This window comes from Cenococcum geophilum (assembly GCF_001692895.1).
Source record: "Cenococcum geophilum 1.58 unplaced genomic scaffold K441scaffold_80, whole genome shotgun sequence".
Lineage (NCBI taxonomy): Eukaryota > Fungi > Ascomycota > Dothideomycetes > Gloniales > Gloniaceae > Cenococcum > Cenococcum geophilum.
In genome coordinates this window covers 1-68,803 of record NW_027137638.1, presented here as the reverse complement: position 1 = coordinate 68,803, position 68,803 = coordinate 1, and the positions used below count along the sequence as shown (strand labels likewise).

The window sequence follows — 68,803 nt, the reverse complement described above, 5'->3', positions numbered from 1 at the left end:
GCTAAAATCTTTATTATTTATAAACGATCCATTAACAAATATAAAGAGCTTAGTGGTAGGAAGATTAATAGGCACGTAGTATAGTCCCCAGTCAAGATAGTTTATTTACTAAGAAAGACGTTTATTTAGGGTAAGAATATTATCTTTAATTAGTTCTTAGTGTTAGGTGGCAATAGAGAGATTAAATAAAGCCTTAGGTTAATAGATAGAAGTAATATAAGCTCCGTAAGCGCGTTGCTCTATATATTTTTGCCTTAGAGAATTAATATTAATAACGTTAATCTTCTTACCTTAACCCTTCTAGTATAAAGTAATAGAATCCTTATTTAGGGAGAGGATGTATTTATTAAAGAGTAATAGTATTATTAAATTAAGCTTTTTCTTTAGCTTTANTATAAGATTTGCCTTTACTAGCTTATCTTCTTTAAGAGCTAAGAATTAGTCGTCTCCTAAGATAATTATATCGTTAGTTTATATGCCAATAATTCTAAATAGAGTTTCTGTAGTTATAATAAGGAAGTAGGGATTAAATATAGATATAGTTATTAAAAGCTTCTCTTTATAGTGCTTGCTATAGGTAGCCTATTAATAAGTTCCTACCTTTACAATTCCGTATAATAGCTTAAGCACAACTATAATTATATCTTTGGGATATTAGTAGCGAATTTACTCTAGAAGGTATACCAATATTAAGCGCTAAAGGTGCGTCTTTAATTAGGTATAGGCCTAGGTAATATCTCATAAATAGACCGCTATTCTATTCTTTATTAAGAAGGGAGCTAATATAATAATAACTTATTAACTAGCTCGTTAAATTATAGGAGATTACGTAAGAATTACCTCCTTACTATTATTATTGTAACCTTAGATAATAAGCCTTAATTTTTTAAATAGGGCGTTAGTAGCTTTACCTTTAATCTCATTAACTATTCTTAACTTAAAGATGCGAACTTTATTAAACTTAGTGTTACGGCTCGTACAAATGCCTCTAAACCGAAGCTTGTAGAATGCTATATTACGAAGATACTAAGCTAAAGAGAAGGAAAAGGGGTCGCCAGGACCGATGTAAACAAATATATAGGGTAAGCCGCCAAGGCGCTAGCTTTAGGCGGGCCAATCGCAGGTTAGCAGAATATGGCAGAATTTGGCAGGTAACGTGCGATAGCGCCGTTACATCACCCCCCTCTTTAAAAGAAAGCCTGCCCTTAGGCTTAGTTAGAAAAAATAGGGTAGCACTAGGCTTATAAACGTAGGATTATAAAAATATAAGATAAGGAGATAAAGGGATACGAGTCCGTCCTAACTAAGTACAAAGGGCGATTATAGGCTAAGTGGAAGCACTAGGCTAGAAAGAGTAGCCGCTAAAAGTCTTAGCACGGATCTAACAATTAGATAACTTTAACCGGCGGTCGAAGTTCCTAGATATCTGAAATTTTACGGTACTAGCAGAAAACGGCAGAATATAGCAGAATTTGGCGGACAGCTATATTAGGGCTTTAGGGCGTTTTTGTCCCTATGTTCTTCCGGTAACTTATCGTCTTTATTATACTAGCATTTTATCTATTCGTCTAGGTACTTCGGGGGTCTAGGCATATTAGGGTATTAGTTATAGAATTCTTTAAACTTCTAGGGGTAGCCTATAAAGTTCTACGCAGGGTACCAGGTTAGGTTAGGATCGTAGCCCTTCTATTAGATACGGTATTTTAGCGCTCCCCGTACTATCTTATAGGCTAGTATTTCGTTAACCTCCTATTCGTTGTCACCGTTTACTTAAACTAGTAGGGGAGGCTCGTTCTTTTGTCTAGGCAATAGGTTATTTACAGCTTTCCGTAACTTATCTGGCGAAAAAATAGGGTAAACCCTAATTAAGTCTGGGAGCCTTATCTTATATAAGTTGCCTATCTTCTTAAGAACCTTATACGGTCCTACCATCTAGTAGTCCAGCTTATGGCTAGGTCGTTCAGTCCTTTAATTCCTTATTATAACCTAGACTATATCGCTAGGGGCAAAATCGGGCTCTTAACGGTGTTTGTTCGCCTACTATTCTATTAACCTCTAAGCTTTTTCTAGGTTCTTACGGGCTACCGTCTAGGCCTCCTCTAATTATTTGGCGTACTGTTAGGCCTTAGCATAGGATAGCTTCTCTTATATAGTCTGGGGTTTTTTTTAGCCTTTTCTAGTCAAAGCTTGTGCGGGGTAAGTATCCCATTTCTAGCTAAATCGGGGCAAACCCTATAGAGTTATAGGGTAGGGTTACTTGCGCGTAGTCCATTAAGGGTAGTAGTTTAGACTAGTTATCCTAGAAATAGTTAATAAAGGGCCTAAGCCTCTAGTCTAGGTACTAATTTATAATCTCTATCTAACCGTTTGTCTAGGGGTGATAAGCTATAGAAAGCTTTAGCTTAATGCCTAAGATCTGGGTAAACTTATTCCAGAAGGCCAATATAAACTATAGCCTATAATTAGATATAATAGTATCTAGTAGTCCGTAGATTTAGTAGACGTAATGGACATATAGCCGGGCTGCCTCTTTAGCATTAATATTCTTATAANANGGAATTAANAANNGGCGTTTACTAAAGCGGTTAACTATAACTATAACNATATNNTATCCNTNACGGTCCCTAGGTANTTTATAGAAGTCTATAAAGATATACTACTAAGGGCGCTCTAGTATTAGGAGTAGCTTAAGTAGTCCTAGGGTCTTATCCCGTGGGATTATAGCTCTTTAACAGTCTTTACAGTTCCGTATATATTAATTAATATCCACAACTATTCTCGGCCAGTAGTAGCGGCAGTTAATGATTTTACGGGTCTTGTTCTTGCTAGGGTATGCCGTAAAGACTTAGCAATAAGCTTCGCGGATTAGTTCGGTCCGTAGATTATTAACATTAGGGACTATAAGCCGCTCCTAGTATAGGAGCAATCCTTCCTCCGTCTTAAAATCGGGGTCTCCTTTCACGGCTTATTCGTAGAGGGCCCTTAGGGCATTAGCTATGCGGTTTACAGTTAGGAGGCGGTTAATTAGCCCTATTAGCTTATTTAAGGACTTCTCTATCGGTGCTAGCTCGTTTTACTAGGAGTCTAGCTCCTTAAGGATCCGCGGGTCGAGCTATTCTAGATAGAGGAGGGCGCGCGTCTAATATTGGGTCTTTAGCTCATCCTAGGGTCCTATATCTTATTCTCTTTAGGTTAAGGCATTAGCCTTAGAGTTTTACTTACTAGAACGATATATAATCGTAAAGAAGAATTAGGAGAGTATTTCGGCCTACTGGGCTTATCGCCCTATAAGCTGCTTTGTAGTTATAAAGTACTCTAGGGCTTTATAATCTATATATATCTTAATCCGGGAGTTTATACCTTTAAGCTCTACGCGCTATTAGGAGAGTAATCGAATAATAACTAGCATTTCTTTATTATATACTTCGTAGTTACACTTAGCCGGGTCCATTATCTTTAAGAAGAAAGCCACAGAGTACTATTTGCTGTCTAGATATAACTATAATAGGATTCCCACTACGACCCTATTAGAGGCGTCTGTTTTTAGCATTAATTTAAGGTCCGGGTTATAGTAATAAAGGATTAAGGAAGAGATAAGCCGATCCTTTACCTCTTTAAAGGCCTCCCTATAGCTATTATTAAAGATAAAAGGCGTATCCTTCCTAGTTAATTATATAAGAGGTTTTGCCACAATTTCGTAGTCACGGATAAACCGGTGGTAGAAATTACAAAAACTAAGGAAGGACTGGATTCCTTTTACTATATAAGGGGGCTTCTAGTTACGGATTGCCTCTACCTTCTTAAGGTTAACCTTAATTCCTTCTATAGTTATAATAAACCCAAGGTATTTTATACGTTTTACCCCAAACTTATATTTCTTAATGTCGACTTATAAGCCCGTGTTCTATAGTCTCTCTAGGACCTTCTTAACATAAACTTAATGCTTAAGTTCGTCGTTTAAGTATATAAGAATGTCGTCTAGGTATACCGTGCAGAATTTATTAAGGTAATTAAAAAGAACATCATTTATATACCTTTAGTACGTAGCCAGTCCGTTTATTAGTTTAAAAGAAAGAACTTTATATTTATAGGAACCATAGCGGGTATAGAATGTTATTAAATCTTTAGATACAGGGTCTATCCTAATTTGGTAAAAAGCTTAGTAGATATTAAGTTTAGTAAAGATCTTTACCTAGCTTAGATATATAAGGGTCTCGTTAATTAAAGGAATAGGATACTGGTCCTTTTAAGTAATAGCGTTTAGCTTTTAATAGTCGATACAAAAACAAAGGCCTCTATTAGGCTTTTTTATGAACAGGATAGGGGAAGCAAAAGGGGCTTAACTTAGCTCGATAAACCCTTTATCTAGGTTGTTAATTAAGTACTACTTTATTACTTTTAGCTTATCCGTTAATTAATAGTAGAGGGGGCTATAGCCTAGCGAGTTATTGGCCTTTAATTAAATCTTATAATCGTATGTCTAGTAGGGGGGTAACTTATCTAAGGCCGCCTTTAAGAATGCATCCTTATAGCCTATATAAATGGTAGGAAGGAGGCGTTTAACTAGTTCCTCGTCGGTTTCCTTATCTAGCCTTTCCTCTCTATTATTAATAATTCGGTTAATTTTATATAGGCTTGTTATAAAGACCTTATTATCCTTCTAGTATATATTAAAGTAGAACACTATAGCGCTAATTGCGACGATGTCTATAGTAGGGGGGTTAACTAACAATAGGGGCGTATATGACTTTAGGGACTTCTAGGGTACTAGCGTTATCGTTACTCCTTTTAGCTCCTGTTATATCTTTTAGAGGTTATCCCTTATATCCTATTAATACGTTCTTTTCTATAACGGTTAGATCTATGCGATTTAGACGTTATCTACGTTATTATCTGTCCCGCTTCCGTACGTAGAGTCCTCTCCAAACGTAGCGCTTTGGGAGAGTATCTTTGTTAGTACGGAGTTCTTTCTAGCTTCGCGGCGGGCGTCCTCTTAGGCAAAGGCTAGGTCACGGGCCCGGACATCCTGCTAGTAGGTAGGGTCAGCCCTTGCGGCTAGTGTCTTGCGGTTAGTTCGGATCTCCCTAATAAAGGAGGGTAACCTTAGTCTATCCTCCGGCTAGATAAACCGTCTTTTTTGCATGTTTAACTAAATATTAAAATAGGACATCTATTTTCGTCTAAGGATTATATTATAGGACCCTAAGTCTAGGATGCAAAAGGGGATGCCGTATTGGCGTCGTCCGTTAAGAGCAATATGCAACTTTAAGACGTAGGTAACGGGCCGACCGGCTTGGCCGTTATAGCCCTTTACCTAGACAGGCTTCTCTAGTTAGATAGCTTCTGCATTTAAAAACTTGGCAACATTATTTATATAGGCAGTATTTATAAAGGCGAAGCTATTTGCTCTAGTGTTAATAAGGGCGGTTATATTAACTCTATATCCATTTTAAGATACTATATATANAACNNTNAAATNCTTTCNACCNATTAACTAACTAANATTAATNTNTTTNAGATTAATAGGGTACCCTAGGGGGGAGTCTTTCCCTAGGGTTCTTCTTTTCCCGACTTATCGGACATTTCTCCTTCCTCTATCTCCTTAATATCGCCTATATCCTTTAGCTCCAGGCAGGATAAGGTAAAGTAACCTTACTTATTGCAGTTAAAGCACGTAGCCGAGGTAGGGTTGATTAGAGTATTACGGTAAATACTAGTTAATGGCGTAGTACGTAGCTAGTTAGGCAAGGCTCGCTAGGGCGTAGTTATAACTACCTTTAGTATAAGAGCAGTCGTAACTTATCTTTCTACTCTAGCTTCTATAGGTATAGCTAGCGAGTTCTAATTATTACGGAGTCGCTTCTGCTAATTAGGGCGGGCGTTAATCCGCTTTAGTTCTAAGTCTAATAATAGGTAACGAGCTGTAAGTCTTTCGTAGGTTGGTAGGTTATCTAAGGTTACAGCGATCTTTTTTTATAGCTGGATTGTTAGCTTATTGTATAGGTTTAATTAGTAGTTCTTAAGGGGAACCTAGCCTTCTTCTGTAAGGTGTAGGAATTAAGTCTAAAATTCGGTAAAGGGTTAGTTCGGTTTTATTATTAGGTGATTATAGTTATAACGGGCATCCTATACTTTGTTTGGGTTAACGTAAATAGCCACTAGGTGCTGTATTATCTTATTAATAGATATAAATCGGATAAGGGAGTCGTCCTTAAACTTGGCTTAAAGGTGCCGTTGGGCGTCCCTAGTGGTTCGACTAAAGAGGTAGAGTATTTTAGCTTCTTTAGAAAGGAAATAGTTGTAGTTAACGCGGAGCTTTTCTTATACTTAAATCCTCTAATTCTTAAAAGTAGGGTCTATCCTGTTAGATAGTGGTAGGGGGTTAGGAAGCTTAACGGACTTTAATTACTTCGTTATTATATCTGTACTCCCTAGTATATTACATTTAGTAGAGTAAACAGGTCGGCTAGGGCTTTAAGAAGGGGAAGCTGGGCTATTTTATAGGGCTGTAAGGCTTTCTAGGATCTCTTATAGGGTCTCTTATATATTTCTCGCTTTAAGACGATTGGTTTTCTAGCTGGCTATAAGGGCGCGAATCTACTCGCGTATATCTACGATATTATTATTGTCTTTGATTTCTGATTCTAATTAGATCTCAGGTTCCTCTCGGGTAAAGGCAGCTCTCTTAGATGAGCTTGCTTTAGGTGCTATCGTTAGCTTCCTAAGGTTTGTCGGTATTATATGCTTTAGTTTTGATTCTAGGGGTATAGGTCCAGTCCTGTTTGGCTTATAAGGTAGGATATTATTTAGGCCTTCCTAGGCAATGTAGAGTTGTTTTAGTGTCTAAGTATAGCGTGTTAATGCGTCGTTGCAGACGAAGTTTCTTTGGGGTAGGATATTATTAAGGCCTTCCTAGGCAAGGTAGGGAGAGCTTAGTATAATATTACAGCTCGTATAAATGCCTCTAAACCGAAGCTTATAGAATACTATATTACGAAGATACTAAGCTAAAGAGAAGGAAAAGGGGTTGCTAGGACCAATGTAAATAAATATATAGGGTGAGCCGCCAAGGCGCTAGCTTTAGGCGGGCCAATCGCAGGTCGGCAGAATATGGCAGAATTTGGCAGGTAACGTGCGATAGCGCCGTTACACTTAGTAGGGTTATACTTCTTAAATTTAAAGACTCCTCTTATAATAAGACCGTTAATCTCCTGCTTATTAGATGCTTAAAAAGGAGCTCCTAGGGTTATAATATAACCTTCCTTTTAGAGCTATTTTACGAGCTTAAAGTTAGCCTTCTCTTTAGCTGTTATAAAGGCCATTAATAACTTAACTCTATTCTTAATGGCGGTAATAAATTATTCTTTAAAATTAATAAGATATTAGCGATTTTGTAATCCCTTTAGGTAACCTCTACCGCGTTATGGTTATAGCGCATCTACTATAATTATATTGGGATCGTAGTCGCCTTCTAGAGTATATTAATCGTAGTTCTCTTCTAAGGCATCTTTTAGGGCATCCTATAAAGGCTTAGAATTATTATCTTTATAGTAAGGCTTAATAATAGTTAAACGGAATTAAGTAGGTCTATAAGGCATCTAAATAGTATAAGTTTAACTATTAATTATAATAAGTTAGTATAGGCCTAACCATCCTCCCTTTTTACGCTATACGTATACTTTAGACTAGAGTGGCAGATTAAGTATAGTTAAGGTATTTAGGCCATTTCTTATTCCTAGTGCGTCGTTGACCTAGCGTATAGCATAAAGACGTTATACCTCCTTTATTACCTTATAAATAGCCTTAGCTTATTATATAATGGAGGGAGATAGTAGAGAATTATTAGTTATTTAAGGGTAGGTGCTAAAGACTAGTAATATAGGTACGAGTCTATCTGGGCTAGCGGAATTGTTAATAGCTTTAACAGCTATTTATAAGGTAAGTTCTTTACTAGCGTCCTTTAGTTCTAAAGAGATAATCTTATATACGCGGCGTAATAGCGTATAGTATCACTCCACTTTTCTAATACTATTATATGCCTTAATGGGGATTTCCTTAACCTTAATTACTATTGCCTTTATCTATTATCGGAACTCTATAGATAAGAAGTTCTTTCCTATATTATAGATAATTTAATTAGGGGGTCCTAAATAGATATTAATCTAGTATAATTAAAGGGTATCCTATATATTTCTAGCTAATATATCTTTTAAGAAACGCGCGGCTTAGAAGAAGGTTAAAAAGTTAATAACTTAGAGTACTGGCTTGCCGCTAAGATATATAACGTTAATAATAATATAGAAGTTAAAGTTGTAGTTATCCTTAAGGGTAAACTTAAATCGGCTAGGGGACTTCTGGTTTATTTAGTAGTAATAGCAGTACTTTATAAGATGCTTAATTACCTTAACCTTAACTTTATAGCCTACTTACTAAAGAACCCTAAGCAATTAATAAACAGATAGGTAGCTAAAATAATAGTATAGTTAACGTAACTCTAACTTAGTTAGGTGGCTTTAAGCAATACTCTTTTCTAGTTAATAAAGGAGCAACTAAGGGTAACCCTACTTGCGTACGATAGGTACCTAACTATCTCCCTATATAAGCATATTCTTAAGGTTATTAAGCTTAACGCCTAATTTATTTATATCTCTAATGCAAAATAGAAATAGAGTATTTATAGGAATAATGTAGAAAGTAATGCACCCTAAGGGGGTTTAGACCCTAATTGTGCTAAGAGAAATTATAGTACCTTTACTAAAACAAATTATATATTGGCCTGCCGTTAAATAGTTAATCTAAATAGAGCTATTAAGCTACTAAAGGGCTTAAACTTAAGGTTATTCTACTATAGATACTCCTACAGCTCTAGTGTCTAGCATAATACTATAGAAGACGTTCGCTGAGTATCTATCATTAAAGGAGAACATAGAACTCTCCTTTAGCTCGTTAAAGATATCTAACTTCGTAATAAAGTGGAGCGTAAATTAGTTATTAAGAATAGCAACGGTTTATATACCATTTACCTTACCATACTTAGTAAAGTATTAGTTAGGTAAGTAGTCCTTAATTTCTATATCTATAAGGAGCTGTTTAGTCTTATTAACCTTACCCTTAAGGTCTTTTATGCCTTTATATTAAACCAGGAAGCTTTAGAAGTAGGCCATAGTAATCTTATAATTTTTAACATTTTTTATACTTTAACGGAACTTATTATATGCCTCCTTTCGCTTATTAAGGGAGTATCTAGTTAACTAGTAATTTGGCTTCTTATAAACATAGCACTTCTTCTAGCAATTACTTTAAAATGAACCTCCATAAGGACCTCTATAATTACCTTATAGTTAACGTTAATTATACCCTCTTCCGTATTCCCTACCACGGCCACTATATATTTAATTAGTCCAGTTATAATCATATTAGTTAGGAATACTTAGTTAGGTAGGGTTTTTAGTATAAAACTATTAAGATTCTTATATTTATATCGTAGTACCTATAACAGAGCGTAGCTTAGTATATACTCCTTTAAACGTATCTATAGATTTATATAGCGCCAAGTTACACTTAGGAACGCTACGGTATGCTAAGATAACCTAGTCCCTTAGGCTGTTCTTATTTTAGTAAGTTTTAGTAAATCCGCGTTAGATTTTCTAGAGTTTATTAAAGAGTAGTTAAAGGCACTCTAAATAAGTCTTTATTAGGTTAAAAGCAATAACTCTCTAAAATATAGTCTCTCGCCATTTGGATATATAAAGTTAGTAATTTTTATTAGTCTTAAAGTGGGCTCTAATAAGCTAAAGCATTATATTAAAGCTATAGTTTTTACCCGTAATATNGTCGTAATAGAATATTACTACCTATCCCTTTAACATAATAGAGAAAGCGTAGTAGTACTAGTAGTATTAAATTCCGACCTTATTGCAACAGTTATAAAATACCTATAGTTTTACTCTAAGCATATTGTATAATTCTCCTCTAAACTTCTTCTCTTTGTCTAAATATACCTTTATTAGATTTATAACTTCTTATAGTAGAGGGTTACCAGTTAGCTAAAGTAGAAAAGCTAAAGGCGGCAGAGGTAGAGGATAAGTACCTTTAGGTGGAAGAGCACCTTTAGGTGGGAGAGTAGTATTCTAGGGGTTTCGTTTTAAATTAAAGTTGCCTTTTAAAGAATATAGGTTAGTTTTATGTTTCCGTAGTTAATATATAATCTTAGCTTCCGTCTATACTAGTTCTTCTATACTAGTAATAACGGCCTAAATATTACTAGTAATTGGGTTACTGTTCTTAATAACGTATACCCCGTTCCTATAGAGGAAGTCTTAAAAATCCTAAACAATATTAACATTACTAAGTGCCTAGGTGTTAGCGGTCTATCCTATAAAATCCTCCCTAAAATATTCCCACAGCTGTATATTAGCGTAGTATCTACTTTAGTAGAATATAATACGGTATAGGAGAAAGCTATTAACTTATTTTATAGTATAAGTTATTATATTAAAGGTAAATTCATCCTAATTTTTATTAATGAGTTTCGCGTACGAAGCTACCCCTAGTGGTAAGGAGTCTTCCCAGTCGTTTAAAGTAGGCATAGCCATGTTTTTAGAGGGAGGGAAGTGTTATTGGCGTAGGGATTGTTGTTTAGTACGCGTTTATAACGTATATTTGCGATTATAGGGCTTAGGACCAGTTCTAGCCTTAAATCGCAAAGACTCGTAAAGCGTATTATTCTGCGTAATAGACGCAAGAATCCATAATCTTAGAAAGGCTTAGGACTAGTTCTGGCCTTTAGATCCTTAGATTCGTAGAAGAGTTCTATTTAAGGTTTAGAACCAGTTCTAACCTTAAAAGACAGCTTTCTTTAGCACGAGTAGCACTGGTATAGTGGCTTGTCTCTTCTTGGTAGAATACCTAGCTGCTCTATAGTATAACAGTAAAGTTAACCACTAATTAGTGTTAGTTACATAAGGGGATATCACGTAGCTACGGTTTGTAAATAGTATGATAATTGTTATTATATATTTATTAGGGGGGGGGGGGGCAAGGAGCCCAAGGCTCCTCGCCACACTAGTGCCGCGGCAACACGTGACGGCAACTTGCCGCACGTAACGGCAACTTGCCCATATTCCCAACATATACTTATTAAGCTAAGATTATAAGTATTTAATTACGCTATTTTTTAGTAACTATAGTAATAAGTACAATTTTAGCCTTCTTTAACTATTAGATGTCGCGTTTAGATACGTGGAGGTTATCTTTAGTCTCTTAGCGTATATTATTAGTAAGCGCCTTATAAGCTTATAGGTCTTAGATAATATCGCAATCTTAGGCAGTATATATCTTAGCTTATATAAGCTTTAGGTAGTAGTTCTATAAAAGGTAGTAGTATTTATTAGGTTCTTGTTATAGGATACCCCTATAATACCTTATATACGCCTACCTACTTCTACTATCTATAAGACCGCAATTTGCCGCGACCTATAGCAATTTAATAGTAATCTGCTATATTCTGCTATATTCCACTAAGTCCTACTAAATTCTGCTATATTCTGCCAAGTTTTACTAAATTCTGCTAAGTTCTGCCAGGACTACGTCCTAAATCCTATTCTGCTCTATATACGTATTAATTAAGCAACTAAGTTAATAATATATACCCTTTCTTCCCGTTTTTCTACCTTCTTTCCTTATATAATATCTTAACCTTATTATATAGTTTATATATATAGCTTAATAATATCTACTTTACTATATATTATCGTTGCTTATACTTACTCCGTAATACTATATTATGTTAAACCTACCTTATACCGCCCTATTTAGCATATAAAACGACCTAGAAGCCCCTATATCTATAAAAGACCTATATGCTATATTTACTAAACAAATAAAGATTTTATAACAGGCCTTTATGGACACCCTTACCTATTAAAAGGCCCGATGTTATAAATTAATCAAATCTCTAAAAAAAGAAATTAAAGAAATCCGCTAAAACCTACCATCTACCCCACCGTCTGCCCTACCGTTATCCCTACTTACCACTACCGGTATTAACCTATAAATACTAGGTAGAAAGAACGTGTCTAAAACTAGCTCCTTAACCCTAAATTTACTAATTAGTGCCCTTAGAAAGAAGTTAACCAAATGCCTCCTTAATCCTCCCGCCTATTTAGGTAAAAGGAGTAAACTATATTTCTTTTTTAACCAACTTAAGAACAAGCTAAACGGCAATATTGACTACTACCCTACCCCTAATAGCCAACTACGTTACGCCATAAGTCGCTTAATAGGAGATGCCGTAGAAACTATATACCCGTTTTAGCCAAGCACTATAAAAAAAACTAGTTACTATACTAGAAGCATTTTACGGCGACCCTAACTAAATTGCTATAGTATAAAGAAAACTAAATAAGATAATATAAGGCTCTAAGAGTTTTCCATTATACTTCGCTGAATTCCACTACTATACTAAAGAGACTGGATAGAACGAACCCGCTTTAATTAATTGCCTAATAGAGTCCCTAAACTCCAAACTAAAAGCCTCCCTTATAGGAGTTAAGCTGCCAAATACCCTTACTGCCTATACTAATGTTATTAACGGCTTATATAACGATATACTACGCCTTACCCTAAAATATATACCTTAATACTCCGCCCCTTAGCCGCCTAAGACTTGCAAGGACCTAGACGCCATAGACATTAATACTAAAACACTAGAGTACGCCCTAAAAGGGTTTACTAAATAAGAATAACGCATTAAGCTTGGTCTTTGCTTTAAATATAGAAGTAGCGCTTATATCTTAAGTTACTACTCTATCCTAATACCTAAAATATATATATAAACAACTGGTATAGACGGCCGATCGCCTTAATTAAGCTCCAGTTACCGACCCCAATCTTTACTAAGTCTTAGCCCTATATTTAGCCAGCACTATTTATAAGGATAAAGCTATAACCAATATACTATAAGAACTCCGCCCTAATTACCTGTAAAAAAAAAGGTCCTAGAGCTAAGTTGCTCTCTAGGACAACTATATCTTAAGATCTCGTTAAATACTTTAGATATTATAAACTCTAACTCTTAGGAGCGTAGTATAACCGTTAACTACCGCCTTTAGCAGAATAACTAATAGGCTAATACTTAAGTCCTAATTAATACAGGAGCTAGTGGCATAGAATTTATTAATAAGATCTTTACGTAAGATAATAGTTTTACCCCAACCCCCCTTAACTGGCATATTAACGTATTTAGATTTAATAGCAAACGCACGGTTTTAGGCTAAATTACCTATATAGTATACCTAAGACTCTAATACCTAAACCATAAAGAACTAATTAGGCTTTTTATTACTATCTTAGGTTACCTAGTAATCCTTAGACAACCCTAGATAAAGCTATATAAGGTAACTATTAATTAGAACAACCTTAAGCTTCTATTTACCGCCTCGCAATATAAGCAAGAATACTCCACAACGCATTACTCTAACCCTAAACTAAAATTTAGGAAATCCACTAAAATCTAGCCTAAGATTTCCACTAATGTCCACTCTACGCCTAAGGAATTTACCAGATTCTACTAGTATAGGAACTTTACCAAATTCCACCAATATAAGAAATCTACTAATATCCACTAAGGATCCGAGAAGTCTACTAAATTCCATAAGTTGTTACTAAGTATCGCACCGCCCCAAACTAAGCAGAAGCTTAAGCTTAGTATATAAAACTACCAGAAGAACTAGTACCCTATAATAATAAAAATACTTAAAGAACCTAAACCTAAATCTAATACTAACTCCGTATCTAATACTAAACCTAAACCTAAATAAGAAACTATAGACGATCTAAGTAAGCTTAACACTCTAGATATCCGTATAATTAGAGCTACTCTATTAGTATAACTTACTAAGAAACCTAAATATATAATCTTCGCTGTCACTATAGCTAATATTAAAAAGGCCTTAGCACTAAAGAAGTATACTAACCCTATCACAAAGGTACTAGTAAAGTATTATTATCGCCTAGATACGTTCTTATAAAAGGAAGCTAATAAGCTATTAGAATACTAACTATATAACTATAAGATTATACTTAAAGAAGAAAAGCAGCCTAGATTTGGATCCTTATATAGAATGTCCTAAAATAAACTCTAAGTACTATAAAAGTATTTAAATAAGAACCTAAGTAAATAATTTATTAGAGCAAGCTTATCTCCTATAGCTATATTAGTAATCTTTATTAAGAAACCTAGTGGCGGTTTACGCTTCTATATAGACTACTAAGCTCTTAATACCGTTACCGTTAAGAACTAATATCCGATCCCGTTAATATAAGAGACGCTAAACTAACTAAGTAAGGCTTGTTACTACACAATGCTTAATATTATCTCTACATTTAACCGTCTCCGTATAACAAAAGGAGATAAATAGCTTACCGCATTTCGTACCCAATATAGACTATTTAAGTACTTAGTAACACCCTTCGGCCTTATAAACGCTTTAAGCTTGTTTTAATATTATATAAATAACACCCTGCATCTCTACCTAGATATCTCCTATACTGCTTATATTAACGATATCCTAATATATAGTAATAACCTAACTAAATATCGGAAATACGTTAACTTTATTTTATAAGCCCTGTATAGAGCTAGTCTATAATTAGATATAGATAAATATAAGTTCTATAAAATAGAAGTCCTATACCTTAGGCTTCTTATTTCTATAAACGGTATATAAATAGACCTAAAGAAAGTTAAAGTAATTATAAACTGGTAAGAACCTGAGAACGTTAAGGATATAAGAGCCTTTATAGGATTTACTAATTTCTACTAATGGTTTATTAATAACTTCTTCGCCCTAGTTTTACCCCTTATAGCTTTAACCTAAAAGGATAAAGTTTTTATCTTTAACAAGGGATATAAGAAGGCCTTTACCTATCTAAAGGTTATATTTACTACTACGCCTATACTCTAATACTTTAACCTAAACTAAATAAGTATTATAGAAGCCAACTTATCTAACTACATTACTAGAGGTATCCTATCTTAATATAATAAGGATGGAGTATTACACCCTATAGTATACTTTTTAAAACGATTAAGCCTAGCTAAATATAACTACAAGATCTATAATAAGGAATTATTAGCTATTATTAGATATTTTAAATAATAGCGACCTAAAATAGAAGGCGCTGGATTTCTAATTAAGGTCCTTAGTAACTATAAAAACCTATAGTACTTTATAACTATAAAACAGCTAAGTTATTATTAGGCCCACTAGTTAAAATATTTATCTTATTTCTAATTCTTAATTATATACTGCCTGGGCATTTAAGGTTAGAAGCCTAACGCCTTAACCTAATACTTATAAGACGCGCCAGCCCTAAAAGTGTTAGCGACTTAGTTAATCGAGATATAAGCACGGCAAAAGGGTCGCGCAAGCCTGTATAATTGGATTGTCTATAAACGAGAATCTAAAGCTAGGGAAAGAAAAGGAGAAGAAGAGTAGCGCCGTTCGATGTTTTATAAGATCTTCGCGTCACGTGATCGCAATGTGCGGTAATCTATGGCAACTTGCTGGTGCGTAGTTCTGCCAAGTTCTGCCAAGTTCTACTAGTGCCGTAATATTACCCCCCCCTCTAAAAAAGCCTGCCCTTAGGCTTTACTACTAAAAGTCTTAGCAAGAGAATCTAACTAATTAGACAACTTTAACCGCCGGTTAAAGTTCCTAGATATCTTAAGACCTTATATAACTAAGAAATTTCTAGGGCGTTCTTATCCTTATGTTCTTTTAGTAGCTTATTATCTTCGTTATACTAGCATTCTATCTACTTATCTAGGTACTTTAGCGGTTTAGGTTTATTAGGGTAACGGCTATAAAACTCCTAAAGCTTATAGGGGCTACCTATAAAGTTCTATATATGGTACTAAGTAGGGTCTAGGTTATATCCTTTCCAACTAATACAATACTTTAACGTTCCCTTTATAAGTTTATAGGCCAGTATTTCTTCAATTTCCTATTTATTATTGTCGTTAACTTAAATTAGTAGGGGAGGTTTATTCTTTTATCTAGGTAGTAAGTTATTTATAGCTTTCTATAGCTTATCCGGTAAGAAGATAGGGTGAACTTTAATTAAGTCTAGAAGCTTAACCTTATACGAGTTACCTACTTTATTAAGAATCTTATATAGTCCTACCATCTTATAGTCTAGCTTATAGCTAGGCCATTCTATCTTCTAGTTCTTTGTTATAACCTAAACTATATCGCCTATAGTAAAGTCAGGCTCGCGCCTATACTTATTCGCCTACTATTCTATTAATTTCTAAGCCTTTTCTAGGTTCGTGTAAGGGTTATTTTGGCCCTTACTCGGCTGCATCGCCTAGGGGCTCTCAGGGGTCGCCAAGGCTAGCCTTCGGCTAGCCCTTGGCACCTCCTTATAAGCACCTCGGGCTTGCAGCCTCCTTCCTCCCCCATCGGTTCGTCTCAGTACGAGGCTATTGCCTACCTCATTACCATATCGTCCTCTTTCATCGACTCCCTATGTGACTCATGCTCGGCTTGCCTGCTCCCTACCGTACACCCTAGCAATACTGCCTTACAGTTCGTATGGGCTACTTTCTAGGCTTCTTCTAAGCGCTTAGCGTACTACTGGGCTTCCTTATAAGATAGTTTTTCGCGTACGGTCTAGGGCCCTTTTAGTCTTTCCTAGTTAAAGCTTATACGGGGTAGGTAACCTATTTCTAGTTAAATAGGGGCAAATCCGGTAGAGTTGTAGGGTAGGGTAGTTTAGGCGTAGTCTATTAAGGGTAGCAGTTCGGCCTAGTTATCCTAAAAGTAGTTAATAAAAGGCTGAAGTCTCTAGTCTAAGTATTAATTTACAATCTCCGTTTAACCGTCTGTCTGGGGGTAATATGCTATAGAAAGCTTTAGCTTAATACCTAAGATCTAGGTAAACTTATTCTAAAAGGCTAATATAAACTACAGCCCGTGGTTAGATATAATAGTATCTAGTAGTCCGTAAATTTAGTAGACGTAATAGATATACAGTTAGGCCGCCTCTTTAGTATTAATATTTTTATAATAGGGAATTAAGAATAGGCGTTTACTAAAGCGGTCAACTAGGATTATAACTATATTATATCCGTTATGGTCTAGAGGTAGCTTATAAAAGTCTATAGAGACATATTACTAAGGGCGGTTAGGTATTAAAAGGGGTTTTAATAGTCCTAGGGTTTTGTCTTATAAAATTATAGACCTACGGCAGTTATTGCAGTTTTGTATATAGCGGTTAATATCTATAATTATTCCGGGCTAGTAGTAGCGGTCGCCAATAATCCTATAGGTCTTATTTTTTCTAGGGTAGGCCGTAGAAACCTAGGTATGTGCTTCGGTAATAAGCTAAGTCCGTAAGTTCTGTTCCTCTACTACTACTAGCTGTTTACAGTGCTTAAGCAGTCCACTTTTAAGGGACTATAGGCTAGAAACGTTCCTTGCCTTTTCGCGGTACTCCTATAGAGAAAGGGGCGTACGGTTTACCTATAGTAGTTTATTAATAAGGTCTAGTTCCATAGAGTTAATAGGGCATATCTTAGCATCTAAAAAGTCTATATTTAGTTCTGCCCATATCTAGGAGTTAAGGTGCTCTAATTATAGTAGCGCTTAGGTTTGTAATGAGATCTTTACAGCTATCTAGTTATTTATATCCTATTTACACCTTATAAGAGCGTCCGCACGGTTAGTAGCGCTGTGCCTATATATAATTAGAAAGTTAAACTAAGATAGGGTGTCTGCCTAGCGCGCCTATTAGGCTATAAGGGCCTTTATTATTATAAAATATTCTAAGGCCTTATAATTGGAAACTATCTAGATAGACTTAGGGGTGCCTTCTAGTTAGGCTCGCCAGTGCTAAAAGCTAAAGATAATAGCCAGCATTTCTTTATTATAAATTAGGTAGTTTAGCTTAGTATCTACTATTGTCTTTAAATAGTAAGCAATAGGGTACTATTCTACGTCTATCTACTTTTAGGAGTAAACGCCAGCTATAACACTATCTAAGGTATTAGTTTCTAGCATTAAGGGCTATTCTAGGTTAAAGTAGGCAAGTAAGGGAGCAGAGACCAGTCGTTTCTTAAGCTTATTAAAGGCCTACCTATATACAGTATTAAAGTGAAAGGGCCGGTCCTTGTGGGTAAGTAGGCTTAGTAGCTAGGTAATCCTACTATAGTTCTTAATAAAGCGTTAGTAGAAGTTACAGAACCCTAAGAATAACTGCACCCCCTTTACGGTCCTTAGGGGTACCTATTAGTTAATTACAGCCGTCTTTTCTAGGTCTGCCTTAATCCCGTTTATACTAATAATAAACCCTAAGTATTTAATACGCTTAATACTAAATTCTAACTTCTTAATATTGGCTTAGAGGCTAGCTTCCTAAAGCCGTTATAGGACTTTATAGATATACTCTTTATATTTTAGTTTATTTTTAGAGTAAATTATAATATTATCCAGGTATACTGTATAGAAGTCGTTAAGGTAGTTAAATAGTACATTATTTATATATCGTTAGTATATAGCCAGTCCGTTAGTTAGTCCAAAAGGCAGTACTTTATATTTATACGTTCCGTAACGGGTCTAAAACGTAGTAAAGTCTTCTAATTTAGGGTCCATCCTAATTTGGTAAAAAGCCTAGCGGATATTAAGCTTTATAAAGATCTTGGCTCTACTTATTTAGGCCAAAGTCTTATTAAGTAAAGGTAGTGGGTAGCGGTCTTTAAGGGTTAAATTATTAAGCTTATAGTAGTCGATACAGAAACAAAGTCCTCTATTTAGCTTTTTAGTAAAGAGAATAGGTAAGTTAAAAAGGGCTTAACTAGGCTTAATAAAGCCCTTATCTAGGTTATTAATAAGATACTACTTTATAGCCTATAATTCGGCAGTAGATTACTGTCGGAGGGGGCTATAGCTAAGGGTAACCACCTTATCCGGCTTAATTTTAATCTTATAGTCGTACGGTCGGTAAGGCGGGAGTATATTAGACGCTGCTTTAAAGAAGATATCTTTAAATTTCTAGTATTAACGGGGCAGTTTCTGTTCTACTAGCTCCTTATCTATAAGCTCGCCTTTCTCTTAGGCTAGGGCTTCTTTCTCTTTAATTATTTAATCAATTTTATATAAGCTAGTTGTAAAGGTAACGGTATTAGGCTAAACTAGGTTTTAGTAAAATCCTATAGCGCTAATATAGCAGATATTAACTAGCAGGAGGTTTATAGGTTTCTTTACGGATATTTATTAGGCCGTATTTTGCGGTATAGGGTTTATAGTCTTCCTTAGCTTATATTCCATTTTCCATAAGTTATCCTTTTGGTTTATTAGTTTAGTATATTATCTAATATCCCTAGCCTTTCTTTATGGCTGCGTAGGGCCTAAGTTCTCCATTGGGGGCTTAGCTAGGCTACTACTAACTTCTTAAGTCTTTAGTGCGGGTGGTATAATATAAGCAGTCTAGGGGCGCTGTAGTATATAGATCCGTTGCGGATTAAGCTGTATATCCTTCTTAAAAGCCTAGTCCCTACGCGTTATATTGGCTTAGTAAACGGTGTTTATCTACGGCCGTATAAGGTTTTCTATTATAATACTAATCTCTTTTATAAAGGAAGGCGTTAGGGGTATAGTTTTAGGCTAAATAAGCTGCCTATTCCGTACGTTAAGCTATAAGCCTAAATAGGCTAGCTATTTTCTCTCTAAAATTATATTATAGCTTCTAAGGTCCGTAATAAGGAAGGGGATATTATACTACCTTTATCTATTAACGCGGAGGTAAATCCGCAAGATAGTTATAATAGGTAGTCCTATCTGTCCGTTATAACCGCAAATAGGGACTAGTTTAGGTAGTTCTTTAAGGGGTGCATTTAAAAAGTTAGCCAGTTTTACAGCGCACTTTATATTAATTAAGGTAAAGGTATTTACTCCTAAGTTAGCTAAAATAGAGGTTAAAACTTAATATCTATTACGAAATAAAGTATAAGGGATAATATAGCTTCTTCTACTAACTAGCCAACCTAGATTAATATATAATATATTAATCCCTTTTAACCTTAAAGAGAAGTCTTCCTCTAGGGTTCCTCTTTTTCCGGCTCCGTACTATCCTCTTAAATTAATAGGACCTTATTTGTCTTTACCTTTATTAAGCAGTTCCTTATAGGGTAGCCTATTTAACCGTATAAGAAGCAAGCTCCTTAATCGCTAAGGGCCTATATATAGGGGTCGCTGTATATAGGCCGGGTGTACACTAGGCCTGTAGTAGGGGTAGCTATACAGCTAGCTGCTGGGTTAACTATAGGAGTTGCCGATTATGCTAGGGCACTATAGGCTGTACTTATAGTACTTACGGCCTAATTTATAAGGTTTCTAGTTTTTAACTAGTTGGTATATACCTTAATTTAATAGAGGCCTTAGTTAATAGCTAGGTAATAGTCCGTAAGTTCCTTTAACATCTATACCGTAGTATAAGCTAGTAATACGGCCCGCTATAGGTCTAGGGTAAGCTTATTAAAGAGGTCTAGTAGTAGGTCTTTTTAGGGGATCTAGGCCTATCCGGCTAGGTATAAAAAGCGGGTTTAAAAGGCTAAAAAGGTCTCCGTTATTTTTATATTTAGGCTTTTATAGCTAAGGCGGGCGTTCTATACTTTAAAAGGGTCTTTATAAATAAAAGATAAGTATTTAATTATTTCTTCTTTAGAGATAAAGGGGTTTGCTAAGTCTTTAGTATATCGCGGGCGTAAATGCGTCTAGGTATCTCTGCTAGTACGGCCGAAAACGTAGGCCATTTTGGCTCGGGCGTTAGGGAAGTAGTCTACATTAACTTTAAGCTCATCCCGTAATTAAAGCTTCTAATTATCAAATATAGGGTCGGTTCCGTTTATAAGTAGTAGGGGATTTGCAACCTTTGCCAACCGCCTTAGTGCTATATAGGCCTTAATAGGTCTACTAAGGAACTAGAAAAGGGCCTAAAGGACTATAGTAAGTCTTTAGTTGTCTAATAATGACTTATTATTAAATATAGGGGTATCTCTAGCTTTGAGCAGCTCTTGCAGTTGTTTAATTTCGGTATTAGCAGCCGCAAGCTCCGCCTAGGGGGTTAAAACGTTAATTGTTTCTTTATCTAAAGTATTTAAGGGTCCTACAGCTACTTTACCTACTGCTATAGTTCGTGGCATAGTGGTAGGGGTGTTAGGTAATTCTAGGTAATTTCTTTAGGGGTTCTGGTCTGTATATATCTTATAGGTCCTTTCCTTAGGGTTCTATTCTTTTCTTTTAGGTCCTATCCTTATGGTCCTATTCTGTGTTCTTGTAGATATATTTAAGTTCCTTCTTAGGAAGAAAGAGTAGAGTGAGCTTTAGATAATGTTAGCGACTTAGTTAATCGAGATATAAGTACGGCAAAAGGGTCGCGCAAGCCTATATAATTAGATTGTCTATAAACAAGAATCTAAAGCTAGGAAAAGGAAAGGAGAAGAAGAGTAGCGCCGTTCGATGTTTTATAAGATCTTCGCGTCACGTAATCGCAATGTGCGGCAATCTGTGGCAACTTGCCGGTGCGTAGTTCTGCTAAGTTCTATTAAGTTCTGCTAGTGCCGTAACAAAAAGAAGCGCGCTCTTACTAAAATTAGACCTTGCTTTACCCTAAACTATTTAACCCTCCTATTAAAGATTTTATAGTATACGTCCTTAAAATAACTAATTAATTAATTAAATAGATTATAGTTAATAAATACCTAAATAATAAGTTTATTTAAGAGACGCTTAAGCTAATATAAGATAGCATTAGACGCTCTAAAAAGATCTTTTTAAGTAAATGTAAAGCCTATAGAAACCGCTTATATTACTAGAACTGTAAGGGTTATTTTGGCCCTTACTCGGCTACATCCCGGGAGCTCTTAGGGGCTGCCAAGGCTAGCCTTCGGCTAGGCCTTGGCCACCCCTTATAAGCTCCTCGGGCTTGCAGCCTCCTTCCTCCCCCATCGGTTCGTCTCTGTACTAGGCTATTGCCTACCCTCATTACCATATCGTCCTCTTCCATCGACTCCCTATGTAACTCATGCTCGGCTTGCCTGCTCCCTACCGTACACCCTGGCAATACTGCCTTACAAGAACCGCCTAATTATACTTAACTATAACGAACTTAAGCTTAAGCTCCTTAAACATATATATAATCTACCAGTAGCCGGCTACCTAGGCTAAGAAAAAACCTTAGAGCTGCTCTAATAAGAATACTATTAGCTAAATATATATAATATAATATAAAGGTATATCTTTAGCTGCTATATTTACTGACGAGCTAAAGCTTTATATAAGACGTATAATAGCCTCCTAAAGCTACTACCTATTCCGGACCGAAGATAGAAGGATATCTTAATTAACTTTATTATTAACCTCCCTATAAGTAAAGGCTGTATAAACATTATAGTAGTTATAGATCGACTATCTAAGATAAGGCACTTAATCGCCTACCCTAATATATTAACGCCTACTATTGCCTAACTATTCCTAGATTACGTATAGAAACTCTATAGACTCCCTAAAACAATTATCTTTAATAAAAGCAGCTAGTTTGTCTCTATATTTTAGAAAAAACTAACTACCTAACTCTATATTAAAGCACTATTATTTACTATATATTACCTAAAAATAGACGGTTAAATAGAACGCGTAAACGCTATAATAGAATAGTATATTTAGATATATACGTTATATTTATAAGATAACTAGATTAACTAGCTTATATTTGCTAAGTTTACTATAAATAATTCCGTCTTGGAAACTATAAAGGTCTCCCCGTTCCTAGTTAATTACGGCTAGCACCCATAAATGGGTTTTAAACCTTTTAGTAATGTTCCTCGCCCCGCTTATTACGCCTTATAAGTTATAAAAGTAAATAAATTTATAGAGAAGATGGAGAAACTATAACGGTTTCTTACTAATAAAATAATATAGGCCTAATCTGTTTATAAAGCCGCAGCAAATAAGAAATAAACCCTAGCACTAGCCTACTAAATTAGTAACTTCGTCTAGCTAGATATAAGAAACCTAAATACAAAATAACCTACTAAGAAACTTAATTGGAAGAACACTAGCCCTTATAAGATTAAGAAGGTTGTTTCCTCTTACGCCTACTAACTAAAACTCCTTAATATGGTTAAAATCCACTCCGTATTCTATATGTTAGTCCTTTACCCTACTACCCCTATATTAAATACCCTGCCTAAATAAATATAAAACCCTCCCCTACTAGTTAAAGTAGATAGTAAGAACAAGTACTTTATTAAAAGAATTAATAATATTAAGTATAATAAACGGAAACGCTAATATATATATCTTATAAAATGGAGAGGCTTTACTAAGCCCTTATAGAAACCCGTTAACTTTATAGGACTTATATAAGCCACAAAAGACTTTTATAAACTCTACCTAGAACTACTATAGCCCTACCTCGCAGAAGCTTAAGTTTAAAGGGGGGGTACTATTATAGGACACCCCCGTAATACCTTATATACGCCTACCTACTTCTACTATCTATAAGACTGTAATTTACCGTAACCTATAGCAATCTAATAGTAATCTGCTATATTCTGCCATATTCTACTAAGTCCTACTAAATTCTACTAAATTCTGCCAAGTTTTACTAAATTCTACTAAGTTCTGCCAGGACCACGTCCCGAATCCTATTCTACTCTATATATATATTGACTAAGTAACTAAGTTAACAATATATACCCTTTCTTCCCGTTTTCCTACCTTCTTTCCTTATATAACGTCTTAACCTTATTACACAGTTTATATATATAGCTTAATAATATCTACTTTGCTATATATTATCGTTATTTATACTTACTCCGTAACAGTTTTCGTGCTACTATTTTTATAAATATCTTAGCGTCTTATATTTTAATTTTAATAGGTAATAGCCCTTTTACTTACTTATCCGTAGTTATATAGTTAATAAAGGATAAAATATTATTAATGTCTACCTTATTAAGGTTATTGTAATCTTTTAAGCTACTAGGCTTCCCCTTAGGGATTAAGGCCAGGGCCAATAAATTAAATTCTCCTAGGGTTAATTAGCGGCATAGGTTAGGTATAGGTATTAAATTATTTTTTGTGTTTAATATAATAGCTAATAAGAAATATTGTCTTACTATTATAGGTTCTTTAGAAGTATAAAGTAGGGTAACTTATAAATACGCTACTTTTAGTAGCGCCTGTAGTATTATAGAGATATAGAATTGGTTATAGGCTAAGTATTAGTAGTAAAAAGGCGCAACGTAATATTATGGGATAGGGGTAGTAGCTATAGAGCGTATGTATTTAAGGAGTCTACTATTAATGACTTAGTTAATTAAGGCACGAGTATAGCAAGAGGGACGCGCAAGCCTGTACGATTGGTAGTCTATAAACGAGGATCTAAAGCTAGAGAAAGGAAAGGAGACGGAGGGTAGTGCTGCTTGACGTTATATATGATCCTTTAGTTACGTGACGGCAACTGTCTAAAACTGTGTGAAACTATCTACGACTATTTGCAACTATCTGTAACTATCTATAACTTCCAGCCTGTTATTCGGGATACTATAAGGAATCCTAAAGAAGGATATCTAGGGGGCGTTTAGTGTAGCTAGTTGGTAAATAACAGGAGCCATAATTCTTATCGGCATTATTAGAACTTATACATACGAAGGCGCGCGGCATTGAATTTGACCCATATTTTGCCGGGTACCTTATTAGCGAGATTTTTTCTTAGTAAACCCCACTAAGACAATTAGTGAGATAGTACTTATGGCTCCACCACCTACGGAAGGCCAGAAGATTTAAATATTTGACCCACCTATAAATACGTGCATTCTGCAGAGGCTGCTTAATAAGCTAGAACTGATATAAATACAGCTAAAAAGATTATAGTACGCGTTAGTGCCTTTTTAGTAGTGCAAAGAAGCTAGTCTCCCTACTCCTATAATTAAAAAGTAAGTTATTAGGAAGCCTAGATTAGGTATAAAGCCTTAGACCTTAGTTTAAGAGATTACTAACTTACTTAAAAGTTATACGTTAAATAAGAAACAACGGAAGAAGCTTTGGCACGTCGTTGCAAAGGAGGATAGATTCTTTAACTACCACCGCCGCACGATTAAAAAGAAACTCCGCGAGAGAGGCCTTTGCAGAGCTAAAAGCACGAAGAAGTTAGGTGTTATAGATATTCAAAAAGCATAAAATATAAGGTAGCACTCTTGCGAAAGGATTGGGGTCTAGCAGAGTAGAGAGGTGCGTGGGATAACCTCCCATAGGTAAAGATTAGAGCTCTCGTCGCTAGAATGGCTGCCATTAATACCCTTATCATAGAACGCGAAGGCAGAAATAATTTTCACGGGTAGTACTTAGGTTTTGGTGGGGTTCAATCGCGATTTAAGGTATTTTTCGTGATGCGCATTTCTACTTTGGTGAGGCTCGCTTAAATATGGGTCAAATTCAATGCCGCGCGCCTTCGTAGCCATTATAAAGCGGAAAGGATGGCCCCATTTTCGTATTGCTGAGAAAACAGGGTATTGCGCATAGTCAGTTGCTGCCGCTCTAAACGACCATCGCTTCTTTCCTCTAAAACCACAGTGGGTTAGGCAGCAATTTCGGATAAAACGTGATTCCTCTGTTCCGCCTTAAACACACAAAGCGCGTCTAAATCCATGATCCGCCATGAGAGAGTGTGAACGGGATTTAGCATTGTGACATAAATTGCAGAAGTTCCTGGGCTTTGTTAGACTGCGCCTCCAGTCACGCGAGATGTTAACTCGCCTCCGCTAGCAGGGGGGGGCAGCCGGCCAGACCCTTGTGAGAAGGCGAATCCTGTACACCGCCCTGGCGCATCCGGTTGAAAGCGAGTGTTGATCTTGGTGATCAAACGGCAGAGTTTATACCTTTTGAAGTAATACGCAAGGCTATTTTAACGTATTTTTACCTTTTTTAAGGTATAATCTACGCATTTTGATTAGCGTGATCAACACGCGCTTTCAACCAGATGCGCCAGGGTGGTGTAGATACAGTACTCGTATTAGCCAGCGTTACACCAAACACACCAAGCTAAAGATAGATGCCAGTTCTCCGAGGTCGAAGTGTTGCCAAGCCAGCAAAGGCTTGGCGCATTGCATTGCCGAAGACTGCCACTCCCTGTCCCGATGAATGATATGGAGCACAATACACGTGACAATCCACCAATCGGTGATTTGGTGCAACTCGGCAATTGACGTGCAACGTTAGTGCCCAAGTGCAATAACAAACGACCCGGCGTTATGTAACTAGGCATCAACAACTCTCATACCCACAACAATGGACTCAGAAAGTCGTCCTTCTATACCTCAGTACGATCGCATCAGTTCGTGGCTTGCTTCTGGGCATGAATCCTGCCTCCCTCTCACTCCTCCGCCCGACGACAACTCGAAGCTGCGCCCAGCTCCCTTGAAGCGGAAGCGCGCCATGTCCCTCCCCGCGAGTGTGCCCGCCTCTAGCTCGCATCGCAGCGACAGCCCGAAGCGGCGAAGAACTGACGATGCCGATGATGTTCAGCCTGAGCAGAGCGCGTCGCAACTTGGAAGCGAAACTCCACTAGCTTTGAACGAAAGGAATACATTCAGCCCTCCCGCTAGTCGTGTTTCCTCAAGTCCGAAACGTTCATCAAGCCCGACGCGCGAGACGCCAATTATACTGAGGAGTGCGTGGCCGCCGGTGTTGACAGAGAGCCTTAATGGCCTAAAGGAGGCTCCCCCAGAGCACGCCGAACGACTCGGTGACCGGCTTGCCGAGGGCGTTGATTTTGGCTTCATTCCTTATGGCTTGCAGGTATGTGCATTTAACTCAATGTTCCTAAGTCAGATTCTCATGCCTCTAGCATGTCATCAAGAACGACCCCGAAGTGGGCCACCAAACCACCAAACCGGCCGACTTCGACCGCAGTGACACGCGGTCCGCCGAGGAGCTGTCGACCATATGGAAGGAAGCCAAGAAGATCTTTCTCAATGCGCGCGATTGCAAGGATGGAAGCCGGGATGAGAATGCGTGGTGCGATGATGTGGTGCGGCCTCTGGTTCAATTGGCCATGGAATTATACGGTAACGACAGATGGTGGTTCCAGAGCGTGTACGTGCACCTTCCCCGACTCCCCTCAAGACATAGCTAACCCGCCATTCGTCCAGTCAATCACAGTCCATCAATCCCCTTTATCTCTCCACGATCCCCGCCCCCACCCTCACCGACTCCACCCGCCGCAAACCCATCGACCGCAAAACCGACTACGCCCTCTCATACTCGCATCGCGACTCTAATATTTCAGCCCTCTATAAAAGACTCGACGCCGCAAATAATAGGGAAATCGGACACACTCTCGATACATTTACAAAGCGGACCGCTCTCTTTTCTGGCTTTGAGGTTAAACCTGCATCCGGAGACCACACCGAGGCAGAACTGCAGATGAGTATATGGATCGCCGCATCTTTGCGCAAAAAGTGGGAACTTGCACGAATCGCGCAAGCTCAGTTCGAGCCAACGACGATGGTCGAGCCTGCGTTTACCATTGTTGGACATGAACATTCCGTCTACTACGCGTTTCCGCGCGAGGATCTAGTGTCTGAGAGAAGTGGTGTGCATGTTCTAGGCCCAGATCTGGACCGGTTTGAGAGGCTAAGTACAGATTCAATACGTGGAATTTTTCGGTTGGTTATGTTGTATGGGAATTTACTGAAGTATGGGATGGATGAGGGAGAGGACGGGTATTGGGGAGGGTTCTTTAGGCCCATTCTGAATCAGATGGCCGGCATCTCTCAAGATCACGTTAATTAAATTTAGTAGCCTACAATCACTACTAATGATTCTTGGGAGGAGAAATGTTGTCACAATATATAAGTGAGATGGCATTGCCCGAACCAAGTGATAATGCATGGTAAAGGCAGTCGAGGTGGAGATACATGAGTGATAGTCTTCTCTTGGTGTTGGGGATGTTTTACGTTACATAATCAGGTTCAAAATCGAACCAGGACCCTATTGGCCAGATGAGCCCTTCGGCCTTACTCCTTGTTTTGTATTCTATCAAATGTAGCAATACCTGGTTGAATATATGTATTGGTGAAAAGGCCGCCTCATTTGGAGGGATTGCCCTTTGATTTTCGGGGCTTTTTCATCTGCACCAATGCTTAACAGATTGCCCAGCGAAGGGTCCAACGTTGGGTGTGGTTGTGCCCTAATTCAATGGGTCCTGTTCTGGTTCCCGCTGTGGATCCGTTTCCAGTGCCCAGTTTCGGAACTCGCTCCTCTATTTTGGCTGCGCCCTTAGAATCTCTTAGAACGTGTAATATGAAGATGCATCAGCGCAGTAGGCTTGTATGCGGGCGTTCAAATGTTCCAAAAAAATAGGTCAAAATTGGGCCTAATGAAGGTGCTGTTCTGTGAGTATTTGTATCTCTTCATCTAATACAAGTCAATTTCTCAAATCGCCACCTACTCCCTCTAAGAATGGCCATTTGAGCAACAATACACCCCCCACATATATTCAACGTCTTATCAGCCGAATATCTTCTCAAGACGTAACTATTATACTCCGTCGGCTCACAATCACACCTATCGCATCGCCACCCCTTCCTTTCGTTAATCTCCTTCCCAGTCTTTTCGGTCTCTTTCGTCCTTTTGCACTTGCCATTTTCGCGGCCGCGGTCTCCATCGGCTTCAACGTTCGTCTCAATATCAAATCGTCAGCCTCTCTCCTTTAGCGTTAATGAACTTAAATGAAGCACATCACCACGCTTCCAATTTAAGAGCCGACATTCTCTTGAAATTTGAGAATAAATCTCACCTTCATCATAGTTGTGGAACCCTCGAGTGATCTTCACCTTTGTAAGATCTTCCACAATGGACAGGTGAATGGATGATGTTTAATAGACGCAACGGGTCAACGGCAAACGAAGTATCTGAAATGTCTCCCAGTGTTTCTTGGAAGAGTCTGTGACGTAGACATACACGTATGTTATGCCATGAGTTGGAGCTGCATCGCGAAGTTCAACGGTGATTGTCGTGTGAACCGGTTGGGGTTTAGGAGTACTTCGCATGCATAGTGACAGAGCGTAGGCACCGTACCCACTTCTCCGCCGAAGCACGCAGCGCCGGGAGCAGCAGCAGCGCTAGCAGCGTCGTGATAATTACATTGACCGTGATCGAGCTGTCTACCAAAATCGGACTCCCTACCACCCTGTTGCCTACTACCCTGTAACTCACCACCCCTTGTTACCTACACCCCCTCCTGTTGCCTACACCTTCCTCATGTATATATAAGGCTCCTTGGAACCAGTTTAAATAGACAGAGTCCTCATTTTTTTTCTAATCTACATAGATCGACACAAGCTCTTGTCCTGCTCGAAGATCTCAAACTTGAATGTCCTGACGCCCGCATTCAGCGCCGCGGCGTCGAGGCACTCGAGCTTCGCAGCCCGCGCGCAGGGACGCGTAGGCGGAATAGTCGAGGTCCCAGAATTCGACGACGCCGGTGCGCCCGGTCTCAGCCTCGATCTCGGCGAGCTCGGCGAGCGCGGCGGCGCGGGCCGTGGCGATGACTTTGGCGGCGCGGAGACGCGCGAAGTGCTTGACGGCTTCTTTGCCGGGGCTGACATTAGCGCCCGTTATTATGACGGTTTTGCTAGAGAAGTTGACGGCCGGGACGGGCGGTTTGAAGACTGGTTGTGTGTAGATTTCAGACGACCATTTTGTCTGCGAAGTTATTCCTTGCAACGCTGCTTCGCGTCCAACAGTTTATCGATAAGGACCAACCAATCAAATCGTTAGAATCAATGAGCCGTGATAAGATATTTGAGGCTTTTGATATGTATATAAAACGCTGTAAGAGCTTAATTTTTGGTGGAGAGTCGTGTGATATATGAGCTCTAGCGCTCGTCCTTCCTGCGGAATAGAATTCTACAGGCACGATTGGAAGGCATGGTGGTTAATTATATTACTATAAAATTGTTTAGGCGCGTCTGCGAACATTTGAAGACGGTATTCGCGCACGGACCAACACTTGTTGGACGCCAGCGTTGCAAGGGATATTAGTGGACGCAGTTTCGAGCAGGCGACAGAGGCCAGCCTATAAGAGGACCTTTGTTAGTAACTTCTTCGAAACCTTCAGAGCGGGGATGGGAGATTGCCTCACAAGGCAACAAACATTTCAATCCTGGATCCTCCAAGCTGAAATGTCTCAATATCATCATTTTATCCCACGATTCATCTTGAAGAACTTTGCACACCCCTTCCAGCCGCCAAATGACGCCTCCAAAGGATCATCCAAACGCGGCAAGCGTAGGCGGAAGAATGGGCATTTCGCTGGCGAGCCTATGCTCCACACGATTAACCTGGCCGGGGAGACAGGGGAGATCGACGAGACCCCAGTATCACGCACGTTTGGTCTAAAAGATATGTATCGGGACTTTGCGGAGGCCTCTAATCAACACTATCTCGAAGAGCAGCTCTCACGCCTCGAGTCTTCCGCGGGCAGAATCATCAGCAAGATCCTGAAAGCTTTTGAAGCGGGGGAAACCGAGGTGTGGCTTGTCCGTCGGGAACGAGATACCTTGCGCAAGTTCATCTTCATTATGAAATACAGAGGCTCGGGGTTTCACAGACGTTTCTATCATCAAGATGCGGAAAGATACTCCGCAAATGATAGGGTTAAAATGTTAAAATACATGCAAGAGAAAGGTTTCAAGAAGCCAATCGATGTATGGTTCAACAACATAAAGGAAATGCTCATGCAAGAGAAAGGTTTCAAGAAGCCAATCGATGTATGGTTCAACAACATAAAGGAAATGCTGGAACTAGAGATGGATTTGAAAGATAAATGGATAAGGGAGCTGAGAGACCGTATATATCCAGACGATGCAATGTGGTTTATTGCCAACACGCAGATGAAGTATCTCGCCTTCTGCACGGCATCCAATAAAGATGACGAGTTCCTATTGACTGAGAACCTCTACAACATCTACGAGGGCCCAAGCAGCTATGCGACAAATCCGGAGACAGGCGAGAACACCCTGAAGGCTTACACAGAGTACCACACATTTTCTATAATATCGCCAAAACTAGTGATGGTACTTCGGAGCGTCATCTTGCCCGTTCCTGAGGAAGACTCAAACGAAAGTATGAAGGAATGGCGGAGCTTTTGGTACAACGATACCATTATGCAACATAATGATCCGTTGATGGCGGGCTCCAAGCTACTGGACCTTCCTATCGCCAAAGCGCGTAATTCATACACAAGATTTAAAGACGGCAAGCTAGTTCTCAAAGAAGGCGAAGACGGATCCCGTCGTGCATATCACAAATTCTACTTCCGCTTTTTTCCTATCTCGACCGATCATGTCAACAAGATTAATTCGATTATGTTGGAGGAATCGCATAGTATCTCAACCATCACCTTCAAGTCTCGGCTTGGAGCCCGTAAGGCGTTGGAATACTACTTAGGCATGCCTCGGAATCACCCAGACTTATACAGCTACAGGCATTTTGAGGATGTACCCGATGGTCTGGGGCGACTTTTTATTAAGAAGTTGGAGCAAGCACTTGAAAAACTGGGCTCTGTAACAGTAGCTGTGGACAAAGTGCAAAAGCCGAAGAGTGACCCTGAAGATGCACTCGACATCCTAAGTGAAATGCTGGAAAAAGCTCTCCCAAAAGAATCATCTGAGACCATGAAACTCTATATGAAACTAGGTCGGTTTATCGGTTTAATAGATTCAGGTTTTGAACTGACCCTTTCCAGGCGGAAGTGGCAAGACCATGTTCAAGGACGTGGACCAATCAGCTAAGATGCTCAATTTGCGAATCAAAATAGACGTCTGGTCCAAGGGAATTGACGAAAGTATCAGAGAAGAAATCCGAAACCATCTAAGAGATCTATTCTGTCAGCTTCCAGCGCGGCGCGTTTGGTTCTACCTCAAACATATCAGATGTCTTGAGCTTAATGAAAGAAGGCCAGATGATATAAATTTCCATCTGGAGGATCTGATGGACGGAGCTGAGGATGTGATCGTAAATGGTCAATACTCTTTATTCGATCAATCCACTTCTTTGGTCTTCCTCTAATACTGCCACAGCAAACCACATAATTCGCGCTAACGACCTATGTCGTTTGATGTACTTCGCTACGTTGAACCATGNCCGCATGACCAAAAATCCAGGCTTCGACGTTTCTGCTGAGATCACTCTTGATGAAGCTGGCGCCAGGCGTCTCTGGCAGATAAAAAGGCTTGCTTTCGGCCAACCTGGTAAGAATTGTTATTTTATTCCTAGCCGCAATAATTGCTAATATCTAGAACTTGGCAGGCAGTATCTGTGACTGCGGTAAGCTAGCATACTCACGTTTTGTACGAGTCTCTCTCTAATAACTTGACCAGGTATCACTGTAATCGAAGAGAAAGCTAGATTATTCAAAAATACGGTCCGTATGATGCGGATCCATGAACCTTATAGGAATCCCTTTTGGACTGAAGATGAAAATATCGAGATGGCTACAAGAGTCATGATTCGCGACGATTTTTCTAATCTTGTGGGCAAGAGACTCTCAAATCGAGATTTGAAATCTCTTGAAAGAGTGCTTTTCGGTGTCGTTTATCCTACTCTTGGCTGTCCTCCTTGACTGTATGAGTCTATCAAAGTATGTTACAAAGATATTTTCCTTGCCTAATCATGAAGTTGGAGAGAGTTAGCTGGGTATTCTGGAGCCATTTCCTGTGTCTGGTTAAAGGAAATTGTTAAATGCTCATGCATCCTTGCATTATCTATTCTGCACTCATCCTAGCCTTTGATGCTAGAATTTCACGAGGCAATGAAAACTAATTACAAATCTAGAAAGCAACTCGCTTGATGACCCAAAGAGCCTTCTAACACCAATTTAGAGTCATTCAATTCGCTTTGATATCCTCATCCAAGATAACCTGCATCGCCATCTTGAAGAATTCTGAAAGCCACTCACCGCCACCTCCTCCGACCAAAATTCCCTTAATATGATCGTCAGTCACCGTTCGTAGTTTCTCTTGAGCATCTCCGGCAACGTTATCTACCTTCGCACATTTCCCAACCCCTCCCTGAGTCATAACCATGTTTTTGAGCGTATCGTATCCCGGATCCACCCCATCCTTCATACGCGCCCACATCATCGTTCCAAGATTATCGGCATTTAGAGGGCCGGCGTCTACAATTTTCTCTTCAGTAGATTCCAGCGACTCGCCTTCCTCAATGTTTCGCCCGAGCAGCACGCTCGTCAGTCGATGCTTCCACATGCACTCCTCCGGCGCCGTGAGGATGTAGAAGTCGCCAGCAAAGCCGCTCCAGCACCTGACGTACGCGTCTCGTTTCTTGATCTGGTCGGGTGTCTTTTGCACCTCAGTCATTGCTGCCGTGAAGGCTGTATGGAGAGGCGTTGGAAGAAGGCCTGCGCGCACTTGGGCGCTGAGCATGGCGCGGTTGAAGCGGTTTTGGAGTGAGTTCGGAAGGAAATTATGGCCGGGATCGAAGTCGCGATGGAAGATCATGTTGAGGACGGAGATGGGCTGGCCTTTCATGGCCCGGAAGTTGTCGCAGCGGATGGTATTACGCACTACAGCCCGATTTTTAGAGTGATAGGAACCATGCGAATAGATCATGGGAACTCTATTGAATGCATTAGCAGATATTCCTAGGCAGGGCGCTAGTTTTGTGGGGGCGGAGGAGTTCAGAAAGTTTTAAGGTCTTCACACGTATGTTTTGAGTTCGCAGTCCAAGTTTCGACGAGATATTCGGGGGCGCTTTCGAACCCGCGCTCACGCTTGACACGGCCGTCGGCGGTGCGTTTAGTCATTTCGAAAAAAATTGACAGTTGAAATATGGTAGACGAAGTGAGGCTGAGAGAGAAGACGTCTATTTGAGAGAGCTGCCCATTCACCTTTAGCCATGTGACGTGAATGAGAGGCTGTGGCGTATTTTGCATCTATTCACTTATAAGAATTAAACCGCGAGAATACTACTAGAGCGCTTCAGAGGGGCTGAAAAAGATCGTCTCGAATGACTGCAATAATCTAAAGCAGTTTATAATATGTACCAGTCACTAAGGTGCTGGGGGGATGGGGCAAGTTTAGATAATGTTGGACCTGCCAGTGAGTAAGGAGAATGATGACGACACTACTTTCTTAGGAATTTAGGCTTAGCTCTAGATAGTATTTAATTCGTTCTAAAAAATGGAATGACCTCCTTTGAAGTGGGATATGCAGATACAACCGAGCTAAATAAAATAAATAAATGCAGAGAAATTAAAGAGAGAAAAGGTTCACCTTGGAGGCAAGTGCGAACGCTGGCCGGCTATCCTCGCGGTCCAACGACCGGCTGTGCCAGTGAGGTTATCCATATTCGATATTGATTAACGATTATTGAATATTGAATATTGAACGTCAATATTCAATATCAATACAAAAACCGTCAATATTCAATATATTGAATATTGAATATTTTATATATATATGGCAGTATTTAACGGTTTTACATAGTTATATACATGAAATTAGGGTATGCTATAGGCCGCGGTATAAATAATAGGTAGGAAATAGGTAAAAGATATATAGTGGAGGGAAAAGAGGTAGGGGGAGGGGGGGAGCATTGTGTCTAAATGCTGTACACGCCTGTGCACGGATCCTACTTTATCACGTGTTTCAATTTTGTATGGAGGCTTGGCTCAATATTCAATATTCAATAAAATGTTCAATATAAGTTGGCGGTTCAATATCAATATCAATACGCCCTTATATTGATGTTGAATATAGAATACCTCACTGGGCTGTGCCAAGCAGTATCTACTCCTGATCCTGACCGGTGGGCCAGCTAGCCTCTATGTCAGGATCGAAAGGACAGAATATATTTACATTATATATCGACGAACAAGGTAAATTGGAATTATCACTCGAACCCAATACACTAGCCTCACGTGTCTACCCCTCGGGGTCCCGGATCTCCGAACATTTTAGAGTGAATGTCAGAGCCGAGAGATAACAAGTACTGAGAATAGGTAAGTTGGTGTTACGGTTGTGCCAATAAAGGATGGCCCTCTCCTGACGTTATGCAGATCATCCAGTATGACTTGGCTAGACTATTTCGGTCAATTCAAGATACGATATCGGATTTCGAGGATAAATGTCACGAATGGAAACCATAATCTAGAAAACAAGAATTGAGTGTCACCGGTCAAAAGAGGGTTTTTTTGATATTGAGAGAATTATGGAATAGGCTCACACGTATATAACAAGCCTACATAAACTGCACCAAAACGGCTAATTACTCACACTTCCCGCGCTACCACTGCGTGCAAGGATTCTTCAATCTGTAGCAGAGCTAAAGGTAGCCTCGCATAGCGTAAAGGGAGTGCGATGATCGACTCTCTTCGTAGGTATGATAACAGGTCCATTTGAAAGTAATTTTCTAATAGTGCCTTAAAAACGATTAAAGTACATTTAAGGAATTATACAGTCAAAACACCAATGATAATTATCTAAACGGCATGAAAATACCCCTGGTGCTGGATCGGCGCCAAAGGAGAACGTTGCGGCCACCCTAGCGAGATACGCCGAAGGCCCCCTAGCCGCTAACACACTCTGATGCCTATGTTAAAGGTTTCTTGGCCTCTGTTTTTGGACGCCAGACTCTTCGCATGAAATGGTACTGCTCTCTTGTGTCCCACTTTATGACTAAGCGTAGCCCAACTATATAGTTAGCCCCTGCACCCGCTATTAGGGTGTGTCTGGGTGGGGTGCATCAGAAGAACAATCATTTGGAGCAACTTGAGGGTGAATTGATCTATCTACGAGGGCTTCTATAGGAGGAATGAGGCTAAATAGAAAGTAATTACGCTGACGAATCAATGGAGAGTTATAGGATTGACGGGTACTGCGCAGGTTGAACTGCCGAGCTGATGTAGCTAGAAAGTTCAGTTACAGTGTGAGGGTCTACCCCTTTTCCCCCCTTCCCCCCTTCCTGGTGTATAACGAATTCCTCCGTAGCCCTCATTTCAATTTACAGTGGCTAGAATCTTCCCCCTATGCGCTTGGTGATGTCCGCAACCCTTGGAGATAATGGACCTGTCATTGGAAACAGTCAGTGGGAGCGTTTCGGCGGATCAACCTGTAACTGGGGGTGAATAGACTAGAAGAACATACCCTTTATACAGGTAGACGATTGATCCACGTCATAGGAAAGAAAGATATTTTGGTACTTGCCAATCATTTCGATATCTTCTTTCCTGTCCGCTACTACGCAACGAAGCTCCTCCAGCGTCTTTATCCACAAAATATTTCCATTGTGTTTCTGATTTGGATCAGCACCGATATCGAGAAGCATCTGGATAATCTGCAGTTGAGCTAGTTTCGCGTCTTTTGACATCTGCTTCCAGATGGCCGGTATGGAAATGAGGAAATCGGTCCATAGAGAAGATAACTCGATCTTACTCCAGAGAGAGGATCTATCCTCCCTTGACATATCGATGAGTAGTCGGACCATGGATGGGTAGAATGTCGATCCATACTTTAAAGAAACAGAGGATCTTAGCGCGAAGCCCAGTAGTGTCTTGATGCTCGGAAGTGAGGAGGCGCACGTGTGTAATTTGTGAGAAATGTATTCGCAAAGACCATTTTGTACCATGCCCCCAATGAAGCAATGTTGCAAAAGTTCTATAGTTGTTCTCTTTTCCAAGGGTTCCGAGGCGCCTTCAATATGGCACAAGAATTTGAGTGTGAATATAGTGCGTTCAAACTCATCAAGCGTTTCGACTTCTGGTCTTCGATAATTCCTTTCCGATACTTGGGTGTAGTATATCAAGTCCTCTGCCAACTCGTTAAGATGTCTGCTCTGAAACTTGCCTTCCATGGGTAAAGCTTTGATTTGCGCCAGAATTGCTTGACAAATGGCCGAAACGGGCTGGAAGTCAGCGGCAACTCCGCCCTTGATCATGTTCTGCATGTCCTTTGTATTGAGAAAATCTCGTACTGTCCTGTGGAGAAATTCAACTTTGTAGATGAGAAAAAACTCAGAGACTTGAGTGTCATCGAATTGCGTTGATATATCCCAGAAATCGTCGATATTCTTGCGGAGAAACTCTCGCCGGCTTTGGGTTTCGTCAAAGTTGGTTATTTCAAGCAAACCATTGCAGCGAGCATTCAGACGTCGCTTCATGGTTCTAAGCCGATAAAGAACTTCCTGGCATGCTAAAGGCTTAACGCCTGCATTGATCGCGAAGCAAGAATCTTCTTCATCGAGGTAGGAGAACGTCATTAAAGAGAGTGGCTGTGACGCTTGAAGAGCTACATCGAATGTCTCCGCAGCTCGTTCATGGTAGGTCTCGTCAGTTGTGACAAGGATGTGCAGAAAATAATCTTCTAGCTTCGATGGGAGAAGCCAGATCCGCCGTTGCAACTCGGATATCCTGTCGCAGTTGACAAGACCTTGGAGGAGTGAGCGTACGATCAGGAATACCCAGAGGAATACCCCATCGGCTTTGTTCACGATTTCATCCACAAGCTCTTGATATCGAGAGTCTCTCTCCCGCAGAGACATGAAATGAGAGCTGGCCTCTAGCGTATTTCGGACGTACAGCTCGATGTCATGCTTTGTGATATCTTCGAGAAACAATTTAAAATCATGTTCATGCCCAAATGCCTCTTGAAATACATTCCACGGTCGGCTGGAGAGGCAAATCTTAACGTCCTCTGATTCCGCAAGGCCTTTGAGAATTTGAATGACATCTAGGTGACTCCCGTCATATTCATCAAGACCATCAATAAAGAGGCAGAACTTCGCAGATATGGTCCCTTGTTGTTGAATCCGGCCGAATGTTTCCTTTAATTCCCATTGAGTCCATGGTGCAGAGTCCGAATGATAACAGGCCCTCTCCGCCCACCGCGTGGGCACCGATACGGGCATTAAATAAGGACACTTGCACAGAATTTCAAATAGAAGGGACTGAAGCAGACCCTCTACTGATCTCTGCATTTCTGTGCCAGAGTTCCAGAAGAAGAAACTTGCTGTAACGAGATCTTTATTCCCAGCCCATAGTCTTAACTCGGAGATTGTTCTCGGATTGTCACATAGAAATTTGACAAGAGTGGATTTACCAGAACCGGGTTTTCCAGCGACCCAGAAGATGCCATTCTTAAATCGCAGCCAGTCTGCGAATTTGAACTGCGCGCACGAGTCGTCTGAAGTTGTTCGGGGTGCATATGCCCATTCAAATGTTCTTTTATGCGCTTCTGGGATCTGAGCGTGTCGCACTTTCATAGATCTAAAGCGCAAGCTCTTTAAAATGCGTTGTTCGGTGGCTAATCGATTCCCTTCTGTGGCCCACTTGGACAGAGTGGTTGCGATATTGCTGAGTTTCGGGGATATATCCTTTGTTTTGTCTTCAATATCGCGCGTTGCATACTTCAGGTCCTGGAGCGTCTCAACAAGGGAGACTTTCATGGCTAGTAGGCTAGTCATATCCTTCTCTCTGTGAGACGCCTGGTCTGAAAGTTCTACCAACATTTTAATGACATTTGATTGGCTATCTCTGGACATGAATGTCGGAAACTGCATAAAAGAACACAAAACAGCAAGGCTTACTTTAGAATTCTCAAGAGACAGAGTGCCATTCTCATTCGAAATTGCTCCAATTTATCTCTTATACTATCGATTTTGCTCTCGTTCCAGATAATTCTTGCAGCTTGCAAGAAACTTTCCCATTTGCTGGTTCGTCCGTTGCCCTTCACCTTCTCTAACAATCCAAGAAGATCATCCGCAACATTGTCGCAATCTTTTGCTAGGAAGATCAATTCCTTCTCGTCATTGGAAGTATTCTCTGCTGTAGCGACTGACGTGGACGAGGATGACAGGTTATGAATAAGCCGCTTGAGGCTCTTCGTGGCAGACTCAAGATCTGTGTGCTCTTTGGAAACTCCATTTGTTGATTTGTGCACCTCTCGGCCTTTGGAGAATAACTTGCTGCCGAAGTCGATGAATTGAACAATGTTGGCCGTTAGGGATAGGGCGGCGAAAGTCTCGAGAACCATAGTGGGTTCGCTTAACTAGGTGCGTACGTCTTATCGAGAAGGGTTATACGGAGGGAGAAGCGGTGGTTCTTTAAGACTTTTGAAACTTAATAAGTACTAAGAGATGATAAAGGACGGGTGTGCCTTAACGAGAGACCGGTGAAACCCCCTGTAACGCCCATCCAGGCTCAAGGATTAGGACTCCAATAGTATGTCCACGGTTCAATTTGGGTGGCTGAATCAGCGGTTGAGTCAGATTTTGCAGGCGATGAGGCCCGTGCGCTTAGCGACTGTCAGGCACCCAAGCAGAAGTCGTGGCAGACTTTTAGTCATCACCAAAATCACATCACCGGGGTATATTCGACTTAATACTATGCCAAGACCCGTGATGTAGCTTTGACCGATAGAGGCTTAAAGCTGGAGGGGTGTGTTGGTCTAGGTCGGATTTTAATAATTAACCTGCTCCTATTCTAGTTGCCTATTACCTTATAACTTCATACTATTTCTATCTCTTACATTGTTACTTGCGTCCTATAAATTGTGGCCCGTGCGCACCAATAAATCAGCTGCATTCTTAGGCGGTCAAATGTTCTGCCCCATCACCGGAGGTTTGAAATCAGGTAAGGGCCAGGGCTCAGGAGGAGGGTTCCGAGACTTCTAAGACGCGCGTTTTGGGTGTTGGGTATAAGGAACAAAGTCTATATCATTGTTTTCGCGGTTTCGCACGACGATTGTAGTGTATTGATTGACGGAGTTATTTATTTACAACTCGAAGAAGTTTTGATGTTCTGGTCGCGCGCACAGGCCACAGTTTATATCACACCGACAATGTAAGGGATACCTTTTTATTACCTATTAGTAATGTCGATTAAGTGACAATGAGGTAATAGTTTTAAATCGACGTTAGTGTCGACGTCAGTCTTTGCTACCTATCTGGTGTATATAGTGATGCTCTAGAGCCTCTTGTAATGAGATAGAGTCATCATTCTTTTTATCTTTTGGTCTTCCGATCGACAACATGCTACGAACTGGTCGGGTATCACGTATCGACAGAGGCTCGTCTTGCATGTTCTTCATGCCTTAAGTTATACATCATTCCCTGACGCAATATTAGCTGCACAGTCCCGACGGGGAAGGTTACTGTGCCTGGTCTAATGCATATCCGGTGAGTCTACCATTCCTCGCACTAGTTTTACTATGTCCTTTAAGCCTAAATGCCACATCTTTGCGCCCAATGCTGTTAATGAGTGTATCTTAAATTTTTTTCCATTTTCCAATTCTCAGAACGCCCAAACGGCCGCATCTGGATCCAGCAGTGCACCGTTCAAACAGCTCAGCTTGCTGTATAATTAGTTCTAGCTCCTGTTGTGACAGCGATCAGCTATTCAATTGGAAGCCAGGCTATCTCATCACTGTTCCCAACTCTGATGGGACTAGTTGACTGGGGCCTGCTGAGTCCTCAGCATCAGACGCTAGTAGTGTTATTACTTCTATCGTCTTGTTAAGCTCTGTACCTAACTCAAGCGCTGGCACTGCCTCGATAGCATCGCCAAACTCTTCATATTTACCAGCGACATTGACAGCCGTAGTTATCCCTGCTATTGCCACAGATACGCCGAGCCAGAATAATGCGCCGTTTTCAGCCGGTCCATCGGCAAGACAAGTCGGGCTGGCTTTGTGAGTCTTTACGGGTATTCTCTTGGTTACTACAGCCATTGAATTCGTCGTGTTACTTAGGAGATATAAGCGTGAGCACAAAATGGTGTTAGAACTCGAAGCAATGTCCCAGCAGCCGGCGGAGAAAGCTCAGGAGATGCCTGAAACCCAACGTATGGAAATTACGCCACGAGAGATGGCGCCATGGAGAATAGTCCCACAGGAGCTAGCAGGAAAGATGCCTTGATGCGAAATACAAGATAATCCTGGCGTTCTGAGATAAGAACCCGCTTGATTGAAATATGTCGGACGGACAGGTCAAAGATGAGAACGCTATGGAGGGAGACTCTTGAGCCTCAATATATACAGCCAAAAGAAGGCGGTCAAGATACTCCTAATCTATACCCACATAGGCAACAGGATGACGATCGCAATTAGCCGGTTGTTCGACAATATGGAATCCTGATGAAAGAACTAATCAGAAAGCAAATTTAGACCAAAAAAGGAAGGAAATAGGCACTTGCGACGATTCTAGGCCAAGTTAATTAGAGGCTTTAAGCTCTTTATTAAGATAGGACTGTAATTTCACTTCTACGGTACGTTTTTAGAAGCTTTGTAGAGATGTTTTGGGTCTTTTTGCTGAGCAATGAAGATAAATTTTCTTACGCGTGACGCTAGATACTCTATTTTACATGTGCGTACATGTAATCTAGCTAATATTTTGTTATATACAATTTATAACGATATCCCTTCCGCTGGTGACGTCCTACGAGAGGTGGACCGTGCGCGAACATCAGAATTAAAAGCACGCGTATGATCAAGAAGCCTTGATCCTATTGATTCTATTGGCTAGTTCTTATCGATAACAGTAGTACGGAATAGATACGAAAGTATTTGAAGGTTCATCTAACTCCAATGTGGATCTAATTGAGCACATATTGTCTTCACTTGCAGCCACCCGCCGTACAACAACCCCGACATGCATCAAAACAGCGGAAACGCCTGAAATCATCTCCTTTACAGAAATAGGACGAGTAGCCAACAGCTCCACGCTTATGCCTCTCTGCACTTATGCCTTCTGCTCAGGAACCAAAACACCACGATATCTCATTTCGCCATCATTTAGCGTCTTCATTGCCTTCGTGATACCGGCTTCGTTCATTGGAAACTTCATCATAATAGGCTTGATGCCATTGCGCGCGGCAAACTCCAGCATCTGCCTGTGGATAAGACGCGGCGCGACAATGGATCCCTGAATGCGGATGCCGCTCAAGATCAACGGCATGTACGGGACTTTGAAATCGCCGCCCGCGACGGAGAGAGGGAAGATCACGCTATCGGGAGCCATGAGAGGTAGGTAGAGGTTCCAGTCTAGACAATAGATGTTAGTAAAAAGTGAGAAATAGAGTTGGGGAGGAGAGATAAGTACCAGGCTGCGCGCTCGTCGTGACCAATAGGCAGTCCACCTTCTTCCCAATGTTCAGCTCCTTCACGCCCTTTGTCGCAAAGAATTCTTTCGCGCCCAACTTCATAGCCTCCTCTTTCTTGGAATCTGTCCCACTAAAACTTACTACATCACATCCCATCTTGGCCGCAAATTGTATGGCCAAATGACCCAATCCGCCGATGCCGATGACTCCGACTCTCGATGTTGGTTGAATATCGTACATGTGCAACGCATTGAATACAGTAGCACCTCCACACATCAACGGCGCGGCCTCTTCATCAGTCAACTCACCCGGGAGAGGAAAAAGGAAGGTCTCTTTCCAGACTGCGTGTGTCGCGAAGGATCCCTGGTCCAGGTCTGCGAAGCCGTACATGGCTCTCTCAGGGCAGAAGGTCTCACGGCCCGAAAGACACCAGTCGCAGGTACCGCAGCTGTCGTGCTCATATCCCCAGCCGACGCGGTCGCCTTTCTTTAGGTGGCGCACCGCAGGGCCAACGGCTTCAACCACACCACAGCCTTCGTGACCGAGGACCATGTCTTGTCTTCGGTAGTGTTCATCGGTGCCACAGACTCCGGAGGCTGTTACGCGGAGAAGAACTTGGTCGCCTTTGAGGTCAGATTTGGAAGTGCTGCTCTTGACGATGGAGCCATCTTTAGAGCCCTTGTAGACGGTGAAGGATACCATAATTGCTAAAATTTTCGGTACAAAGATTGCTTGAAGTCAGGAGAGGATTGAGAGCGGTGGTGTGGTGAATTGATAGAGAAATGGAAGTTATCTATATATCGAAAATCGTTTCTTTCGAAGAAAATATAGATTATTAATTGCTCTCTGAAACTTTTGGCAACAATGGCGTTGTCGATCCAGATCGGGTTTTCTTACCACCGTCTTACTACCGTCTTACTACCGTCTTACTACTGTCTTTAATGCCTAGTACCCTAGGTCCCACCACCCGTTTCTATTACCTACTTTGACTTAGTTGCCTGGACCTACCTCATGTATAAATAGCTTCTTTTCTTCATAGTTTGAATAGACAGAGTCCTCACCCTTTACTTACTCATCGGTGCACGGACTACCGATCGACAGACGTCCACACCCCAAAAAATGTCCAGGAGACGCGGACTCAAGCTAGGAAGTGACTTTAATTCTCGACATTAACCTACTAGATCCTAGCTTCAAAATCTTAAACAGGAGAACAATAGATTTCCATCCTGATTCCCTCCTAGCTTCCACTGTGTGCAGGGATGCATGTAACTATTTTTATTAGTTACATAGCTATGATTACTATAACCTGATTAATCATAATCAAAATCAGTCTTTGATTATGATTGCATGTTTATAATTAATATAATCACCCGTAGTAAGAATAGGGAGGAGTAGAATGTGGTGATAAAGCTTTGGCATTGAGAAAGTTGTTTATTAATTTTCCTACTATATGGTCGGTGTTAACTAAAAAGTGCCGAGCCTGCAGTTTTATCCCTTAACCCGCTGAGGTGCAACGCTTGGGCCAGTTTCAGGGCCGTGCAGGAACACCGTGTGCAGTTCTCATCATGGAGGTTGAAACAAGAGCCTCCTATTGGCCAGATCTTATCGATAACACTGCGCCCGAAACAGCGGGTTAAGGGGTATACAGGGGCGTCCGTGCGGGATTTTAGGAAAAGTTATTGTATACGCGTCGACGCGTATCTTATCTGGAGCTCCTTTTCAATCACTACCTACCAACTATGTGAAGAAGTAGTAAGTACGACTCGTAGAGCCTCTCTTACGCTAAGGTTAATCTAATCCTAGTTAGGAAATTAGCGTATAATTAATATAGTCAATGTAATCAATTAGAATCAGGTGCGGTGATTTTATAATAATCAAAATCTATGGCCTGATTACGATTGCGTTGATTATGTGCATCCCTGGTTGTGTGCGGACCTACTCAACTGTGCAATGCCGTTCGAAAACGCATAATTTGTAAGACAGATCTCGGAGTGGTCGCCTGTGATTGGTAATAAGCCCGCCGGAAATTCTTTGAAACGCCCCCGCCTTCTAGAACAGAAGAGCCGCAATACTCGGGTCCATGCAAAATACCTTCTCATTAAGCCGTCAGGTCTCCACCGACTGAGGAATGAATGATAAAGCAACTGGACGCCTTGTTGTTCCAGAAGATTCCGATGATTAAACGCAGAACACCTTTTTGACAATTGTATCTTTAATCAAGACATGCAATCGTTGTTGAACGAACAGTTGGTGTTGTATGGATAAAGTTCGGAGAAGAGTTCGGATATCGCCACTTTATTAGCATGCAGGGACAGCTGCAGCATGAGACGACCGCATCTCATTTCACTTACATTCTATCAGGCCCTGCCTGCGGGCTTCGATTTCTCATCTCGGCGTCTCCGCCCGGGATATATACGTTATGTGATACGGAACCTCCTCGGCATGGATTCCATGACGTTTTCCATCAGCTTCTCCATCTAGTTTTCCTGGATAGCGACAATGCCGTTATTCGTAAGGCCCTCGGGAATCAGAACCAAATGCGTAAAACCGACCTGAATCTGTGGTCCTGAAGCGCACTGCAGAGGTCCCTCCCCGAGTTCGTCATCAACTCAGCCCTGTCGACGTCACGAAACAAAAGCCACGAGCATCGAGGAGCATCTAGATAGGCGATCTCTCGACTCGGAAAAAAAAAACTGGGCTATCAACGTCACAATAGAAAGGTTGATCTGTGACGAAAAGTGACGTAGAATTCTGCAAGCAGCAAACGCCACAGCCGTTGCCATGATTTTGTGGCGAGCTTCTTTGCAGAGCTGATCTAGGGGATCACCGATGCACGTGCCACAGACAGCGTTTTTGCATTTTTAAATATTTCTCCGCGGAGTACCAAAACATCATATTTGCATCTGAAAAGGTGCTCAATGCGACTATGGCACGATGACAGATGGTGGTAAATTGCAATCACGAGCAAGCACAGAGAGTGTGAGAAGTGCGTAATATGATTTAGTATTAACCACGACGATAATCGCTTGAGACTACGTAGCCGCCCAAACCAAAGCAAAAGTCAAAACGCTGTGGCTGTACAGCTCAGCTGAAAACAATATCCAGAGTCCATCTGAAGCCCTCACCGGGGTATTTGGGTATATCCGCCGCTGGTTGTGATAAGAATGTTTGATGCCCTCGCCACGAGGAGTTTTATTCCTTTCCCGGGCTCCTCGCCGGTTGTGATTGCTTTGAAATATCAAAAGTCGAAAGAAAACAGGACGCGAAAGGAAACCCGAACTGAACTTTTGAAGTCTACACTGAGTGACGATTCATAATGCTGAAACTCCCGTCTCCAACACTCCGATAAAAGATGCTCCCGGAAGGTGTAATCCGGAAGATGATGAGAAACAATCCGACGCCGTGCCTTATGCCTGCGAGAATCGGAACCAGCTCGCAATGAGACCGTGAACAATGCCGATGAAAATATGCCGGAAAGCAGAGCGGTAGACCACCGCACTTACTGCCTCGAGAAGTTCCTGCTGACGCGATGCCACGCGCCCTCGAGGCTGGTGCGCGTGCGCGAGGAGTTGCTCTCTGCGCTGAAGGTTGAGGATGTAGAGCTCTGGCGGGATGCTCGTGGATGCATCTCATCGACTGCGTTGCCAGCACCACCGCGGCCAATGTGGTAGACAGGTGCTGCGTTATCCATCAGGCGTCGTTGTTGTGCGAGCTCTTCGTCGAAGCTGAACATTGCCCGCTCCTTCTCGCGGTGGATGTTACCAGCACCGCCACGGCCAGAGGTGAACAAGGCGTTCGATGGTGGAGGGGTAAGCTTGACGAGAGATGCTGGTCCAGTGGCATCGGGGCCAGGAGTGACGTTCTTTGGGTTGACTCGAGCGATATTTCCTGCGCCGCCACGGCCGGCGTGGTAGTAGTTGCTGGCAGGAACGGAGGGGTGCGGCTCGGTGATTTGGTAGGATGGCATTCTGATTTTGGTCTTACAAATCTGTTGCTAGAGAAGTTTGAGGAGCTGTTGGTATTGGTGAAAGTGGTCAGGAGGTGTTGATGTTGCTGTAGGTGGTAAGGTGTGTTGCTTTGTATTATATATGCTTGAGAGAGGATTGCTGGCAGAAGGCTTGATAGAATGCGTTGAATATGATGGGCTCATCTCATGGCAGCAGCCAGCCCTGGCCTCTTATAGTCAGGGAAGGCTGCGCTGACTCCATCGTGAAATCTCTGCCCTGATTAATCATGACACAAGGAGATCCAAAAATTGCGTGTCACGCAGAGCCTTGATCGCAACTTAGTTGAGAGCAATTTGGAGACGCTTTGCAGTTAACGGCAGGCCTGTGCGCTACCGTGGTCAGGCGCGTAGAGGCGAAGCACGTAGCGGGCGAGTGCCTGAAAATCCAGCCTACTGGTTGCTTGGCAGGCGTTTCGATCTCGTAATACGCCTGGCCTTCTGGCAACGACTGGCTCATTCGACCGCGCCTCACTGCTCAACGCGACTTGGGGAGCCGCTTCTTCGGACGCAGCGAAGGTTTCCATTACCCCCAGAAAATTCCCTCAATAGCGGCCATCGTGAGATTGCAGGTCGACGGCGTCACAACCTGGGAAATGTGGCGGGAAATATTCACGCAATTTCGACCTTTGGCCATGGACATCAGGGTGGCAATGATGTCGCCGGAGCGATCTGGCATCTGCAGGAACAGCATTTCCAGGCAGAGTAGAAAGCATTCCTTCTCCCGAGTTCCGAGCGCGAAATCTCCCTCGGAGCTGACGTCGCTGGCCACTCTGCAAAGCTGGGGAACGGTCACAGGATTCTAGCCTACTCGGAGACAGCGAGGCAAGCCCCCTAGCTAGAGCTGAGAGGTGAAGCAGGAGTCACTTGTGTGTCTGATTGGCTGGCGATAATCCGATGTGCCCCTAGCACAGTCTCTCCTGACTTCAAGGTATCATTTTCCAATATCGTCACCAGATGCGACGCTAACACACCAAAAACTCACGATCCTTGGCATGAAGTCTCGAATCCCGTCTTCCTAATCAAGATCGACACGCTTTCAGTCATACATACTTCCATCCATAGGGTATCCCAAAGCCATGGAACAACCAGCACAACGCCATTAATGCAAAACAGCACACAATTTCGGCGCCTGCATACAAAAAATTTCGCTCCAATGGTGCATCAAACGAGAAGTTAGTAACAGAAATGGTGGGACTTGCGGTCAACATGCGGGGAAACAGGCATCATTTTGGAACCAGCAGAGTGGCGCATCGTTCGGGAGAAACGCAACGGAGTTTTGGTGACATGTCGACCCCTTTCAGCTCGCTGTAGGAAGGCTAATTTCGTAACTTGGTTTTCCCGGAACAGGTATCCCGATTCCATGACTAACGCCCGTCCCAAGCGTTATGCAGCCGTCCAAGAAAGAAGTTGCGGAGGCGGGAAGGCGGTTTGTGGAGAACGGCATTTGGGGCGAATGGTAACGTGCCGTGCCACACGCTGCGCCTAGGCAAACTTTGTATGGATGATGTCCGGGTTTTCTTGCCATTCATCCTTCTCGACCCACATCTTTGCTTCGTTAGCGTCCCGGTTAAGTCTTCTGTCCCTTAGCGGACAACTAACCTTCTTGAAAGTACTGAGGCCAGCAAGGATACTCCCGCCAGTCCACGTGGTGTATATTCTTTCAGGCGGTGCTAATATTTTAATCCTCATATCCTTAACAGCTAAACGCTGTACTTCATGAAGAAGCCTACTGCCAAATCCTTTCGTGAGCGTGGACCCCCCTGAAAGAACAATGTTCCCAAACAACGATTTCCGCAAGTCCATGTCCGTTCTGTTGATTGCGTCAACAACTATTTGGTGAACACCAGGATACTCGAGTCCGATAAGTTCCGGATTGAAGAGAATTTCTGGAGCCCGGAATCTCTCTGCGCCAATCTAAAATGCCGCAGTCAGCGTATGTTCTGCAGTTACACATTTCCGCAAACCCACTTTTAGCTTTTTCCCATCAGGCAGTGTGTACTCGACGCTCTTCCCGTCTGTCCTTGCAGCACTACCTGACCATTCCTTTTCCTCTTTGGCAGGCTCCAATGCAACATACCCTGTTGTTTCCTTGATCATCCTGACAGTTTCTTTCTCCGCGCTCGTGTGAAAGACGTGTCCGCTTTTCCTCAATAATTGCTGCAGATGCTCCGTTACATCCCTTCCTGCCACGTCTATCCGCCTAATACTATTGGGAATTGCAAATCCCTGAAACACAGGCACTGCATGTGATACGCCATCCCCGGAATCGAGAACAATGCCCGTTGTTTTGCCAGAGGCGTAGAGCGAAAGAACGGCTTGGACAGAAGTGTAGAGAGCGGGAACGTTGAAGGTTTCGAAGAGGATCTGCGCTGCGGTGTCACGGTGTTCGCGGGGATTTAGTGGCGGTTCCGTGAGGAGGACAGGATGCTATTAAATGTGATAGCTTCTGCATTAGCCATTGTTTCATTCCTTGATTAAGAAGCGGGCGTTCGCTGCTTCGGGGCATCAAATCCTGACGTACATCCTCGCTCACTGTCTTCAGCTCCTCTGTGTAAACATACTGCCATATCCTCTCCATATCATCCCAGTCTGTGACTATGCCGTGTTCTAATGGATAGTTGATCTTAAACAGACCCCTATATTGTTGCGCTTGCGGTCCGATGAAAACATCGCCTTCTAAAGCTCCTGCCATTGTCCGTACGTGTTTTGGCCGCCCAACAAATGATGGAAAATAGCATTTCGGTACATCTTGCCCAGCGAAACCAGCTCGAATCGTCCCACTGCCATTGTCGAGCACAATTGGGGCATTGTGCAGTCGGGAGCCCATCCTGGGGGCACTTTGTGGTGTGATATTTGTAATACGCGATAAAGGTAAAGGGTAATGTGTTTTGAAGCTTAAAAGTGGTTGCTGTGAGGTGATGTCGTCGGGTGCATATTGCGAGTTGAGATGCGCGTTGACATTCAATTTCTAAGACGCGGAAATCTTGCAGGGGTCCGATTTCGAGTCCGAGCTCCATCACGTGCATGAGCTTTGACCTCCAAACCCCAGGGTTACGAACCAGCATTTAGAACTTCATTGCATCCATCAACCAGCCCTACAGATGTTATTCTAGGTAGTAGGTTTGTCGTATTTGAGCTATACATTTTTGTAAGCATTCTCGGGGGTGCTTTACTGCAGCGCAGACCACCAAAGTAATTTAGTGATTAATTATATTTAAGAGTGTGCTAAGCTACACAACTCCTGTTAACGAAAGTGAATATATAAGAAAGCGCAAGGACAAAGAAATGAAAGGGGGGGATAGATAGTTCTTGCAACAAGGCTGATTGATAGCTTAAATTTAACAGAGTCCGGCAGATTTCGTTCAAATCAATGGAAGAATATGGACCAGTATCAAATATGATAGGAAACAGCAGTAAATGCTGCATGTATGTCGGCATTATGGTTACAACGCCCCTTCAAATTGCGTTGCTGGGCTCGCATCCAGATAGCAAGTGAGGATATTGTATCTAGGAATGGAAGTAAGCTTTCTCCAAATCTACCTAAGTTTAATTCGCAAGGCTCATGGTGTTTCGTCTCAATGTATTCGTTAAATGCGAGAGATTCCCGCCGGTAACCTAGCACTCCCGACTTCACTGATCAAGCAGGAAACATCGAGCTGCAACTCGCCCATTAGCCCGTAATGGTCTGTAACCCATTCCTCGCACCCAATGTCCCTCATTTCTTGCCTCTTATCCTCTGCAACCTTAACCCCAACTCCAATTCTTTCCAATGTCTTCACTCTAACAGCTCCGCTATATAGAATCTTGTCCATCCTACTACATCCAAACTTGTTTTTCATCCACTGCGGGACCTGATGGCCCCAAGTATACCCCTCTTCGCTGTCTTCTTTCCCTCCAAGCTCAAGATAAGCATCCTTGAGTCTATTCTCTGTATGCAATGTACGGTCAAATGGCTGAATAGCGTTGAGGTCGCCAGCAAGTAGCGCTGCTTGGACGCTGTCCGCGTGCAGGTACTTTGCAGCTGCAGCGAGCTGCAACGGTCGGACTGGAGGATCCGAAGCCAGCGACTCAAGATGCGTGTTGCATAGTCGCACTACCTGACCCTTGCTACCCTTTATATCGATGAATAACCCGTCCCGCTCAAATTTTGTAACCCAGGGTACCCGGAAAATCTTCTTAATGTTAAACCGTCGATCCACCAGTGTTGTAGTCCCGTAATGTGGGCTGTCCCAGCTGCGCTCATCAATATCCGTGAGAAAGAACCTTGCCTGCACCCACTCTGCAGCTTGTATCTGTGCCAGGTCCGTCTGGCCCATCTCTTGCAGAAATATGACGATTGGTTGCGCGGATGGCATATTCAATACTAAACTTTCGAGGTGCTCCAGGGCACCGGCCATACGTGGTTTGGCTCCATCACTCAGAACATCTATATTCCAAGTAATGAGCCGCATAGTCAACGCTCCCGTCGTAGAGGTCGCGGCGGATGTCGCAGAATGGGCTGTAGGAGCCGCTTGCCAGGCCGAGCCGTTGAATTCATAGTAAGATTGCGTCCTAGGTTGGTAATGGGAGTCATCAAGCTTCTTAGCAGGCGGTTCTGCTAATTTTGAAGCTAGGATAGTTTCAATGGACCCCAGTTTGGGTGGTTCGCGAGCCATGTTCGGAGCGGTTTCTCCGACGCGGGTTTCCAATCGACGCACGAAATATTTGGCGACACAGGACCTGAGTTAGAAGTGGCCTAGAACGGTAAATCATTGCTGGCGTCATCTTCTCGAACATGCACCCATTTGGCCGATATCGAAGCGGGGAGATGCAGGTGCCCGATATTATCTCATCCCTAAACCAAAATAAGCCTTGGGTTGCGAAGGTTAATCGAACCTCGCCTCGGAGGCCTTCCTCGATATAATCATCAGCTGCAATTTTTTTTTCCGTTGCACCGCTATTAAGAAATTAAGGTAGGTGAGTTGACTAAATGGTCGGCCTGTGGCCTGCCCTTTTATCTCTGGCCGCTGCTGCCAGAGATGAAAGGGGATCATGAGAAGAGAGGAAGTGAATACCATCCTCCTATTTTTCAGCACGAGTTTTGCGGAGGACCGGAATTCCCCATATAGTCCCAGAAGTCGTCGCAATCATTGTAGTTGCAATGCAGCCGCTCTTAGGAGGTTTGCCGTATCCCACAACATCTCTAATGATCTCTTCACAATTTACTTCTTTCTTAATGATTTTGTATTGCATCTTTCAAGCAAAACCTCCAAGGAAAATTACCCCCTTGTTATTTTCATTGAGACAGATCTTAGTTTCTCATTTGGTCTTCCTAAACCCCATGGTCCATGCCCTGAATATTTGCCATACCCACCAAGCATTCTCCTTCACGCTTCCGTTATCATATTCCGCACTACGGTTTCCAACATCTGCCATTGCACATACAGTATTTGCAACTGGCCCAGGCCATCGCTGGTGGATGTACGCGGCTACCATATCCTGGCCATTCGTGATACCGCCTATTCATAATTTAGCCCATGCAAATGTCATGACGATTTAAGTGGATGGAGCCCCCAACTACCCTTGGAAATACAGATTAGAGAGGAGGCAAGAGATAATATAGTTTACCACTAGTCCACATTTTTCCGTCTTGTACCCATCTCTTCTCCGACCATTCTACTCTCGGGAATTTCTTCTTTAATATCATCGACACCAACGCCCGTGAACCCGTCGCTTTCTTTCCATCTAATACCCCAGCATATGCTGCAACAAAAATGCCAGTGCAAATTGTCATCAGAGTCACACCCGCCTCGACATGCTTCCTCACGAAGTCCAATTCCTCCTCCCTCGGCACCGTGTTCGGATCCGTACCCGGAACGAGTAAGATATCCAACTCACCCGGTTTAACACTAGCGTCAGATAAACCAGCGTTGATGCGAAGACCTACGTTGGCAGTGCACGCCGCAATGCTGTTGGCTCCAGCGAAGGAGATATGCGTTATGGATATTGGAACTCCAAGAGCAATGAGTGGAGCGGGTAGATTGCAAGCTTGCAAATATTCCTTTGTAAGCATATCAAAGAGATCCACGGGGGAGAGGTCAAGGAGTTGGATTGGGGGCACGACAAGGACGCCAATGCGAACGGGCTTGGGATTGCCTAAGGCGGTCATTTTGGAGAAGATCGTAAGGTACTGCACTTAAGCAAAACATTTATTACCAGAATAATTGATTTAAAAGGAATGAAAGCAGTTCATTATATCACCCCTATTTAGTAGGATCAGGCATCAGGCAACAGAATTCTGGAACTCGTGATTCGTCAGTGGTGGTTGAGCAAGTTTTGTAAGCCATCTCTGGGGCCGCGTAACACTTTTATCTGATTTAGTTCTAGCTTCACTTCTCCTGAAGTAGATTCCGGAGATATAGTCTATATGTGGTCCATATGTTGGCTCGAGTTGTGCTGTCTGGGCTGTTGCGTTGAGTAGTTCCGCCAGATCTAAAGCCTATTTCAGCGTAGACAAAAGCGGAGAGCCTGCTAGCAGACTTCACTCTGCAGTGTCAATGTTTAAATATACTAAATTTCGGTCTAATATATTTATTCTATTAAAATACAAGAATACCAATTTTATGTCTCAAGATTTGATAGCGAGACGGAAAGAAGTTCTGCCGAGCCTCGGCTCTTTGCTCGTTTCCTAGATTCCGAAGGCATATCATAGCAATTGCTTCCTCACATAACAGAGCTTTTCTCTTGCCATTCAAACCTTTATTCCAACATGGATGTATCCACTCTCTTTGACGTCAAGGTCAATCAACCTCACTTACCAATTTTTTTTTTTGCGACCTCCGTATCCAAAGCAGCTGACGTCATATAGGACAAGGTCGTGTTGGTGACCGGCGGCGCCAAAGGAATTGGGAGGATGATATCTGAAGGCTTCGTCCAAAATGGTGCAAAAGTGTACATATCCTCCAGAGACGCCAAAGCATGCGAACAGGCCTGCAAGGAGCTGAACGCGCTTGGCAAGGGCAGCGCATATGCAATTCCAGCAAACTTTTATAAAGAAGAGGACTGCAAACAGTTGGCACAGGAACTGGGAAAGAGAGAGAAGAGTACGTACGACCGCTTGAGGCAACTAGCTAGCTAGCTGATAGCTTCGGGACCGAGCAATTCGTTAAGAACCTATACTAATGAAACATCTCTCATACAGAACTCCACATTCTCGTCAACAATAGCGGCAGCAATTGGGGCGAATCATACGACACCTACCCAGACAGCGCGTGGACTCGAGTCCTCACATTAAACCTGCACCGCGTCTTCACAATAACACAACTCCTCACCCCGCTTCTCGAAAATGCTGCTACCGCCGAAGACCCTGCGCGTATCATTAACATCGGCAGCATAGACGGCCTACGTGTTCCTTCGCTCGAGACCTTCGCCTATAGCGCCTCCAAAGCAGGCCTGCACCATCTGTCCCGAGTGCTCGCGAATCACCTTGGACGGCGGCATATTACTTCGAATACCCTAGCGTGTGGTCCGTTTGAGAGCAAGATGATGGCTGCAACGCTGAAGAAATTCAGGGACGTCATCGAAGGTCAGACGACACTGGGCAGGATAGGTACGCCTCAGGATGTCGCTGGGGCATGTCTATTCTTAGGCAGTAGGGCAGGGGCGTGGGTAAATGGAGCAACAATTGCGCTGGATGGGGGATCGGCCATCTCAGCTAAATTATAAAATAAAGAAACTTTTATGCTTGGGTTTCAGCAACTGAAATGTATGTCTTCAGTGGATCTATCTATTCTAAATTAGCGAGTCTTTTTTAATGATAACACATTAGTGATAAATGATATTCAGCGGTATATTAAGAATCTCTCATTCACTATCTATATCTTGATAGCTGTCTTTGTGATTGGCAAAATATTCTTCATTTATCTCGAGCCAGACCTTCTGCCGAGGTTTTTTACCATCACGCTAAACCGTTTCAAGAAAACCTTTGTTAGAAGGTCTAGAATTTTATTACGTAGTTAGCGACTCCCCCTGGAAAAATGGGTCCTACGGTTATCGATAAGGGCCAACCAATAGAACCAATAGTATACGTACTTTTGATCAGACCTGCGGAGGATAGGCCGGATAGGCCTCTCGGATAATAGGCCTATCAGCTGATAGTATCCGGAGACTATCCGGATAGTCTCCGGATAGTCTTGGCAAAATCCCCTTAATATGCTTACACTTGTAATGTACCTCCCAATATTAAATAAATAATTTTTCTATTAATATAGATTTATAGAGCTTATAAAGCGCTTTAAAATGGTACCACTTTTATCTAAATATCCTAAGGGTAAGTAATATTATATAGATATAAAGCTTACAAGAGCTCTGCGGAACAAGGCTTTAGGGGAGCCGCGCACGGAGCTCTACCAAAGCTCTGCACGAAGCTCTGTATACGGAGGCTCTACACGAAGCTCTACGTATAGAGGCTCTGCACGAAGCTTTACGTACGGAGGCTCTNCACGAAGCTCNGCACGAAGCTCTGCGTACGGAGGCTCTGCGTATGGAGGCTCTGCACGAAGCTCTGCGCATGGAGGCTCTGCACGAAGCTCTGCGTACGGAGGCTCTGCACGGGGCTCTGCGTATGGAGACTCTGCACGAAGCTCTACACGAAGCTCTGCACGAAGCTTTTATATAGAGCCTCCGTAGTAGAGCCGTCGTACGCAGAGCCGTCGCGCAGAGCCTCTGCACGTAGAGATTCATGTAGATCCTCGTATAAAGCCTTATATAAAGCTTTTATATGCAGAGCCTCTATATAATATAATAATATTTAATTAAAAATATATATAACTACTTAGCTAATAAATATTATTTTTGTAAAGATAAATATTAATTTTATTATAGACATCTAGACCTCTTTAAGCTTTAAATAATTATATATTAAGAAATATAGCTAAGGCTATCTAAAGACTATCCAGATAGTCTCCGAATACTATTAGCTAATAGGTCTATTATCTAAGAGGCCTATCTAGCCTATCCTTTATAAGTCTATTAAAGATATACTTATAAAGAATAAACTATCCTATTTAGTTAGGCGGATAATAATCCTATCTAAGGATAGCCTAGATATAATATCTAGATAAGGCTTAGTATCTATAGAATTTTAACTATAAAACTAAATTTTTTATTTCTATTATATAACACTATAAATATAGCTAGCACTAGGCTTTATATAAAGCTATATACGTAGAGCTTCTATATATAGAGTCTTTAATATAGAGCGTCGTATAGAGCCCTATATGTAAAGCCTCTATATATATAGCCTTTATATATAGAGCGTTATATAGAGCGTCCTATAGAGCGTCTATATATAGAGTTTTTAATATAGAGAATTGTGCAGAGCGTTATATAGAGCGATATAGTATATTAGTGCTACGTATTAGTAAAGCCTTAAAGATCTAAATAGGGCTTTAAGCAGAGCTTTATGGAGAGCTTTTGCAGAGCTTCGTGCAGAGCTTTATGTAGAGCCTCTACTATCTACTATAAAAGATCGGTAAAAATCGCCAAGCCGTAGCGGCGTGTATTGTCCTTTATTAAAACAATATACCCCCTATAGCCCCACTAATATAACTCTATATTTTATAAATAGAGTNCTATTCTATAGCTCTATTTTAGGGCTATAAAATAAGCTATTATTTATAAAATATAGAGCGTTATTAGTAGGGTTATAGGGGGTGCTTTGCAATGGCTTAAGGCTCTCCGCTGACTTATCCGGCCCCTCCATTCCTAGAAATAAGTACCCCCTATAACTCTACCAAAATGGCCTTAAATTATATAAATAAAGGCTTATTTTATAGCCCTAGAATAGAGCTATAAATTAGGCCTCTATTTATAAAATATAGAGTTATATTAGTGGGGCTATAGGTAGTATATTATTTGGATATTATCCGGATATTATCCGATATCCGGGCTATCCTCGGATAGGATTATTATCCGCCCGACCGGATAGGATAATCTATCCTCCGCAGGTCTGCTTTTGATTCTGGTGTTCACGCACGGACCAACTCTCGTAGGACCTTACCATAAGTTACCGGGGAAGGCATATACCTACTTTAAGGCAAATTATATAGATACCCATAACTCTTATAGAAAATCCTAGCAAGTAGAAATACTAGTAAAGAACGCTACGTCGTTTTTTATACCGGATTTTTAGTAGGTAGATTATTGTCGTACTTTAGGCCATGTTTGATAACTTTTTTTGACCAGGTCGACTCCACTAGGTGGGCTCTCTAAAAAAGCCACCTGGGGCCACCTGGGGCCACCTGGCCGCGAACGGGCCACCAATATCGATATCCACCTAGTAGATACGGTTTGTTCGACGCCCTAGGTGGATTTTAGGTAGATTAGACATCTTAGTAGCTAAAAAGGAGGTTCCACCTGGCCAGGTGGAGGCGTTCGCGTTAGCTGCGATTGCGCTCCCAAATCTAGTATAGCAGCGTGGTTAATTAGTAATATAAGCCACCTAGGCTATCTACCTAGGCGAATTCCACCTGGACCTGCCGTTTTAAAGGGGGGGTCCTAGTGGGACGCTAACGCCTAACACAACCCAGTTAATTAATTTTGCTATCCTTTATAATATTTTTAACCTATTATCCCTATTACGTAATCTAATTTAACGTTAACTATAAAGCCTTATATATTGGCCATAGTATTAATAGGCGTTCTAGCAATGATATCGCTGCTTTATATACTTATTAAGTGTGTAAAAACCCTTCTAGCATTAAATGGCAGGCGCCGGCAGCTTATTAATCCTCTTCGCGGTAAGGTAAGAACGATAGAGCTATTATACGGTCCTCCGCAGGCGCTTAAAACATTAACGCGCCTTAATTAATAAATGTTTAAATTACTCCTTAATCGGCTTGTTAACGACTACGAATTATATATATAGGAAGGTATATTAGCGGAGTAGAAGCTAATAATATTTATAGCTAGATATGGGGGTAGGTTAACTAAAAGGTTCGTAGCGTAGGAGTTTTAGCACTTGACGTCTATAGTAAGCCTATTAGTAGGTAATATTTAATAGGTAATAAGACGCTATAACTAACCTCTATTAGCGCCTTCTATAAGGTTCTTAATGCTCTGTATAAGCTATATAAGAATATTATTAAGCTACCGCCTAATTAAACTCCTAAATGGGTACAATCCGATAATAAGATATAGCCCTTTTTTATAGATTATATTAGTGCGCTTAATAGCTTATATATACCGATATTAGTTCCTATTAGTTACATAAGGGGGATATCACATAGCTACGGTTCGTAGATAGTATAATGATTGTTTTATTTAATTGATGTCAAAAGTAAAGAATCGTAAGGATCGCAGTGCCTAAGAAGGGGGCTAATAAGTCACTATAAGGGTGACTAATCAGAGACAATATAACCTCTATCCATACATTCCAACACTAGCAGTTCTTTCTTTGTGCTTATGGCGCTGCAGAAAGGCAGCAAAGTATTAGTTTAGCTACAGGTAGAAGCAGTAAAGGTTAAAGATTAGCTGTAGGCAGGAGCAGCAAAATATCGGTAAGCTACGGGTAGAGCAGCAACGGTTAAATCGGAATTAGCTGTAAGCATAGCAGCGGTCTATCTAGGTGGTAGTACGGTACCAGCGACAGTAATAATAGTGGTTAAGCATAAAGCCTGTCTACCAGTTAGTCGGTTAATCGTAGGCATATAGGCACGATTATTCGGTTAGTGGATCGCAGGCGTACTAGTGCGATCAGTATCGTAATAGCAGGCATAGCGGCGCTATTAGTTTGTCAATAATATATGGCAGTACGGTACTGCGCAGGGTCGGTTCCGTAGGCAGATTGGCACGGAGTCTTATTATAGGGTTGGTTCGCAGGCGTTGCGGATATTATTACGGATATTGCGGATATTGCTATAGATATTGCGGATATTACAGATCGGATATTACAAATATTGCGGTGGAAACAGGTAGGCGCGTATAAGGTGTCATGGGGTGTTCTATAACAGCAACATAGGTATAAGCTTCTCTGGGTTAGCGGAATCATTAATAGCCCTAACAGCCATCTATAAGGTAAGCTCTCCAATAGTACTTCTAGCAATTCTTTTTTATACTTTGCCTACGTAACTATACCGTCCTAACCACTTCCCCCCTATATCACTCTCTCTTTACCTATCCTTTACGGTACCCTCCACGAGAACTTCCTGTCTAAATTATGCTGGTAGCTACCTCTATAGCTATCTTAGGAACCACGGAATCCTCCTCTATATTAGCCGTAGCTATATTTATATCCTCTACTACATCCTTCTTACTGGTAAATTAGGGTATCGTTTATAGATCTGGCTTATTATACCAGTTATCCAGGTATAATAGGGGTTAAAGGAAACATCTTGGCGCTTAAGTTAAACGGGGTTAAGAATCTCTGGTAGGACGGAGCTTGAGGCACAGGTTAAGGTACAGCAGCTTAAGGAACTTGAGGTGTTTGATAGCCTAAGGTTGTCTATGGTGGTTGCTGCGGAGATTGCTGCGGAGATTGCTGCGGAGGTTGCTGCGGAGGTTCTTGCGGAGGTTCTTACGGAGGTTCTTGCGGAGGTTCTTGCGGAGGTTCTTACGGAGGTTCTTGCGGAGGTTCTTGCGGAGGTTCTTGCGGAGGTTCTTGCGGAGGTTCTTGCGGAGGTTCTTGCGGAGGTTCTTGCGGAGGTTCTTGCGGAGGTTCTTGCGGAGGTTCTTGCGGAGGTTCTTGCGGAGGTTCTTGCGGAGGTTCTTGCGGAGGTTCTTGGCGGAGGTTCTTGCGGAGTTCTTGCGGAGGTTCTTCCAGAAGTTCTTGCGGACGTTACTGCGGACGTTATAGTTGCTGGCGGAGGCTGCTGCGGACGTTACTGCTAGGCAGGAGGAGGACCAAGTGGGAGATTAGCGTTCTAGGGGTTTTAATACGAATTAAAGTTGCCTTTTAAAAGAAATATCGGTTAGTTTTCTTGGCTTCCGTAGTTAACGTATAACTTAGCTTCCGTCCATACTAGTTCTTTCTATACCAATAATAACGGCCTAAATATTGGCTAGTAATTAAGTTAACCGTTCTTAGTAACGTATACCCCTTCCTATAGAGGAAGTCCTTAAAAATCCTAAATAATACTAGTGTTACTGAGTGCCTAGGTATCGGCGGTCCATCCCTACAAAATCTTCCCTAAAATACTCCTATAGCTATAAATTGGCCTAGTGTCTATTTTGTAGAATATAATATAATATAGGAGAAAGCTATTAACTTGTTTTGCGGTATAAGTTATTATATTAATGGTAAATTCGTCCTAATCTTTATTAATGAGTTTCGCGTACGTAGCTACCCCTAGTGATAGGGAGTCTTTCCAGTTATTTAAAGTAGCGTAGCCATGTTTTTAGAGGGAGGGAAGTGTTATTGGTGTAGGGATTGTCGTTTAGTACGCGTTCGTCGTTTGGTACGCGTTCGTCGTTTAGTACGCGTTCGGATATGTATTTGCGATTATGGGGCTTAGGACCAGTTCTAGCCTTAAATCGCGAAGACTTGTAAAGCGTGTTGTTCTGCGTAATGGACGCAAGAATCCGTAATCTTAGAAAGGCTTAGGACCAGTTCTGGCCTTTAGATCCTTAGATTTGTGGAAGAGTTCTATTTAAGGTTTAGGACCAGTTCTAACCTTAAAAGACAGCTTCCTTTAGCACGAGTAGCACTAGTATAGTGGCTCGTCTCTTCTTAGTGGAATACCTAGCTGCTCTATGGTATAACAGTGAAGTTAACCACTAATCAGTGTTGGTTACATAAGGGGGATATCACGTAGCTACGGTTCGTAGATAGTATGATGATTGTTCTGTTTAATTGATGTCGAAAGCAAAGGATCGTAAGGATCGCAGTGCCTAAGAAGGGGGCTAATGAGTCACCATAAGGGTGACTAATCAGAGACAATATAATCTCTGTCCATACATTCCGACAGTTCCTAAAGCTTAGTAACCAGTATGGCGTAATAGAAAAGGCTAGATCTCGCAGAATATATTTACGGCGTGCGATTTTAATATAAACTTTGTGTTAATTATACTAGGATAAGAAGGCTCTACATACAACGGTCGCGTATTCGCTTTTATAAAGGATAGCGGTTTTTGTATATCTTTAGGTCGCTATTACCTAGCAGACGCTAGCTACGCTACGGATAATTCTATAGTGCTTATTCTATATTAAAAGGTGTAATACTATCTAAAGAAATAGGCAAAGGTAAATAAGAGGCTAAAGAATAAAAAGGAACTGTTTAACTTACGCTATACTTTCTTAAGGAATATAATTAAATGAGTATTTAGTGTCTTAAAGGCCTACTTCCCTATACTTAATAAGGGCCGTAAGGGCTATAGTTTAAAGACTTAGATTAAGATTGTATGGGCGTTAACGGCGATATATAACTTTATAAATATAAACGGCTGGGACCTAAATAAGGAGAACTCTGGCTATATAAGTAAGGAGGATGCAGATACTAATGAATTTGTAATTTTATATGGAATAAATAAGCGCGGAATAAGTTAGCGGCGAGAGGATATAGCGGAGGTAATATAGAAGCAGTATCTAGAGATTCTAGATATAAGAGGCGTTAATATTTAGTAAGGAAGCAATATAAATAGAAGTACAAGTTTTTTAAAGCAGTAAGCGGTAAAAATAATTAATCTATAGACAGAGTATTTAAAGCAGTAAAATAACGTGTAACACCACTTATAAAAAAGTTGTGATAGATAATTTAATTACAGCTTAATTATATCGCTAGCTTTCTTATCTAATTAAGCCAATTTCCTAACTTAATTAAGCCTCTAATTCACTATTAACCTCTACCACTTTATTAACTAATACTAGCTGCTTAATATATATAGGCTTTGGCCGTATATCGACTATCAATTAATCTATATACCCGTTTTAAGCGTCGCCACTAAGAGAATTAAAAATATAGGTTCTGCTTTTTACTTTAAACGCTTTTAGAATAAGCTGCTAATTAACGGCAGTAAGGTGCCTAAAGTCCTTAATAAAGCTACATATAGCCCTCTCTATTAGCGAGCTTTTTAACGCTAATAGCGTCGTCTCTAAAGCACTAAAAGCCGCTATTACTTTACTAATACTCTCGCTTAAAGCCTCCGGCCCTTTTACCATCTTTAATAAATGGCTTTAATTAGCAGCTTTGGCTGCGTTTTTTATTAACCACTATACTATATTAAGGTCCTTTACTTTCTAAGTATTTTAAGGCTTCTTTTCTATAGCTGGTAATAGTGACTAGCCTACCGGAGATAACGCTATACTAAGTACTAATAGGGAACGCGAGGGTGTTAAAAGCTTAGATAAGGAAGTAGGTAAGGGAGTAATACTCTAGCCCTCTATTGGTGCACTAGATGGACTCCATTTAATTATTTAAAGTAAAGTATTTAAATACTTAGTGTCCTTATTTTCCTTTTTATGCTCTACGTCTATATTAGATAAGCTAATATTATTATCTTCCTAATTATTTTAAGCCGAACTCTTATTAAGCGCGTTATTAATTAACGCGGCGTATTCGCCGCTGGCCATCTTGCCCTTAAGAAGCTCCTTTAGCTGTTTAAAATAAGGTAGGTGCTTCTTCCTAAAAGGTCTCCTTTTAACATACTAATAAAAATAGCCGTCTATTACTCTAGGTTTATTAATATATAGAAGACTAGTAACCTTATATACCCCCTAGCTAGAATACGCCTTTATATAAGACTCCTATTTACGCTAGCACGTCTTCTAGTAATTATACTTATTTATTAGCTGCTCTATAGTAAGAACCTAGCCTAATTTTAAGCTAATAAAGCTAATAGCGTCGGCATAGTTGGTAGCTTTAAAGGTAGCCCCATTCGTTTCCTTACCCTAGGTTATTAGTAACCTTAGGAAGTCTAAAAAGGCTTTATTTAAGGCTAGAAGCCATAAAAATTAAGCCAACTTATTAATAACTTTACCTTCCTATATAGTCTTCTTCTTCTAAGTCCTTTTAGTAGCCGGCTTGCTAGTATTCTAATCCTTATCCTACTTATTAGCCGTAAGAATTGTTACTAACGTTATCCTCCTTAGCCGCTTCCTTAAAGAGGTTGTCGCAGATATTAATATAATAGGCGCTAGTGCGGGTTTGGTAGAGGTAGTGGCTGCTTTAAAGGACCTTATACTGGATGTATTTAGTAAAGGGGTGCTAGCAAAGGTATAGGTAGAGGCAGTAACATCGGCAGTATTGGCAGGGCTACTATTTATAGGCGTATCGTCGTCGGCTATTAAAAGCAGTAAGTAGATATTATAAATTGGTTGATATATTAATGAGGCTCTAACTGTTCGTTCTATATAGGCCTTTTTAATGTCCTGTGCGGATTACATAACTATTATCCTCACCGCCCTTTCCGTCTTGTGACGGCTCCTTTCTAGCGAATCGCCTACCAAACGAACGCCTCCTACCAGGTAGGAACCCCCCTGCTCTGGCGTCTAGAAGAGGCGCTTACACCCTGCAGATTGCGCCCAAGTGGGCCGTAAAAGTATCGACCTGGCTGCGCCCACCTGGTGGAGCCGACCTGGCCAAAAAAAGTTATCGAACATGGCCTTAAGCACTTATAATAAAGGCTGGGCAGCCGGATGAGGCTCTATGATCGTACAATAGCTCTATGTATAGAGGCTCTGCATGAAGCTTTGTTTATTAACCCCCAAAGCCACTACAAAGGCACCTACAAATTCTAATAATTACGATTACAGCCACGCAGAGCCGTAGGCAGAGCCTGACGCAGAGCCTCTACTCAACGACGACGACGACGACGACGACGACGACGACGACGACGACGACGACGAATAGTACCCTCCACCACAGAGCTTCGTGTAGGGCCTTCCCACAGAGCTTTATAATTGTATTTGAGTTAGTAGAGGCGCTCAGGGGGCCTTTAATAGGTTTTTAGGTAACGATTTATATACAACCTTATTTTAGTAATATTGACGCAGATAAAATATGGCAAGAACTACTACTCTATTAATAAAAATAAAGGTACCCTCTAAATCACTTAATAAGCTAATAAATGTAAAGTCGAGCTTTTATTAATAAATGTGTTAGTAGTAGAGTTAATAGTTTGTGTATTTATATGGCGCTAACTTTTGTATGAGAATTATTTACAAAATCTCGCCAACTACTAATAAAAATTCCAGATGCGGGAAGACAATGTAGCGCGAAACCTGTATTGATTTCATTCTCAATCGGCTGGAGCATTGCTGAGCCATACTTGGGGTATTCCTTCTATGTCATGCTCGTTATTCGTGAGCTTTCCGATCAAACCTGCTGTAAGATATCCAGGAAAACTTTTGTGAACTCCAATAACGCCTTGCCACTTCGTCAGGCGCTATACTGCACCAGCCCTCCTTCTCTCCAGTATTTCCCTCCTCAATCCTTCCGCTGCAACCTCTGTCTCTAGCACCCGTCCCACTCCTCTCTTCCACGACCCCTCCAATGCTACTACTTCTCCCTTTATGTTCTCTTGTTGCGCTCGTCTCGCCGCCTCGGTAGCTTCCACTTGTGCCTTCATCCCCGCCAGGTCGGTTTCCAGCGCCTTGAGGATATCTTCAAGCTGCGAGTTGCTTATCAACCAGGCGTTCTTGCCGAATTTCTCTAGCAACCCTAGCTCTGTGAGGCGCGACCTAAGATATTCAGACGACGCGTAGGCCTTTTTCAGCGTGTCGTTCCACTGCGCGAGCAACTCCGGCTTATCTTCATCGCTTGTTGGACCCGTGTTTGGTGGTGGTTCTAGGGCTTCATACCGGCTCAAGTCGATGCCCGTGATTTTGGAGTTGGGGTCGGCAGCGAGACGTGCGTGCTCTTTTTCTAGGGCTTCTGAGAACTTCGGGGCATAGGATGCAGAGGGGATCAGGGAGGGGTGCAGCACGCTTGTGTCAATACCCGCGCTGGAGATATCGGCATCGACGAGGGCACGGGCGGAGGTGATGGAGGTATCTGTTGGAGGGTTATCGATGTCTGCTGCAGAGTTAGTCTATCGCGCATCTGCAGGTTCCCAGATAGCGACTGGCTGGGGGAAGAGATGGACGAATTCAGGAAACGGGAGAGGGGTAGGGCGATATTAAATATTAGCCTACAGGGGAGGGAGTCATAGGATTCGTTGACAAGCGGCATCGCTAAGGGATTGGGGATAATGGGAGATTGGGTGTGTGGTGGGTGTGTGAGTGAGGAAGTTCGCAGGGTTCGGCGCCATGCTTTTCCCCTGCTTTGGTGCATTGCGGGCGCATGCTCCCAGACGTCATGCGCCACCGAATAACAAGACCTTCTTTCACGAGCAACCAAACGGTGTGACTCCGCGCCCTTCAACCAACCAGAGCCTGTTACCGAGTAGCTTAGCTAGCCTGCACTGCAGCTATTGCCTCCGCTACCCAGCTGTTTATATTGCCAGATCGTCGCCCTGAGCATGCCACGCATATTGCTGCATTTCCTCCCCGTCGAACTCCTCCTGCATGAATGGCACGTTCACATATCGCCGCCGCGTTAGGTGCGGCCGTCTTCGCTTTGCTGGTAATATTCCAGTTGACTAGTACCCTCAGAATTCCGGAACTGGATTTCTGGCACTGGACTGTGCAAGAGCAAGGAAATGGCATACCACAGACGCATCTATTCAACGAGAAGGATGCTGCCGAGGATGCTGCCGAGGATGCTGCCGCGGACGCCGTGACGGCGGAGGGATCGCAGTATCTGCTCGGTGTGGGGAAGGCAGACATTACGGGGTAGGCTGAGGGAATCCGAGGGCATCCGGATATTGCCATGAATGTTGCTAATAGATCTGTCACAGTCCCGTTGTAGAACTTAACCTTATGGGCTATGCGAATTCATCCCAAGTTGGAACTGGCCTTCGCCAACGCCTATACTCCCGAGCTTTCATCGTTGGAGATCCTAATGACTCTAGCCAACGCTTTATATATATGGTCCTAGACACTCACTCCGGAGATACGGCAATCAGATATGGAATACTGGAGGGGCTGGCAAATATGGGATCGGATTATTCCATGTATACCCAAAAGAATGTTGCCGTGACGGGAACACATAGCCACTCGGGGCCTGGTGCCTGGCTAAATTATTTGCTTCCTCAAATCACGAGTTTAGGTTTCGATAAGCAAAGCTACCAAGCCATTGTTGATGGAGCATTGCTATCAATTAAGAGGGCTCACGGCAGTACGACTCTAGGCCATGTGAGTGCTGGCACCACGAGCATCCCGAATGCCAACATCAATCGCAGTTTATATGCATACCTTGCCAATCCCCAGACAGAGCGGGACCGGTATTCAGACAACGTGGATAAGACAATGACTCTCCTCAAGTTCACGCGAGACAGTGATGGCAAAGACATCGGCATTCTCACGTGGTTCGCAGTCCATGGAACCTCTTTGTATGGGAACCAGACGATCGTCACAGCCGATAACAAAGGCGTGGCGGCGTATCTTTTTGAACAAGAAATGAAAACCAATTCTAATGCAGCTGAAGGATTTGTAGCTGGATTCTCCCAGGCCAATGTTGGCGACACTTCTCCTAATGTCCTCGGAGCTTGGTGTGAGGACGGTTCTAACATAGAATGCAAGCTTGAAGACAGTACTTGTGGAGGCCGCAATGAGCCCTGCCATGGACGAGGACCATATTTCGGACTGAACGACGGAGGGACTAAGAGCTGCTACGAAATTGGTAAGCGTCAATACGCCGGAGCGCTCGACATCTACAATTCCATGGCAGACAGCAGCACGCCTATCTCAGGAAATACAATCCGCTCATTCCACACGTTCGTCGATTTCTCTAGCTTTACATTCACTTTACCGAATGGAAGTATTGCATCTACATGCCCAGCTGCAATGGGTTACTCCTTCGCAGCTGGCACATCTGATGGGCCCGGCGCTTTCGACTTCAAGCAAAATGACTCTGGCTCTCCAAACAATCCTCTCTGGTCCGTTGTTGGCAATCTCGTCCATGTCCCTTCTGCCGAACAAGTCGCGTGTCAAGCTCCCAAGCCAATTCTCCTTGATGTTGGCGAGTCGCACGTTCCTTACGACTGGGCGCCTAATATCGTTGATATCCAAGCCTTCCGTGTCGGCCAGCTCTTCATCGTTATCTCTCCTAGCGAAGCAACTACCATGTCCGGCCGTCGCTGGCGTGAGGCGGTATACAATGCTGCCATCTCGTCTTCTCTCGTTAGTTCTGCATCCTCTCCTATTGTGATCCTAGGGGCACCAGCAAACAGCTACACACACTACATCACCACTGAAGAAGAATATGACGTCCAGCGTTACGAAGGCGCATCGACACTCTATGGGCCAAACACGCTAAATGCATACATCAACGCGACCCTGACATACCTACCCTATCTCTCTAACTCCTCAACCACAACATCCCCCCTCGGCCCTTTGCCCCCGGACAACGTCAACAGGAGCCTCAGCTTCATAACCGGCGTTGTCTATGATGGTACGCCGCTATTTAAAAAATTTGGCGATGTGACAACAGACGTCTCGTCGACCTACTCACTCGGCACTCTCGTCTCAGCAACCTTTGTTGGCGCGAATCCGCGTAACAACCTGCGGCTTGAAGAAACCTATGCCGCCATCGAGCAGCAGGGCTCCTACGGGACCTGGACCCAGGTGAGAGACGATGCCGATTGGGAGCTGCTTTTTGAGTGGAAACGGACGAATAGGGTGCTGGCGTACAGCGATGTGACAATTACCTGGGACACAGGATTGACGGCCCAAGCGGGGACTTATCGGATCAAGTACTATGGAGACTCTAAGAGTGTAGGAGGCACGATTACAGGGTTCGAAGGGACGAGTGGGAGTTTTACGTTAGCATGAGAAGGAAATGGCATTTTTGGATAGGTGGGCGTTTTGGTATGTGATGCCGGATATGTAAACGAGATGCCTACGTATCCCTTGACCCGTTAAAATTGGTCGTACGGTTATCAATAAGGGCTAGCCAATTAGATCAATTAGATCAAGGCCCCCGCGTTGCTTTGATTCGATGTTCGTGCATGGACCTTCCTCAATTCGGTCCTGACGGGTTAAGGGACACAAACGGTATGCCAATACTATAGCGAAGGGCATGTGAAAAGAAAAATCTGCATTTCGCGTAGATTCTAAGATCCTACTCGTAGATGTAACTTACAGTAACTTTATTGCTAAGAGCAAGCTGAAATTGGTAAGGGTGCTGCGACAAAAATGTGTCATGAGGAAGGCATGGGGTCCCATAGCTTAAGATTCATCAGATATTAGAATCTATTGGTCAAGTCTGAAGGAACAAGAGAAAGGGTACTGTCTCTTCCTCATTTGGCACCTCCACATCATAGAATATTTTCTCGCCGTATCTATACATTCATGATATAGCGCTCCTATTCTGAAGCATCCTCAGAGAGGCTAGAGTTCAGCTAATCGCAGCAGGTGTGTTGCAAGCCACGAAGAACCGCTTCTCGTCTTATTGCCTGAATGGCGCACGCGATATGTTGTACGAGTTATGTAACCCTAATACCTTCAGGCACTAACTTTCATCACTTACTACGAGTTTTACAGGACCTAGATTTCAATTTTTCAACCGAGAAATGCACATCTTGATCGACATTCGAATACATGCCAGGCTAAAGCTAGATCAACTCCCTACTTGAATGCTAGCCAACCAATAAATCAAAATACCGCCGAGTGATCCGCATTGGGACCCAGCCCATTCTTCGCGAATTCGACTAAAATTTTATCGAAATTTTATAATTGGTAGCCATAAACTTGCCCTCTCGGACGTCTTGGACGAAGTCCCTCGCCGCATCCGCCGGCTTAATCCCCGTCTTCAAGAGGTGCTCCAGCTTCCTTCGCATGGTCCGCCGGTGCGTCTTGTAGGCCGCGGATCGCCTCAGTAATCACTACGCCGGGGAAGATGAGCGTTACACTGATGTTGTGCTCCTTAAGCCCCGCCGCCATCGACTGGCTTTGCGAGATATTCGCCGCTTTACACAAGTTGTAAGGCAGGCCTAGTGCCGCCCACTCCGGCTGCGGCGTAATGCCGTTTGGCGACGAAGTGTTGACTATCCAGCCGCTTTCCCGCTCAATCGTCTCATGCAGGAACCTGTTCATGATGCGCAGATACCCCAGCACGCTTACATCAAGCGCGCGGCGGACGGTGTCGATGTCGATATTGACGATGGTATCCGTGCCAAGGCTTTGGCTTATTCAGCCAAAGTGGACTCGTCCACACTTTATCTCGGTCCCAGACGATCAACCAATCATAAGCTGCTTACATAACAGATTAATCATCTTATGTTGTTGTCGTCTGGTACACGGTTCGGAAATTTGTTAGTCCCTCGCGCCAATTTGTATGTAATTCTCATACAAACTCGCGCGCCATACTAAATTATTTAGCTATTAATCAACAACGAACCAACGCCTTTATAAATAATCGGCTAACGTTATGTTCTAGAACTTTATAGGGCGATTTTAATGCTACTAAAATTATTGCGAACGGCCTGGTGGTTACTACTACATTTTGCCTTAAATAAGCGAATCTTCCCTTTAAAGCTCTGCTTAAAACTCTACTACTATTAATTAATAATAAACTAACGCCTTTATAGATAATCGGCCAA

General features: G+C 42.0%; 13 protein-coding genes across 13 annotated transcripts; 4 read left to right on the top strand and 9 right to left on the bottom strand.

The window, feature by feature from the left end:
- Positions 1-26,442: 26,442 nt before the first annotated feature.
- On the top strand, positions 26,443-28,077 carry K441DRAFT_647952 (uncharacterized protein). The gene is made up of 3 exons (XM_067646873.1): positions 26,443-26,864; positions 26,914-27,161; positions 27,218-28,077. Exons 1-3 carry the CDS (start codon positions 26,502-26,504, stop codon positions 27,858-27,860), a joined length of 1,254 nt encoding a protein of 417 aa, XP_067497232.1. The 5' UTR covers positions 26,443-26,501; the 3' UTR covers positions 27,861-28,077.
- Positions 28,078-30,191: 2,114 nt separating this feature from the next.
- Positions 30,192-32,928, top strand: K441DRAFT_670211 (uncharacterized protein). Its single transcript, XM_067650250.1, has 6 exons — positions 30,192-30,758; positions 30,822-31,769; positions 31,819-32,094; positions 32,153-32,323; positions 32,382-32,399; positions 32,453-32,928. Exons 1-6 carry the CDS (start codon positions 30,254-30,256, stop codon positions 32,692-32,694), a joined length of 2,160 nt encoding a protein of 719 aa, XP_067497231.1. The 5' UTR covers positions 30,192-30,253; the 3' UTR covers positions 32,695-32,928.
- A 31-nt stretch (positions 32,929-32,959) lies between these two features.
- K441DRAFT_682373 (uncharacterized protein) lies at positions 32,960-33,894 on the bottom strand (the record flags this gene model as incomplete). The annotated part of the gene is made up of 2 exons (XM_067651564.1): positions 32,960-33,707; positions 33,794-33,894. 2 exons carry the CDS (start codon positions 33,892-33,894, stop codon positions 32,960-32,962), a joined length of 849 nt encoding a protein of 282 aa, XP_067497230.1.
- A 1,957-nt stretch (positions 33,895-35,851) lies between these two features.
- On the bottom strand, positions 35,852-39,208 carry K441DRAFT_670209 (uncharacterized protein). Its single transcript, XM_067650249.1, has 3 exons — positions 38,673-39,208; positions 36,236-38,619; positions 35,852-36,157 (listed from the first exon to the last, which is right to left on the bottom strand). The coding sequence occupies exons 1-3, from the start codon at positions 39,116-39,118 to the stop codon at positions 36,102-36,104; spliced, it is 2,886 nt and encodes a 961-aa protein (XP_067497229.1). The 5' UTR covers positions 39,119-39,208; the 3' UTR covers positions 35,852-36,101.
- Positions 39,209-40,098: 890 nt separating this feature from the next.
- On the bottom strand, positions 40,099-40,988 carry K441DRAFT_670207 (uncharacterized protein). The gene has a single exon (XM_067650248.1). The coding sequence runs from the start codon at positions 40,811-40,813 to the stop codon at positions 40,499-40,501; it is 315 nt and encodes a 104-aa protein (XP_067497228.1). The 5' UTR covers positions 40,814-40,988; the 3' UTR covers positions 40,099-40,498.
- Positions 40,989-41,600: 612 nt separating this feature from the next.
- K441DRAFT_670206 (GroES-like protein) lies at positions 41,601-43,196 on the bottom strand. The gene is made up of 2 exons (XM_067650247.1): positions 42,183-43,196; positions 41,601-42,124 (listed from the first exon to the last, which is right to left on the bottom strand). Exons 1-2 carry the CDS (start codon positions 42,883-42,885, stop codon positions 41,823-41,825), a joined length of 1,005 nt encoding a protein of 334 aa, XP_067497227.1. The 5' UTR covers positions 42,886-43,196; the 3' UTR covers positions 41,601-41,822.
- A 2,486-nt stretch (positions 43,197-45,682) lies between these two features.
- On the bottom strand, positions 45,683-46,150 carry K441DRAFT_592712 (uncharacterized protein; the record flags this gene model as incomplete). The annotated part of the gene is made up of 1 exon (XM_067644894.1): positions 45,683-46,150. The coding sequence occupies one exon, from the start codon at positions 46,148-46,150 to the stop codon at positions 45,683-45,685; it is 468 nt and encodes a 155-aa protein (XP_067497226.1).
- A 1,521-nt stretch (positions 46,151-47,671) lies between these two features.
- On the bottom strand, positions 47,672-49,016 carry K441DRAFT_592506 (Actin/actin-like protein; the record flags this gene model as incomplete). Its single annotated transcript, XM_067644885.1, has 4 exons — positions 47,672-47,734; positions 47,789-48,103; positions 48,158-48,616; positions 48,711-49,016. The coding sequence occupies 4 exons, from the start codon at positions 49,014-49,016 to the stop codon at positions 47,672-47,674; spliced, it is 1,143 nt and encodes a 380-aa protein (XP_067497225.1).
- A 760-nt stretch (positions 49,017-49,776) lies between these two features.
- Positions 49,777-50,844, bottom strand: K441DRAFT_690985 (uncharacterized protein; the record flags this gene model as incomplete). The annotated part of the gene is made up of 1 exon (XM_067652441.1): positions 49,777-50,844. The coding sequence occupies one exon, from the start codon at positions 50,842-50,844 to the stop codon at positions 49,777-49,779; it is 1,068 nt and encodes a 355-aa protein (XP_067497224.1).
- A 643-nt stretch (positions 50,845-51,487) lies between these two features.
- On the bottom strand, positions 51,488-52,337 carry K441DRAFT_592634 (PfpI endopeptidase-like protein; the record flags this gene model as incomplete). Its single annotated transcript, XM_067644892.1, has 2 exons — positions 51,488-51,687; positions 51,797-52,337. 2 exons carry the CDS (start codon positions 52,335-52,337, stop codon positions 51,488-51,490), a joined length of 741 nt encoding a protein of 246 aa, XP_067497223.1.
- A 562-nt stretch (positions 52,338-52,899) lies between these two features.
- K441DRAFT_670198 (oxidoreductase) lies at positions 52,900-54,016 on the top strand. Its single transcript, XM_067650246.1, has 3 exons — positions 52,900-52,967; positions 53,037-53,271; positions 53,370-54,016. The coding sequence occupies exons 1-3, from the start codon at positions 52,938-52,940 to the stop codon at positions 53,891-53,893; spliced, it is 789 nt and encodes a 262-aa protein (XP_067497222.1). The 5' UTR covers positions 52,900-52,937; the 3' UTR covers positions 53,894-54,016.
- Positions 54,017-63,266: 9,250 nt separating this feature from the next.
- Positions 63,267-64,385, bottom strand: K441DRAFT_670194 (uncharacterized protein). The gene is made up of 2 exons (XM_067650245.1): positions 64,296-64,385; positions 63,267-64,176 (listed from the first exon to the last, which is right to left on the bottom strand). Exons 1-2 carry the CDS (start codon positions 64,330-64,332, stop codon positions 63,548-63,550), a joined length of 666 nt encoding a protein of 221 aa, XP_067497221.1. The 5' UTR covers positions 64,333-64,385; the 3' UTR covers positions 63,267-63,547.
- A 286-nt stretch (positions 64,386-64,671) lies between these two features.
- K441DRAFT_592538 (Neutral/alkaline nonlysosomal ceramidase) lies at positions 64,672-67,034 on the top strand (the record flags this gene model as incomplete). Its single annotated transcript, XM_067644886.1, has 2 exons — positions 64,672-64,934; positions 65,000-67,034. 2 exons carry the CDS (start codon positions 64,672-64,674, stop codon positions 67,032-67,034), a joined length of 2,298 nt encoding a protein of 765 aa, XP_067497220.1.
- Positions 67,035-68,803: the final 1,769 nt, after the last annotated feature.

What these genes read in the sequence shown, in the direction of transcription:
- K441DRAFT_670207 (XM_067650248.1), bottom strand. Translation starts at nt 40,813, where the DNA reads ATGGCTGTAGTAACCAAGAGAATACCCGTAAAGACTCACAAAGCCAGC.
- K441DRAFT_670206 (XM_067650247.1), bottom strand. Translation starts at nt 42,885, where the DNA reads ATGGTATCCTTCACCGTCTACAAGGGCTCTAAAGATGGCTCCATCGTC. An exon ending in CACGACGAGCGCGCAGCCTG is followed by an intron (nt 42,125 to 42,182) that starts GTACTTATCTCT and finishes TCTATTGTCTAG; the next exon opens with ACTGGAACCTCTACCTACCT.
- K441DRAFT_670194 (XM_067650245.1), bottom strand. Translation starts at nt 64,332, where the DNA reads ATGCCGCTTGTCAACGAATCCTATGACTCCCTCCCCT. An exon ending in ATCCTATGACTCCCTCCCCT is followed by an intron (nt 64,177 to 64,295) that starts GTAGGCTAATAT and finishes ACTCTGCAGCAG; the next exon opens with ACATCGATAACCCTCCAACA.
- K441DRAFT_670209 (XM_067650249.1), bottom strand. Translation starts at nt 39,118, where the DNA reads ATGGTTCTCGAGACTTTCGCCGCCCTATCCCTAACGGCCAACATTGTT. An exon ending in TGTCTCTTGAGAATTCTAAA is followed by an intron (nt 38,620 to 38,672) that starts GTAAGCCTTGCT and finishes ATTCATGTCCAG; the next exon opens with AGATAGCCAATCAAATGTCA. An exon ending in ATCGTCTACCTGTATAAAGG is followed by an intron (nt 36,158 to 36,235) that starts GTATGTTCTTCT and finishes TTCCAATGACAG; the next exon opens with GTCCATTATCTCCAAGGGTT.
- K441DRAFT_670198 (XM_067650246.1), top strand. Translation starts at nt 52,938, where the DNA reads ATGGATGTATCCACTCTCTTTGACGTCAAG. An exon ending in CCACTCTCTTTGACGTCAAG is followed by an intron (nt 52,968 to 53,036) that starts GTCAATCAACCT and finishes GACGTCATATAG; the next exon opens with GACAAGGTCGTGTTGGTGAC. An exon ending in ACTGGGAAAGAGAGAGAAGA is followed by an intron (nt 53,272 to 53,369) that starts GTACGTACGACC and finishes TCTCTCATACAG; the next exon opens with AACTCCACATTCTCGTCAAC.
- K441DRAFT_647952 (XM_067646873.1), top strand. Translation starts at nt 26,502, where the DNA reads ATGTCCCTCCCCGCGAGTGTGCCCGCCTCTAGCTCGCATCGCAGCGAC. An exon ending in TCATTCCTTATGGCTTGCAG is followed by an intron (nt 26,865 to 26,913) that starts GTATGTGCATTT and finishes TCATGCCTCTAG; the next exon opens with CATGTCATCAAGAACGACCC. An exon ending in AGATGGTGGTTCCAGAGCGT is followed by an intron (nt 27,162 to 27,217) that starts GTACGTGCACCT and finishes CCATTCGTCCAG; the next exon opens with TCAATCACAGTCCATCAATC.